Genomic DNA, 60948 nt, shown 5'->3' on the forward strand with positions numbered 1-60948 from the left:
ATGGGACACTGAGCTTCAAATTTCCTCAACCAATTTTAAGCAGCATTCTTCTCTTTACGGGGACTCCTGGCCGCGATTTCGCTAATCGCCAGTTCGGCCAACGCATTGTCATAAGCCCTGCTTTTGCAAGCTCCTATACTCACCGGGTGTTCCGGCCGGACGAGAGAGGCGTCCTAGGATCGCGGTCTCTGATGCGCGCGCCATCCAGAGGACAGGCGAGCACCGAACGGTGGCTCCTGGACGCGCTCGGACCAGCTGGGACTTCGGTACCGCTGCCCTTCCCCAGGCGACGGGTGAGCAGGGTGGAGGTTCGAGGGATTCCGGCTCGCACCAGCTTGTAGTCGCACTCCACCGGTCAGCGCAAAGGAACTTAGGACGCAGACGCTGAGATAACATCTGGCGGAGATCGCCAGCAGCGGAGACCGGAGGTCCGCGGTTCCTAGCGAAGTCTCCCCGCGATGCCGGTTCTCTGGCACCTTTGTTATGGCCTCTATCGGGGCGGTAGGAGGAGAAAACCGGGGAGTTCCGGAGAGCTGGAGGCGGAGGTCGGGAGATCATCATGTGATGGCATGATCTCACCTGGCTACTGTATGAAAGGCAAGAGCGTGGCAGCCTGGAGCCTAATCCTCACCTGGGGCAGCACCATTGTCCCCTGCCTCGGGTGACTGAGCCAGACAGTTCCCGCGACCCAAGGGACTCATGGGGGATGAGGGGAGTGAGGGGTAAAGCGGCAAGTACCGGCAAGGCCGTAGGTCCGTTGGCGTCCCAACGTTCTACCACGGCGCTGCTGGGTCGGCAGTGCATTACTACAAACAAACAGTACCGAAAGTCAAGAATAAAAAGCAGTGTAACCATAAAATGTGTTCTACAGAATGTCACCTCACCAGCCGAACAAAATGCTGCCTTATATCATCTTTGAAACATGTATAAAAAAAGAGGAGCCATGAAATCTGGAGAGGGGAGAGCATCCAGGCAGGTCTTATGTCAACACCTCAGATTTGTGACAATTTGTGACAGCTCTGACACCTTTTGTAAAGCTGAAATGTGGAGAAGTGCCTCATCTGAGGATTGTAATGGCCATGAGGCTGATAGAGCCACTAGAGCCTTGTGCTGGGCATCCACGTTTTCGGTAATAATTATATTATAGGAAGAGGCAGTCCCCAATATCCCTGGGGAACCTGCCCACATCAGCTCTGCACTCCATATGCATTGCAGAACAGCATGGGCCTCCTTTTGACAGATGTGTGTACAAAAGGGAAATAGTTGGTTCCCAGAAGATTTGTGGTAGTGGAGGAAGATCATTGTTTTGAAAATACCTTCACACTCTCTGTCACAGGCCTAGGAGTACTTGTTTACTGAGTTCTGTGACAAAGTTGCCCCATGAATGGTGGAGCCATTGCTTTGACATCACTGGATCTTCTTACCTATCTCTTCCCTTTTTGGTGTTCTGTGATAGAAGGCAGGGAGGCTATTCCACTAAGTGATCTGAAACGGTAACCCTGGGTGGCAGGGTTTTGGGTGGGTGGGTGGGTGGTGGACATCATCAACCAGCCCTTCATTCTGCCCATAACCTTCAAGACCTCTATTCAGAGTATGGAACAGGTAATACCCTTTATTGACCCTCCCCCACCCCCCACCCCCAGCAAACCACACATACACAATAGGGCTTCAGGTCCTCTTGTGAGATTTCATTCTCTCATTAGAGCTTGGTCACCATCTTGTTTGCCTAAGCAACCATGGTAATCAGAAAAGTTTCCAGGGTAACCAGAATGACGGCTGAACCCTTGCAAGAAGAAGGGATCTCGTGAGAGTTTGGAAAGCCCTGGAGGAGATGTGTGGCATGTCCTGCTGTTTTCTACAGAAGGACAGAAGAGAGAACATAAGTAGGTTACTGCTCTGGCTCCATGTAGAAGCAATGTAAAGTGAGAGTGCAGGTGGGGCCTGAACACTATGTAGAATGTAACACAGATTGGGGGTAGTTGGGTTGGGTGCCATCTTCCCTTAGGAGAAAAAATGTTTTGAGCCTGTCCGGATAGAGCACATGACAAGCAACCACTGACACTGAGTTGGTCCTCTCTCCTACCCTGGACGGGAGAAAATGACACTAAAATGTATAGGAAGCCTATCCTATGCAAAACACAGATTGATTTTGTAAGGAAGACATTCTCCAGAATTTAAAAATATAATGTTCGTCGAGGAAAAGAGGATCCACTTAATAAGGTGTCATTATGCCACATTTCAATAAATTATGGATACAGTTTGTATGTGGTTTAAGAGCTATGTTAATGAGGAGGATAATGATGTGCCATTTTATTTTGTTCCTTTCCTAAATAGGGAACCCAAAGTGCTTTACGGGATATAGTTAGGAATCTTTTCCCCACCTCTGCAATACAAGTCCCTGTGGGGCGAAACATAGCAACAATCTCGAGCGGAAGAACAAAGTATGCACTTGAACTGGCAAATGGCTGGCAGAAAACAAATTCCTTAGGTTGGACTGGAGCCAGGGCACTGCTGCCAGCACCCCTGCTCTTGCAGAAAGAATTGGGCCCTGGGTGGTTTAGTGACCCTGTGAAATTAGTATCCTTGTTTGACATTTTGCATTTGAAAGACATTGCCTTTAGTGCCACACAACCCAACCACCGGCCAATGTAGGATGATGGCACACTGCAAGGTCTTTCTGACACAGGGTCTTTTACAGTATCATCAGTTCTGTCCTTGACACGATGGTGGCTCCTTAGCAGTGATTCAGGGTAAAGTGAGTCAGCGTTGAGAGAATGGGCAGAAGGCCTCCTGCTTTTAAAAGCAGGAAACACCTAGTTTTCCACATCTTTATTTAAAGATTAGAAGCAGGCCTGGGTCTTTTTAAAGGTGATAGGTGTTCAGAAATTATGCTTACAGTACCCTTGTGCTCATTTTTCCCTATCCCAAATGGTCTCTTGTCAAACTGCTTTTACAGGGTTCTGTAGTGCTTCAAAATATATCCAGCAGAAGCAGAAACTGGTCTCCAGTCCCATGGCCAGCAATTCTTCAAGAGAAGGGATTCTGAGGGACTGATACCCATTAGATCCCATAGCTATCAGCATATTCTTTGACCTACGACCCATTTTGGAACTCTTTAAAAATACTGATTTCAGTATATCCACAAAAGTACACAAGGGTGACTCAGCCTTCCATCCTTTTCGGAGGTTAAAAAAACAATCTTGCTTGGGGTAAAGTGTAGTTGACTGGGGAAGGCAGTGGCACAAACATAGCCTGCCCAGTAAATTTTGTGATGTGACATCACCTCATGGATCAGTAATGACCAGGTCATTGCCTTCACCTTTACACTTATCTGCTTATATGCATAAGCATTTACATAATCTCTATTTAAGTAAGGAGCAGCAGTGGCGTAGTGGTTAAGAGCAGGTGCATTCTAATCTGGAGGAACAGGGTTTGATTCCCCGCTCTGCCGCTTGAGCTGTGAAGGCTTATCTGGGGAATTCAGATTAGCCTGTGCACTCCCACACACTTCAGCTGGGTGACCTTGGGCTAATCACAGCTCTATGGAGCTCTCTCAGCCCCACCCACCTCACAAGGTGTTTGTTGTGAGGGGGGAAGGGCAAGGAGATTGTAAGCCCCTTTGAGTTTCCTACAGGAGAGAAAGAAACCCTCCTCCTCCTCCTCCTCCTCCTCCTTCTTCTTCAAAAGTCCATATTTACCTGCTTTCTTCAACAATGATCTGCCATTTCAAGAACATTTTCAGATTTTTGGGGGGAAACGGTTTTTTTTTACAAGATGTGCCTTAAGATTCTGCTGGTTCCCCCATGAAGGACGAAACCAAATAGCTTTTGAAAGACAAATAACAATGAAGAACAAAGGAATGTCCCTTGCACCCCCTCATTCTGAGTTTCATTTGATAATGATCCAAAAAGGGAAGCAGGATCACGAATATAATTATGCTGTACAGAAGCAGCCCTATCATGAGGTAACATCAGGCAGCATATTTTGAGTACTGTTCAGAATGAGAAATTCTGAAGTGTAGGCCATAGTTCCATTGGGAATTTCTCCTGCACAAGCCTCACTGAAGCAAACGAGAAAATATCCCATCAAATAGGCAACCCGTGAAAATTGGGGGAAGGACGCCATTTGGATTTTCCGTTTGCAGGCCTCAAAACATCTTTAGTTTACCCTATGATATTTTACCCTGCTTATTTTATAGTATTTCTTCAATGTATTTATTTACACTATGCCCCACCTTTAACATTTTCCACCTCAAAGCGGCCTCTGGCAAATATAAAAAAGACACAATAAGACTGAAAGAAAACAGACTACTAAACAAGCAAACAATCAGTTGACAAAACAGCAGCAAATAGAACAACAGGCAACAGATCAGCAGACAGTGAATGAAGCAATTTAATGAAAAATTTGAGTAAACAACATCATTTTAACCCAGAGTCCCAAATTCTCAAGAGGGTTGTAAGTCCACTTCTCTGGGGAGGATGCTCCAAAACAGATGCACCCTCTCCCAGAAAAAGTTCTTCCTTCCATATCCACTTACCTTCAGAAGGTGGGAGGACCCACAGAAGGTCCTCTGAAGAGGACTATTTAAAAAAGGGTTATTTGGGAGCCCTGGGTGTTTTTTTTGGTTTCAAGCTATTTACAAGCCAAAACTAGAACTCTGATTGTGTAACAGAAGTAAGGTGGTAAACCTTCACCATTGCTCCATAGACATCATCATTTATACCTGCTCAGCTTCCAAAATGTGATGGGATTAGGTGTGTTTGGGCCATCCAGTTCAAAACACTTTCAACAGTTCAAAACTGCATTTCAGGTTCTGGGCTTAGAAAAAGCCTCTATGTTCTTTAACAACAAAAAACCCAAAATGTTTAAAAATCCCTCCAGCATAGCCATTTGTTGACAGGCTGGTCAAAACCCTAGGAACATATTTGCAGTCAACAATCCAAAGATTCCTGCCAGAGAGGTTCTGCCATGTCGCTTCCCTGGTAAGGCTCTATGATTCATCTCAAAGGATACAGCGCCACCTCATGGACCATAGTGGAACACATGCTAATGAGGAACAAAGTATTATCACCCTTTCTAATGGCAAACTGCATGGTCGTGTGTCCACCAGTGCAGTGGAAAAACAAGGCGACCTATAGACAAGACGGGAGATTCTGCATTCTTTGGGGACTACTCAATTATGCCAAGAACATTAATCTGTAAATTTAAAAAAGAGCCCTATTTCAACATGAGAACTCAGTATGTTCACAGATTCCTAGGATGTATGGCATCTGCCTAAATAGGAGATTTTTATTCTCCCCTTCCTCTAACAATCTCAGAGCGACATACATAATTCCCCCTTCCTCATTTTACTCTCACAACTGTCCTGTGAGGTCAATTAGGCTGAGTGTGGTTGGCCTCAGGTCACCCACTGAGAATTTTGAGGGTAGTTTGGACTCAGTTGAAGGGGGGGAAATAGGTTCACCCAACTGGTTAGGCTTTTTGCTAATTATGCTTACTGGACAGAAATTATAAGTAGCCCCATACGTAACCAAGTCAGATGATGCTGAATGTATGCTTTTAACGCTGAATGTATTCTTTTACAAATATATATTGGGAATGTGCTGATTTGCAACACGTCAAGATTGTGAGCCTGCGTGGACAGCCAGCCAGGATTGGCCAGAAGTGGTCAGGAGGGTCTGTTCAGAAATGTCTTAAAATGAGCTGTATTGTGATGCAGACTTCAGAGAGCTGATACCACGGTATTGCTCTCTCCATGCTTGCAAACATGTTAATAAACCTAACTTGCTATTAGCCAACTTGGTCTGGAGTTTTCAATGGGTAAAAACTTCCATAACAATATCATTGAGGGGGAGATTCAGATCAATATACATTGTCCAACTCTAACTTTGCCTTCCTAGGATATCATAAATTTTTAAGGATTCTGAGCGCTTTGAAATGAAAAAAATTCTGGGAACAGTTGGTTGTGGTGGGTTTTCCGGGCTGTGTGGCCGTGGTCTGGCGGATCTTGTTCCTAATGTTTCGCCTGCATCTGTGGCTGGCATCTTCAGAGGTGTATCACAGAGGGAAATCTGTTACACACTGTGTCTGGGGACAGTGATTAGTTAAGGTGCAGAAAAAATTCTTCCTCCGATTTGTTTGATCAAATATTTTCCTTCTGATTATAGAACACATTATGGACTCTTTAAGTGGAGAAGTAATGTTCTAGATAGAGCATTGGGATTTGGCTGAAAATGTTCATGTAGGCAGAACTGAGCGCTATTGCCCAGCTTCTACAGAACATGCTGGAATGAAATGTGATGTAGATGTTTATTTCTGTTGCAACACAGAACATGACCACCACTCTGGAATTATCATAGACATAATGAAATACTTCAAGGAGGGAAGGTGACATGGTGTCTAGCCTGATCTCATTAGTTCTGAGAAGCTAAGTAGCCTCAGTACCGGGAATGGGACACTCTTGGAGTCTCCACAGAGGAAGGCAATGCCAAGCCACCTCTGCTTCTTACTTGCCTTGAAAGCCCCTTGCTAGAGTTCCCATAAGTCGGTGGTGACTTGGTAGTACTTTACACACACACACACACACACACACACACACACACACACACACACACACACACACACACACAAAGTACTTGGGGCAGGTGTGACAGTTTGATCAGGTTGTTCTACCTATAGTAAATGCTTGCTTATCCTTCATAACTTTTCAAAAAGAAAGAAAAAAGAGCTGAGGAAAGGACATACAAAACCCTTCAACGCAGACAGGATGGTCTGATATGGTAACATAAACACGGAGACGGGAGCTCTGATTTGGGATAGCAAAGCCGTGTATGATTTAAAGTAAACCAGAGCGGGTTGGTTTGCAATCATGTGACTGCTCATGAATGAAGGCCTGAGTGTAAAAGCTTATGGCTTCAACTGACATATATTATGGCCTTTCTCAGCTCACAGATTTTTATGCTAAGTGGTACAGCATTTGATTTTCATGCAAACGAGTGCAACTTCAATCCCTCGCATTACCAGTTAAAAAGGATCAAGTCATAAGTTAGGTAAAAGGCCTCTCTATGTGAGACCACAGAGAACTCCTGCCAGTCTGAGTGGGCAGTTCTGACCTTTAACAGACCAATGAGCTGATGAGGCAGCTTCGCACATCTGTGATCTTTCATAAAGATCTGTGTTTGGGGTCTTCAAACTGAAATTCAACAGAAGACTTCATGGGCCAAGTCTCCATCTCCACTTGCCCCGTCAGCCCTTTCCATACATCCCCATAACTTTGAGTAGAGTTCTTCCCTTCTTTCATCTGACTGGTGGGCCCTAATTTAGTTTGCCTCAGAATTTTCTGGACCTACTGTTGACTTGTTTAGACATTTTCCTTCCACAGAGGCAACTCAAATATATGTGGTGTGAATGTTTATTAAGGCATTGTTTGTACCTTCTCATGCCTCATTCATTATAATGCCATAGATACACAGACAGGGGTGCTAGTGAGATAATAATAACAAAAGGAAATTTCTCAGTGCATGTCTCCCAAATGAGGCCATGAGGCACACTTTCACAATTCACAATGCTGCTGGCAGCAAGTAAATAGGTAAATATTTAAACAGGTGAATATAGAGAAGAATCAGTCTGAAGAGACACCTCATCCGATTTCACCCCAACGTAGAACAAGTTTGACTACCAGGATGGAGTAGAGGAGTAGATCATACTCAAATGATGGTGTGCCACCATGCACATCCCATAGATCAAATAGGGATCTGTACCAGTATGTATCTATCTTTGTCCACCAACACGATGTCTCCCAAAACAGATATATTAGCAGTCATGGCTATTGGTTGAAGCAGACAATTGGTCCCACTCCAGCTAGACTTAATGTGGCGGCAGAGATGCAGTCAAATTTTTTACTGCTTGCAAAATGTGAGCAAGTCACTCCCTCCGGTAATCGCTGGTATCATCAAATTAGCATAAATTCTATTAACGGTTTCCCAGACGAGACGTTTCTAGGCCTAGCCCCCTTGATGCAAACAAAAGGGACGGTAATTGCTTCACAATAAAAGAAATGGCAAAAAGGCCCATGATCTGCACTTGCCGTTTAATTCCTGCTCCTTTGAAAACACATTGCGCATGAAAGGACCTTCTGATTCCCTCTGTTCTTGTCGCGTGAAATCAATTGCACTGCCGCTGGCCGTTGGAGGCACTCTCAGCAAAACCTTCACAGAGCAAAGGGGAAACCGCGTGAACTTAACTGGAATAAACGGGGAAGGAGTTAGAAATGCAGAGAGAACGTTTTATCACTGTTTATTAAATGAGAGGATTGAAGGAGGTTCTGGATGATGCATTTTGCAGGATTTTGCTTTTTTCTGCTGTGATACCATCCAGTCTTCCAAGGGCAATTTGCATTCCTCCCGGTTCTTTTATGCCAGTCCCCCTTGAATGCTAAAATCCTCTGTTTTCATTAACAAATAATTGCACATTCTGTCTCTAGTAGCTGCAGAGTTATATAAGAGAACAGTGTTCTTTTCATCTCAACTGCTTATGGTTGCCAAATCCAAACTGAGAAAATCCTGGAGATTTGGGACTGAAGTATGGAGAAGGTGGGGCTTGGGAAGGGTAAGGACCTCAGTAGGGTATAATGCCGTGGCATCCACCTTCCAAAGCAGCCATTTTCTCCAAGGGGGCTGATCTGTGTAGTCCAGAGATGATTTGCAAGTCTGGGAGGTATCCAGATTCCAACCTGGAAGTTGGCAATCCTACAACTGCTGATCAAATTTTGTTATTTTATTTTAAGATATGCATAGCCCCTTCATTATCATCCCTCGACAAGGTGATCTTTGATCCCTTCAGAAAGCTGTTATTCTCCTTTGACACCCTTTTTGACGTGCCTTACCCCTTGGTGCCCTGTGGGGATTAGACAAACCTTCTGGAAAGCCAGGGTCACCACCCCTGCCATTCCTGCAAGTTCTGCTGGCAGGTCACTTGAAATTCCACAGATCTGTTCTGCATCTCCTAATTCTCCACATACATCCACCTGTCTAGCCTATTCTGTCTTCTTTAACTAGTTAACCTCAGTATTGCTGTTACCTATTCACCTCAGCAGCACGGATGTGGAATCCTTTTTTAGAATCATATTGTTGAAAAGCTCTGCTTTATGCAGCTTACTAACCGCCTGGAGATTTTTCTGAAATGTCATTATGATAATAACTCCAAATGCTTTTCAGGTAGAATGAGAAGAATACCTAAAGTGATTGGCATTCATTCTTGAAATGAAAATTTCTTCTGAAAGGAAAGGTCTCTCAGGAACCAAGTCTCATCATCTGGATTCACTGGCACAGGCAACCTTCTCTACGCATTATCAGGAACTCACCTGTCCTGTTGTGTGCAACATCCTAAATTTCTCTCCATTCCTGGTAAATTTGGAGTCAGAAGACTATGTACACATGGTGTCAACTTGAGGCACACCTGCTCTTATATACCTGTGTCACCATTTTGTGTCCATTTATTATGTTTCATTTGTAAGGCATCGACCTCCAGCACCAAAAGCTTCAGTGGCGTTGTGGTTAAGAGCAGGTGTACTCTATTCTGGAGGAACCAGGTTTGATTCCCCGCTCTGCCACCTGAGCTGTGGAGGTTTATATGGCAAATTCAGATTAGCCTGAACACTCCAACACACGCCAGCTGGGTGACCTTGGGCTAGTCATAGGTGTTCAGAGCTCTCTCAGCCCCACCCACCTCACAGGGTGTTTGTTGTGAGGGGGGAAGGGAAAGGAGTTTGTAAGCCCCTTTGATTCTCCTTAGAGGAGAGAAAGGGCGGATATAAATCCAACTCTCCTCCTCCTCTTTCTCCTCCTCTCAGCAGTCTCTTCAATGTTCCTGTTTAAATAAATGTTTGTTTGAGGCCTCTAAGCCCCCTTTCTCCAGCAATGCACTTCTATATGTAGTATTTTCAGGGTGAAAGTCTCGCACACTTATCTTATCTCACTATCTTACCCAACTCTCGCACACTTATCTTACCAGTACTTTGTACCAGCTTATTTTCACTCCTGTGTCTAGTCTGGTGCTAGCCCCTACTTATCCTGCCTACAGCCACCAACTTTTTCTGTACAATGGAGAGGAAGGGAAAATTGTCATTTTGATGGACTTTCAAGTGAGACGTTCAAGTAAGGATATTAACGAGCCAGTGAACAAGGCCAACGGCATGTTCTTGTAATCTGACTTCCTTTAAAAAAAAAAAAGGTATCTGAAGACCATTCCCTGCCCCCGCCATGTTGCTGTAATTAGAAATTAAATAGTTTTAGTTCCATCTGGATTACACAAAAGTTCTTGTTCACCTCTGTCTCCTTCTCCATCTTCTATATATCTGATGTCCCCAATGGGGGAAAAGGGAAAGTATAAATGAAGAAAATAAACGAACAAACAAAAGGTCATTCAAAAGCCCTTCAGCTGTGATCAACAATTGGCAAAAGACTGTTCTGGCCGGCAAGAGCTGAGAAGAGCAGAGATGAACCGGTGGGCTTCCCCACCCCTCAGAGACAAAATCCAGCTTTAAAGCATGCAAGAGAGATAGTTAGTGGTGGAAGATGACATTAAGCCCCAGCTGATTAATGGTGAACCTGTAGGGTTTTCAAGGCAAGAGATGTTAGGAGGTGGTTTGCCACTGCCTGCCTTCATGTGGGCTGAGAAAGTTCTGAGAGAACTGTGACTGGCCCAAGATCAGCCAGCATAGTAGGGAACTGAATCTGCTTCGCCAGATTAGAGTCTGCTGCTCTCAACCACTACACCACGCTGGCTGTCAGAGATACCTGACATGCCACCAATTCACTTGTGGGGGCCTTAAGCCAAGACACTTCTTTTCTCATGTTCTCTCTTGACATGCATAATATTCATTCTGCCCCCGCCCTCACCGAAACTGCTGAGGAATCTCCCAGTTGGAAATTATCGCAAGGGAAACCAGGAGAAACCAGGGCTTCTGTGGGCCTGTTAGAGATGCGAGCTTTACTGAAGCCAGTCGGATGCTGATGGAGAGAGGGCTATACTTTATGAACTTCTTTTCTCCACTGAGCCATTTCAAGCATTTAGTTCCACTTTACAATTGTCAGCATCTATACCGCAATTACCCACAGTTGTGTTTCAAATTTAAGAGACGGAAACGCAGCTTCGTGTTATGGTTATGTGAGCCTTCTTCGGGTATTTATGTGCTTATTTTAGTGTTGTGTTTGTGGTTACATTCTTTGACTGGAACCACCCAGCAGAGGAGAAGCAAGCTCAGACGTGGAATATTAGAAACGAAGGGGTGTGAGCAGGCTCAGTCATAAAACTGTTGCTGAAATCTCATGTGTGTGGGGCAGGGAGACCGGATGTCAGGACCCTGCCTGCCAGTACCTAGATGTCTTGCTGTGTATGAATTGCAAATGTTTTCCTGTAAATGCTTTCCTGTTTCCCTCTTCCCTTCCTGGCAACCTCCTGGCGCCAGCACATCTACAGAAAGGTGTGAAAGGTTCCCAGGTTCTTTGACGCTCTGCAGTGCAATTGTTGTAGAAACTGTAGTGGACATTTGGTGTGGGGCGAAACAGGGGGAGGGGGATTAAAGGATATAGGTCCTGGATCGGAGCTCTCTAGCTCAGATTCTGCTTTGCATTGTTACTCTACATTACGGAATAAAGCTGCTTTAGGATTTCCTATGGTCTCTGTTATTTCCACGTTCGAGAGTCTGACACCGGAAAGGTAATTCTCATAGAGGAATCAATCTGAATTCCAGAGAATCTGAGTACTGAATTGAGAATCTGTAATAAATGGTCTCTCTTTAGGGCTGTGTGGTTTCCGGACTGTATGGCGTGTTCTAGTAGCCTTTTCTCCTGATGTTTCGCCTGCATCTGTGGCTGGCATCTTCAGAGGACGTACCAGTGCACCGGGTGCTTTTCCCCTGGCTATGCCTCTGCTGTGGACTAAGAAACAGATTGACTGACTGACCTTTTGCAACCGGCTGTGTTCATATCTTTTGCTAGCACTCAATTGCCGCCTGCATCTTGGAGCTCATTTAGTCTCTTCTAATCTATATGCCTGCCTATCTGTCCCATCTACTCCTTTTTAGCCTAGGCTCATTAATCAGTTTTGTTGTGCTGTTTGTTACATGGGGCACTGCCACTGTTCCACGCAGGCAATTTATTGTAAGAATTTATTCCCCATCTTTCCACACAGTTCAAGGCAGCCTTACAGCCTATCAAAACGACAATCAATCATAAAACAAAAAAAATGGAAACACAACACAGGCACAATGGTTAAGATTAACAATCCAAACTGGAGATCCACCCATATATCTTTACTTTTTCATCTCAATCATCCTTCAGGGTTATATCACAGTTTACCCTTGGAACCTCACAAGAACCCTGTGGAGTAGGCTGGGCCAAGAGAGAACAAGTAACTCATGGTTTGAAGGAAATTCAGGATTGACTATTCAGGGTATTCTCAGGGTATTCTCAGACCAGGGTATTCTCAGGGTATTCTCAGACCAGCCCTTGAACTGGTACACTGCATTGGCTTTCAAGAAGAGTTTGAAACATCCATGTCTGAAACATCACACAGCCAGGCAGCCAGCATGGTGTAGTGGTTAAGAGCAGGTGCACTCTAATCTGGAGAACCGGGTTTGATTCCCCACTCTGCCACTTGAGCTGTGGAGGCTTCTGTGGTGAACCAGATTAGCTTGTGTACTCCAACACATGCCAGCTGGGTGACCTTGGGCTAGTCATAGTTCTTCTGAGCTCTCTCAGCCCCACCTACCTCACAGGGTGTTGGAGGGGGGGATGGAAAGGAGATTGTAAATCCCTTTGAGTCTTCATACAGGAGAGAAAGGGGGGATATGAATCCAAACTCTTCTTCTTATATATGGGAGTCAATCATACCGTTTCAAAATAGTAGTAATTAAGAATAACAGAGGGATGAACTGATAAGTAAGGAATAGGGTTGCCAACTCTGGGTTGGGGATCTGGAGATTTCGGGTTTGAGCCTGGGGAGGGTGGGGTTTGAGGAGAGGAGGGATCTCACAGGGGAACTGACCCGTGTAGTCTGGCAATCAGCTGTGTTTCTGGGAAATCTCCAGGACCCGCCTGGACTTTGGCTACCTTAACAAAGAATTATAATGGGTGTAACTACATGTCACTTTCCCCCTGAGAATGTCCCTATGTTATGGGGAGAGGAATCTTCTGTACTTTTGCACTTCTGAGGCATGAGTAGGCCCAATTTGGATTCAGTCTATGGTGTATGGGCAGAGGGATTTCTAAGTGTTTCCAACCTGAAACAGAAGTGCTTGCCCCATTTAGGGGGCTACACATGGATCAATGAGTTGCAAGCTACACTTCCACAACACAACAAATAGTGCCAGTGGCATATTTGCCTAGGGACAAGGGGCATCACTAATCTGGTCACGTGGGGGGCGCAAAATCGTCCCCCCCACGTGACCAGGAAGATAGCAAGGCGGCAGGACATCCTCCTGCCTCGTCATCTTCAGGCGCCCTTGGCTCCGCCCATGGGCAGGGTCGAGGATGCCCAGCTGCCGCCTCTTCCCCCTGCCCCCCTCCCCCCTTGATCCGGCAGCCAGCAGTCCCTCTGGGGAGGCCAGAAGCAACTGCCGTCACCAAGTCTCCGAGACCTGCTTTTATAAGCACTGAGACCGGGGGCGGGGCTTGGGGAGGCATGGCCACGCCCCCAATTTGTCTCTGGGCGCCATTTCCCACCCCCCATACGCCTCTGAATAGTGCCCTTCTAAGGCCATCTCCCCCTAAGAAGTTCTGTGGCACAGCCTGGAATGCTGCAGTACTACAGTCAAAATTCTTCTTGCAAGCTCTGTTCAATCCCAGTGGAAGTCGGTTTCAGGTAGCCAGCTCAAACCTGACACAGCCTTCTGTTGGTAAATAAGGCAGCTTCATATGTTCAACCATGAAACCACAACAACACCCTCCCCTCATGATTGCACTGTAAATTATTCATTTATAACCAAGTAAATTGGAAGCAAGCACCTTGTGTGAGACCCATTAACAACTGAATTTAGAAGCTTCACCGACTATCAAACATTAAGCCTTTTTGAAATACATTGAGATATTAAAAAGACACATTTTTATCATCTAGTGACGTCTTTGTGGGAAGCTGGCAGTGCCATTAGAAAGGTTGAGGCAGCCTGCCTCAGGCAGCAGATTTTCTGCTACAACTAAAGAGCAGAAAACTGTCAATTATGTAGTTCATTATTACTTTTTTTACTACTGGGCGGGGGACATAGTTTGGTTTTTCCGCCTCAGGGATCAACATTCATGGAGCCATCTCATAGTACTACATTCAGTTTTGGTCACGTCACTTTGAGTAAGGCTCGGGGAAGTTGAAAAGAATTCAAAATCAAATTATTACATTCTTAAAGAGCTGGGAAATATACTGCAGAAGGAAAGACTGAATAAATAATTTTGTTTGCCTTCCATCAAGCTATTGACCTTTCTGTGGCTAGAGTGACAGTTTTGCTTATGTATGCTGCCGGAATAGTTCACAAGTATCTGCATTGCAGAGGGTGCTAAATATGAACGGGTGTGTGGTAGAACTAAATCTGGGGGTCCTAGTGCAGAGCCAGTGTGGCACAGTGGTTAGAATATCAGACTAGGAATTAGCAGACTCAGAATCACCTCCCCCTTCTACCTTGGAGGATCACTGGGTGATCTTGCACCAGTCACATATGCTCAACTTAACATACTTCGCAGGGTTGTTGTGAGAACAAAACAGAAAGCACTGTAAGTGCCTCTTGGTCCCCATTAGGGAAAAAAAGATGGGGGTATAAATGGAGTAAGTAAACAAATATATGGGGTCAATTCAGACATCACACAAAACAACAGTATAAGTAAGTTATGATGTGTTCACCCAAATGTAAGTCTCCAACAATGGTTAATTAGGGCTTGTCAAATCAGGACATGAAACTGTGATTTAAGACTGGTTTATTAACCATGGTTAGTCATTGTTGTGATTATCAAGGCAGACATCCAGGCTTAATCCTGAGGTTGCCAACTTCCAGGTGAGGCCTGGAGATCTCCTGGCATTACAGTTGATGTCCAGACTACAGGGATCAGTTCCCCTGGAGAAAATTGCTGTTTTGGAGGGTGAACTCTATGACATTACACCGCTCTCAGTTTTCTCCCCAAATCCCACCCACTTTAGGCTCCATCCCCAAATCTCCAAGGATTTCCTTCTCCAGCACTGGCAGCTCTATTTTTACTCTTAGTTTGTTACCCGGGGTAGTGCTGGGGAAAGGGCTGTTCGGGCAGTAGCTTCATAAGAGGGTTGCCGGCGTAGGGGCCAGCAGCTGAAGGGCATTGGCTGTTCGGGTGCCCATTTGGGGTCTGACTGGGGTTAGGGGTGAATTGCACTGTGGGGTTTTAGTGGGGTTAGGGCAGTGGTGGCAAACCTTTGGCACTCCAGATGTTATGGACTACAATTCCCATCAGCCCCTGCCACCATGGCCAATTGGTGAATTGGACATCCAAAGCTGGAAGGGTTGATTCTATCCCAGAAGAGGGATGTGGGATCTTGGGGTCATCCTGGATGGGGCACTGTCTCCAGAAACCCAGATTTCAATGATAGTCCAGAAGCCACACTTAGAATACACAGACCTATGGGATGAATCCTACAGAAAACATCCACAGACTGAAGGTCTTCTTAGTGAACTTATTTTTAGTCTGGTTTCAAAGTGGGTTATGGTGGTGGGATTCAAATTCAAATAATTTAACAACAAGCACCATTTTAACAACTGGTTCTGCCAAAGTGGTGCAAACCTGATGAATCTCACCACTGGTTATGGGACAGAGGCTTTAGCTAATTACTTCCATCTGAATGTAGAAAAGGTCCATGCCTCCTACTGAATTTATCTGCTTTCTTTGACACAGTGGATCTTGCTATCTTGTTGAGGTGCATGGAGGTAGACATAGGTATTGGGCGTTGGTGTTGGGTTGGTTTAAATCATTCCTTACTGACCAGACTCAAAGGGCTGAACTCAGAAGTGTAACTTCTAGATACCATGGGGATAGGACCGAAACCTTAGGAACTATGACATGTCACACTAACATTTTCAAAGGAATCAAAAAGGCAGATCGACGGACTTCTGGGGAAATGGCAGCATGAGACTTATCTCACTGTGGGACATCTGAAAAGAGAAATACTGGCTGAGAAGGATTACCTGTTTTCTTCTCATCTGGAGGGAGAGGCCAAATTTGACAGGACTTTTCAGACTCCCAGAAGGAAAGACTTATGCATTGGCAATGACATACAGCCCAACAACGTAAGAGGAAAGTTGTAAGATTTTTTTTCCAATCTGTATTAAATTTTCAGGAAGGAGAAATAATTGTTTTCAGAGACATGAATGGAGAAATAGATCCAAAAAAGACCGATTTTAAAAAAATTAAAGGAGGTAAGATCCCCTAAAATGTATTTAATTACATGGAACTGTTACAATTAAAAGATGCTTGGTGATTCAAAAATCCAAAACTAGAGACTGTACTTTCTTTTCTGATAGACTCTGCACATATTCAAGGACTGATATGAGCTGAAAATCAAAAAGATTAGTTATCAGTCTACAGAGTGTAAAGATACAACCAAAGATCTTCTCAGGTCACAATCTGTTAGTAGTAACTTGGCAACAAAATAGAGGTTGAAGTTGAAGATGGAGATTAAATGACAATCTTCCATTACAAGAAGACATGCAGCCCAATCCAGATGGGGGTGGGGGAAAATTCACTCCTGGAGGCAGCACCGGCCCACATCAGCAGATTTGCCCTCCCCAGGGCATAGAGGCAAACATGCTGGCAGGTGGCCACCATAGCCCCCGGAAATGCCTGGAGATGGCGCCGAGTGTTGCATCAGCTCTCCCGTGCCGCGGCCAGCCCCATCAGCGTAGCATGGGCATTCCACAGGTATGGTCAGGGATGGTGCCAATGTTAGTCAACTTCCACCTTGGCTTTGTGGCCAATCACGTCATAGCCCAGGGTTCCAACTATTGGCATAAGTCCATGTAGCCCTATGAAGAGCTTTCCAGCAGTGGAAAGGCTTTTTTTTCTTTTCTGCTTCCTTGTGGTGCCCAAAATCCCTCTGGAGGCACGGGGGCAGCACAGCAATAGTGGATCCCTACCTGCCCGGGGCTCTGAATTGGGCTGTGTAAAAAAAAAATGTAGAAAAGATTCAGAAGAATTTTTTAACTAAAAAACACAGCTGATATCCCACCAGAATGACTGGGAAACTTGAAAGGCTTATATGAGAAGGAACTTAACTGAAGAAGAAATAAAAATTGGAGCAAACCAAGAAAATAGTGGATAGAAGTCAAATGTTGGAAGAACAACATAAACACTACTTTAACAAAGCAATTTTAAGAGAGATTAAGCAATTAAGAAATCAACCAGATATGCTTGCAACAGAGGAAAGGCAGAATAAATTAAGATTTCTAAGGCAGAAGCATTTTGAACATGCAAACAAACCTGAAAGATATCTGTCGTGTTCTTAAAGAAACTGAAAGAGGAATGATAACAGGAGTGAAGAACGGAGACTGAATTACGCATGCAGAAAAAGACACAGGAACAGTTTGTTCTTTTCTTTTCAGAACTATACAAAAGCGATTCAGCAACAGAAAAAAGAAAGCAGGAGTACGTAAAAGGAACACATATAGAGAAGTTCACATTTGAACACAGGAACATACTGAAACAAACTACTGCATTCAAGAAATATCACAGGTTATAAAGAAACTGAAAAAAGACAAAAGCACCGAGCCAGATGAACTTACACCAATGTATTATAAGTGTTTGAAAGAAAATTTAATATTGCCACTGGAGAAAGTTATGAATGAACTAAGCAAAGAGAAAATATTGCCCTCATCTTGTCAAGAAGTTTACATAACTCTGATACATAAAGAAGGCAATGATCCAACATTGCCACAATCTTATGGGCCTGTTTCATTGTTAAATGTGGATTATAAACTTTTTGCCTCAACAACATTAAAGAGACTAACAGCCCCATCCAAAGGGCGGGGGGGGGGGGGGTTGGCCGGTGGGAGCAGTGCATGACCATACCAGTAGATTTGCCCTCCCTGGGGCACTTGCCCCAGCGAAGGAGCAAATCCACTGGTGTGTGGTAGCAGCCTCCTTCCCTAGTTGTGGGACTCAATAACGTCCTTGTGCTCCTGCCACCGGCGTACCGGGGTGGTCCTGAGCGTGGCCAGGGAAGGAGTCAACACTAGTTGGCTTTCTTCCAGACATTGCCCACGTTGTACCAATGGCCAGAGCTTAGGGCTCCACCAAAAAGGTGGTGTAAGTCCATTAAGCCCAGCGGTGACTTCCTGGTGGTGGGGAGGCTTTTTTGCCTTTCAAGCCTCACCACACCACCGGGAAGCCTTCATGTGAGTGGCAAGCTGGTTCAGCTGCAGTGCATCAAATGGGGACGCTCCTGTGTAATCCAGCCCATTGGATGGGGCTGCCCCTGTGTAATCCAAAGGGAGACAGGGACACAAAGGGTTTTGGAACTGGGGTGACCCCCTGTGTAGACACTGATGCCATAGAGTGCCAGCATAAGTGGCATCTACGCCACTGCAGGACCGGTTATGTGGTGTTGGGCTGCTGAGCAGCAACACCTCCAGGCACCATCCAAGCCTCTACGCTGGTACTCCTCCAGTGCAGGAGCCTATGCCAGCATCAATAAGGGCATTCAGAAGATATTCCCAGGGATGTAGATGACATTAGTCAGCTTCCAGTGGGCTTTCAATCCATTGAGCTGTGCAGGGGGGGTTGCAGGGCAGCCAGGGATTTTTTTTACAGTTTTTGCACTAGCTGTACCACCAAATACTTCTTTCATGTTCCTAGACACTGGAAAAGTATTTGATAATATAGCTTGGCCCTTTTTATTGAAGATTCTTGGGAATTTAAATTGTGGTTCAAGATTTATGAACTGGATATAGAGCATTTGTTTTTGAAAGCAGCATACAAAAAGATTTTAATAAATCTTTAAGCCAATGGATTTCAAATAAAAAAGGGGCACATCATGGCTGTCCATTATCACTACTTCTATTTAGTTTAGTACCAGAAGTGATGGCCAATAAGATTATTCAGGACTTTAGGATTAAAGGATTGAAAGTGGAAGAAGAGTTTTAAATGAAAAATTATGTTGATGATGTTGTGTGCTGACAACTGAAAATCTCCACTTGAGAATGCAATATGTAATAGAACAAATTGAAAAATTTGGATTTTTTTGAGCTATAAAATCAACAGGAAAAAGATGAGAATAACATTTAAATGTTTAACAAAGCAGGAAGAGGAAGATATTAAAAGGACTGCAGGATGTGTAGCAATGTCAAATCCAGTTGAATATCTGAGAATAAATCTGCCTGGGCAAAATGGTCCACTATTCAAAGATAATTACAAAGCAATGCGGGTCAAAATGCAAGAGAAATAGCAGAGCTGGTCTAAGCTAAAAAATCTCATGGTTAGGAAAACCTTCTACAATTAAAATAAATGTATTGCCAAAATTAATTTTTTAAATTTCAATTTTTTAATGTTACCAGATTTTTAAAAATGTTACCAATATATATATTGTTATCAGTATATATATATGTTACCAGTATATATATATATACATGAAAAATCCTTGAAGGAATGGCAGAAACAGGTTAATAAATTCACCTGGGAAGGCAAAAAGCCAAGCGTTAGCTTTAAAGTTCTGCAAGATAAAAAAATTTGAGGAGAACAAACCATACTGAATATTAAACTATATTATCAAGCAGCTGGCCTGATCTGGATACTGAACTGTATTAAAAAACCCAGAACAAAGAGTAATCAAAGTAGAAATGGCAGATTTCAGAGGCCTAAATAATTACATATTGATTAAAAATTAATATAGAAATAGAAAACAAAATAGAAAACAGAAATGGACTATTTAGAATTTGGGAATCCACTCAGAGAAGAATAAACTCTCCAACATCCCCATTAATGTCCCCCATAGGGGCATATTCTAAAAAGCATATGAGGGGAAATGATGACTTCATAACATATGGAGATATGATAAACTCTCCAGGGGAAATTAAGTCATGGCCAAAGTTGAAGTGTGAAGACAAAAATGCACAATGGTTATTACATTTCCAATTAGTTTCAAGATTTAAACAGGGCATTCACACAGGAAGGGAGTTGACTGAATTTGAAGAGTGATAACGCAACATAAAGTACATCTATTCGGACAAATTTACAAGTTATTACTTCAGTTTGACAAAGAATCACATGTGGTAAAATGGATGCAAAATTTTGAGGAAGAAATATCTCTTCAACAGTGGGAAACTCTACAGATGAAAGATATAAAATTCACAGCCAGCCAAACCGGGCCTAGCACTAACCAAGGACGTAGGTAAGGGTTTTTTTTTCTCGGGTTCAAACCCCCCCCCCCCCATTCATGTCCGAAGCTCCGCCCCACGTTTGTGGGTTTTTAAAACATTTTAGTGGGTTTTTTTGTTTGTGGCCTGCAGGGGACGCATTGTTTAGGCTAGCAGCACCAGACTTTCAGGGATTGTTTGGGGGACTCTTCTGATAATATTACCCAGGTTTGGTGAAGTTTGGTCCAGGGGGTCCAAAGTTATGGACTCCCAAAGGGGGTGCCCCCATCCTCCATTGTTTCCAATGGGAGCTAATAGAGGATGGGGGCTACACCTTTGAGGGTCCATAACTTTGGACACCCTGAACCAAACTTCACCAAACCTGGGAGGTATCATCAGGAGAGTCTCTTACTGATACCACCCAGATTTTGTGAAGTTTGGTCCAGGGGGTCCAAAGCTATGGACTCCCAAAGGGGGTGCCCCCATCCCCCATTGTTTCCAATGGGAGGTAATAGGAGATGGGGCTACACTTTTGAGGGTCCATAACTTTGGACCCCCTGAACCAAACTTCACCAAACCTGGGTGGTATCATTAGGAGAGTCTCCTAAAGATATCCTGAAAGTTTGGTCCTTCTAGCTTAACAATTGCACCCTGACAGCAGGCACCCCCCAAATTTCCCCAGATTCTCCTTTTAAATCCACCCCCTTCAGCATGGATTTAAAGGGAGAATCTGAGGTCCTCAGTTTAGAAGAAGAAGAAGAGTTTGGATTTATATCCCCCTTTCTCTCCTGTAGGAGACTCAAAGGAGCTTACAATCTCCTTGCCCTTCTCCCCTCACAACAAACACCCTGTGAGGTGGGTGGGGCTGAGACAGTTCCGAAAAGCTGTGACTAGCCCAAGGTCACCCAGCTGGTGTGTGTTGGAGTGCACAGGCATATCTGAATTCCCCAGATAAGCCTCCACAGCTCAAGCGGCAGAGCAGGGAATCAAACCAAGTTCCTCCAAATTAGAATGCACCTGCTCTTAACCATTACGCCACATTGAAAGTGATGCTGTTTCACGGTGGGTGATAATCCACCCCAAAACAACATCATTTTCAATGTTGTTTAACTGGGGACCCCAGATTCTCCCTTTAAGGTGGATTTAAAAGGAGAATTTGGGCTCTCTAGTTTAAACACCTTTGAAAATGATGCTGTTTGGTGGTGGATTCCAGCATCACAGCGGCTGCCCAGGGGGACGCAAAACTCAGATTTTGCACCGGGCTCCATTTTCCCTCTATGCCTCTGCCCAGAGGGGAGGACAGAAGGAACTGCCAGCTGCCGGCTGGGAGCCCAGCTGGTGGGGGGCAGGGGAGGACAGGGCAGGGGAGTCTGATGTCCCTGGCCTTGGAGAGCTGCTTTTATAAGTGCTAGGCCGGGGGCGGGGCTTGGGGAGGTGTGGCCATGCCCTAGGGGCAGGTGGGGGTGTGGCCCCACCCCGAACCCCCTCCCATAAAAAATCTATACCTATGTCCCTGGCACTAACCACACTCTTGGAACTTCTGCATAAGTGGGTCTGACTCCCCTCTTATAAGCACATTCTCTTTTGACAGGTGGGCTCACAGGAAAGGAAGCATAGGCTTACCATATCACTCTGTTAGCTCACTTGGCAGAACAAACCCCCTTCATGGAAAGCTACGAGCCTCTCCCACACAAGGGTTCAGATTCGAGGTAGGAACGGAGTAGTTTGTTGTAATGCAAGGAGAACACCGATACTGGAACAGCTGCAACACAGTTTACAGATCGGGCTTAGAATTGTATTGTAGACCTCCTAGCAAACTGATTCCTATATTTTCATCTACCACTTTCAAAATGTGACTGATTGTTATACTTAATCTTTCCCCACCTTTTTGCCTTGCCTAGGCCACAGTGGTTTCTGGAACTGGGAGAGGCAGGCGGGCAGGCATTTGAAAATACACTTTTGGGTGCTTCAGTTATAGGAGGCAGAGGAAGTTGTCTGTTGCTCCCTCCAAGCGCCTGCATCTATTCCAGATTCTTCTCCAACAAACTCAATAGAGCCTGCCCAGACACATGTAAGTATGAAACATTTTCCTAGTAACTTTTTGCAAAACTGGTCTGACCATGTTCAATCCTAGCCTTGTTTTCTTCCTTTGAAAAAAAATGAGATGGTTTTAGTTCTTTTCACTGGAAGTGGGATTCCATCCCACCAAGGTTTGAGCACTGTGCCACACAATCTTATTATTATTATTTTATTTGTACCCCATCTTTCACCCCTGTGGGTTCCAAAGCAGCTTATACTGTCCTCCTTTTTATTCCCACCCTCTCATCGGCTCACCAAGAGGGAGGTCCACCAAACTCATAGGGGAGGGAGAATTCCCTCCCCTCCTCCTTGGTTGCTTACCTTACAGAAATGGGTGCAGGTGGGCTTACTCCTAGCTCATTAGCACACACACCCCACCACTAAAAAGGAGACGTTGCTGGTGGCTCTCAGGGTCCTCCAACATGACAGTCTGGCCCAAAGAGGATTTCTGCCACCAGCAGATCAAAAGGTCTGTGCATGTGAAGACAACACACTGTTTTGTAAATCAGTGGGATTTAAACCCCTCAATATATCTTTTTTTTAATTTTCAGATTTTTTTTTTGCAGACCTAGACTGTCTCCCATGTTTGCTGAAACATTTGTTGGGGGTCAGTGTGCCCCCCTATCTGCAGATTTAGGAATCTGCAGGCAGGGGAGCACACTTCAGAACTAGATAATAGGTTTGTAGACCTAATAACCTTCCTTACCTAGGTACGTTATTGCAGAGCTTTTCCTCCTTTCTGTTCTGTCTTAAACACCAGCCATCATCATTTTTCAGAACATCGGTGGTCCTATATTTTTATGTACCTGGGGAGTTGTAAGCACACAAATACAGGAGACTAGGATAATTTCAGACTATGCTGTGGGAATGTAGGAAACAAAGAGGGGGCCATGCACTGTAGCAATAACTACCAGGACAGTTTAAAAAATGATTTGGATTAAGAAATGAATGGAAGCAGATGGGACGAACAAACAGTTAAATTCAAGTAGGCAGTTTTACAGATGTTAACATTACTAAGCAGTAGGACTATGATTAGTTCATTAGTGGAAGCAGTAGGGAGTGGCAGCAAGACTCTTCTGTGAACAGAAACTTGTGTCTTTTTATCATGGGCACATGGCTAGATGGGAAGACTGAAGACAGAGCTGGATGACAAACAGAGTTGCAACATTTTAAGACATTTTGAAGCACTGGGGGAGAAGAAAGAGGAAATTTGGGAGCAAATGGAAACATCTTACAAGTCTACACTGACTTTACCATTTAAAAAACATAAAATGTGTCATTTATGAAATGTAAAACTATACGTCTTAACTTTATTTGAACACTGCTTAGAAACACACCCAACATCTGAGATAGTGTAACAAGCCACTACACCTTCAATCTTTGTTTTTGCCAGCTGGGAAAATGTGGGGAGGGAATTGAAAATAGGAACCACCTGCATTGCACTGCTGCATGTGTGTGCCATCACGTTGATTCTGACTTGTGGTGACTGTAAGAATTAATGACCTTCAAAAAGCCCTATCTTTACTAGCCTTGCCCAGATCTTGCAAAATGGCGATAGGGGATGGCTTACCAGTTCAGACTGGGAGTGTGGGGTGGGGTTGCTGCCTGGACTGGTTAACCTGGAATGGGCTTGGCAGGCCAGATCAGTAGCAGGGGGCGGATGAGTACCTGGACTGGGTGAGGGGAAACTGGGAGGGGGAAGTTGCCTCAGCTGGCTCGCAGGTCAGATAAACCGGATCCAGCCTCCAAGCCACATGTTTGAAACCCCTGTAATAAACAATGATTACAGATAAACAGATTTGCACAGGTTTCAAGGCGTTTCTGTGTTAGATTGTTTCTGAATTTGCAGTGAAATCCAAAAGCTACACCCTTCTTGGTTCATAGATTTAAGTGGAATTCGAGGATTGCATTGTTGGTGAGTATATTTCCAAAAACAGATGAAAATTACCAAGATGGTTGTCCTAGGCGTGACTGATAGAATGGCCATGTTGTCCCAAGATTTCATGTCTCTCAATAAATTTGCAGTAGATATGTAGCCTAGCATGGTTTCTTCTTTCTTTGGATATCCCGAGAAGTGTAACGTCTTTAGCTAACCAAAAGAAAAATTGCCTCACCCAAAAACACCAGTGAGACCTGAGCATGTCCAAAGAGGATGAAATCTTGAATGCAGTTTTGAATCAGTTAATTTTGGAAGGGGCGGGGGATGAGAGAGAGAGTGAGGAGGAAATATTCCTTCCTCGGTTTCTCTCACGATTCTTGCACTTATCTACCTATATATCAATAATGACGCATGGGCCAGATCTGCAGACATGTAAATATCTGCACAAGAGGACAGAGTACATGGACTTCTTGTGTGTGGTTGGTGGCTGTAGCAGAACTCAGGAGCCAACTGGGACAGGTGAAAAGGGGGAGCAGAAGGTAACCCTCCAGTCCAGATTTGTAAAATCCAACAGTAAATTTCACAGCTGTGCCTACTCATCACAAAAAGCAGTAAAACTTGCCCACCGACAAAGATGTGATTTCTGCAAGTTTGAGGGACTCACAAGCCATGCCAATTTTTTTTAATGCCAGGAACTGGACATGCTTCTTGCTGTCAGAATGTTAAGAACAGTGGGATGTCAGTAATCCATTCCTTCTCCCCCAGCAAAAAAGGCAGAAGATGGGAAATTACCCTGCTGAAGCTCCCAAAAGTGCATCTTGGAAGGTGAAGTTGGAGTCTTCCAGTCGAGAACCCTCAGAATACACAATGACGCATGTCTTGTGTGTGACGTTTTATGAAAGAACAATTTTTAATATAATTTTTTTAAGCCCAGCTTAAAAAAAATGCGTACTAGAGGCAAATAAACGCAGCGCCATGCACGTAATCCAGATCCCTCCAATGCGAAAGGGATCCTTTTTTTCCTTTCGGTTTTAGCACCCTACACCAACCTGTCACCTTCACTTTCTCCCTAGCTACTTAAGGCCCAGAACTAGCTCCCTAGCTACTTAAGGCCCAAAACGCCTTTCAAGCTCAGCCTACCTATGCTAACGGCGAAAGGCGCGGGGACGATGAAGTAAGGGCAGCTTTGCCCTCGAGAAAGAAGGCGCTGCAAGCGCCCTTCTTTGAAGCTGACTAGAGTTTGAATAGGCTGCTTGAAGGCGGTGTCGTCACGCTTAGCCGCCCTGCGTCAGTACCCCTTAGCCAATCAGAATCAGAACGGGTGTTAGACGTGGGCGATTCAAACTGGAAGGCGGGTGCACGAAGCCGTTTGTCCCGCAGAGGGTTCCGTTGTCAGTGCAGTGCCGCGCGCCGCTCCCAGGAGGGGAAAAAAGCAGGTGTTCCCCTCGCGCGGGTCCCGGTAGGTAATTTCGCCGGGGTGGCGGGAGGTCATCCTGATTTGGGCGCTGACAGGCTTCATCTCTAGGTATTTGGTGGGGCGCATTTAGAAAATCCTGCAGGGCCAGCGGTGATGCTGTGTTGCATTAAAGGAGACAGGATTCTGCCCCTCCCTCCCCGACTGGCTTGTTTGTTGTTAAACGATTGTTGCATTAAAGTTCGTCCACTTCGCCTTCGTTTAAAAAAAAAAGATTCCAAGACTTCAATGGCGACCTGGAGGATGGAGGGAGAAGGGTGGGTGTGTAGGCAGTAAGCTATTCCCCTGTTGTGGAGTTACCAATTGAGACTTAAGGAGGAGCTCCTTCAAAAAGAGTCTATGTGGTTCTTAAAAATAAGATTTTGTATTGCTGGCTTTCAGGTGTGTGCATCGTAAAAATTTTCCTCAGTACCGTTGAGGGGGAAGTATTTGTGGAAGGGAGGGATTTGAAAAACGATCCTCTCTGTTGTCTTCCCTTCACCCATTGCGTCTGGATGATTAACTCTCTAGGCATGTAACAGGGTGTTAACATTTCCATATCAATCCTGTTTTCATTAGAGGTTCGTGTGTAGGTTCACGTGCCACTGAGAAAGCAACAAGAACTTATTAGGCTAACATTGTGCATGTCCTGACCTGGGTAGCCCAGACTAGCCTGATCTTTATCAAATCTTGGAAGCTCAATTGCCTCCCCCGCACTAGTATTTGAATGAGATGAGAAACTTCCATGGAATGCCAGGGGCGTAACATGGAGGCAGGCAATGGCAAACCCCCTCTGTACCTCTCTTGCCTTGAAAACTCTATGGGGTTGTCAAACACCAGCTGTGACTTGATGGCAAAAAATTAATAATTTTAAATGAAATACACTTGGAGAATGTGAGACATCAGTATTCACAGTGGGGATAGGAATATTAGTGGCATTAAATAATTATTTCAGTGGTGGAGCCCTAGCAGAGGTTATAGAAGGAAACTGGGAGTACAAGACATATTCCAAGAGCTGCAATGCAAAGGGTAGAAAAGAAACTGGGATGTAGTTGGGTAGACAAAATATATTGAGGAATGGTACTTTACAATGTGGAAAACTGTAGTGTGTTTGAATGCCATATGGCAGTTATGGCGAACCTTTTCGAGACCAAGTGGCCAAATTGCAACCCAAACCCCACTTATTTATCGCAAAGTGCCAACCCGGCAATTTAACCTGAATGCTGAGGTTTTAGTTTAGAAAAAAACGGTTGGCTCCCTCTTCCTCTGCCCCACCCACAGGGGCCAGCCTGCTCTAGCTTCCAGCAAGTCCCGCATGCACTGCTCTGTGCCCCTCTAGCATCTCTACCCCCCCCCCCCTCGGGCAGCAGCCACCCGGAGCACAGGCACCAGGCCTGCCAGCCAAGTCCTCCCTGCTCACCGCAGTGATCGCATGTTGTGCTCAGTGGCCCAGGCCAGCCTAGATGTGTGTGTGTGTGTGCGGGGGGGGGGGGGTGATTTTCCACCCTCCACAAGACGAACTCTGGGTGCACGTGCCCACAGAGAGGGCTCCGAGTGCCACCTCTGGCACCCGTGCCATAGGTTCGCCATCACTGCCGTATGGGAAGAGCCAGAACAGACTGATAGGCTGTGTACCAAAGTGGAAGGATAATCATGGGAGAGGTGATAATGAGAGATAGGACTAAGTGACATGTGCATGTGGAGGTAGTGGCCTGAGACAGTACGGTAGTCAGTTCTTACAGGTTGGGCTGGTCCCCTCCCCTGCTCTACGCAAACATTTGCCATTACTTCTCACTTATGTTGGCAATGGTTATCTGATAACTGCTGCCTGTGGGATATTCATTCTTTAAGTCCTTATCATGTTGGTTTCTGAGCCTTGAGGGCTGCAGGACTCTAGGAGCAGGGGGTCATGTTGCCTTTTAATAGATGCTTTTCATGAGATTGCTAAAGAACTGGACTTGGTAATGTTAGATCTGAAGAGTGTTAGCATATTGAGAAAGAATTGTCAAGCTGACAAATTTTTATACTATCTGGCATGAAAACTTTTAAATTGCCTGTCAGTGGCAACATGTTTTGTAAGTGGCCTCTGGAGTCATTAGAGAGATAGTCATTATTCTGGTGTAGCTTAGGATATCCTCACAATCAGAAAATGTAAACCTAAACTATATACAAACAGTAATGTAGTCGTTGCCTCTGAAACAGGTTTCCTGTAACAATTGTTTGGACTGCACTGAATCTTGTTCTGACTCAGCTGATAACCCCAGGGCTGCATCCTATTGTGTATTTGGATGCCACTGTGGCTTACTGGAGGTTTTCTGCATTTGAGAACTCCTTGAATAAGGCTGCTAGTCCAGGGTTTTAAAATTTGGCGCTGGTGCCAACAAGCTTGGAATCTTTTTTCATTTCTGTACAAAGTGGATGAATACATAGAAAGTGAAGTTGGAATTTGATGCTAGTGCCTTGGAAAGAGAAATGTTTTCTTGGGCCTGATACTGAATGAACTGGTAACTAGAGGGACCTTTTTTCAAGAGAGAACCTGTGCACAGGGCAGTGTTGGGATTTCTTCCTATATGTAAGTCTGTTGTTGGAACGGAGGACCTTGTAGCAATACACAAAGCTTTCCCATTTCTCTCACAAGATTACAAGATCTTTTTCTGAGACCTAGCTTACATGTGATGCTGGCGTCTTAAGAAAAATCATCCATGTAGTATTTCATATGCTTGTTTAAACTGGGCTATCCGTTGCTTCAAATGCATCCGCAACTTGACAGCCTGACTGATAATGAGCACAACTTAATTGTTTTTTTAAAAAAGCCCCCACCCAGAGTCATGTTCAAACTGACTCTTGAGTTTATGACCTCATAGAACTGTAGAATTTTTGAATTCAGACATTCTTAAAGATGGTAATAATTCAGAAACAGTTGAGATAAATGGCAATCAACCAGTGTGAAGGTTAAACTCTTCGATACCTTGTGCAATTGTGAGAATTATGTATAAATAAGCCTATCTAAGATTGAGAGAGGTAGCTCTGACCCTAAGAAGGATTACCTTTGATCTGTTGTATTTACTCAAGTGTCTTATCTGGTGACCTTTTGTTCTTTTAAGTTTTCCTTCTGTAAATCCATGAAAACCTTTAAATGCTGGGTTTTTAGAAGAAAGATGTTCTGTTAAGTAATCTTGTCTGTTGGAGCACACAAACTGACTTCTAAAAATGCCTTTCTATTCCAATTTACCTGTAATATTTTTCTTCAGTTGTTTTTACTTAGAGTGTGTAAAACAATCAGAATTTTCCCTTCATTGTAATGCAAACTTTAATGTTCTGTGAATCATCAGTATTCACTGTTGGGGTATGAAATGAGACTCAGCGTGACCTAGTGGTGAAGGTATAAACTAGGACTTGGGAGACACAGGTTCAGATCCCCACTCTCACCTGGAAGCTTGCTATATGACCTTGGGCCAGTGTGTACTCTTAGCCCTGACCCTGGCTAGTATTTGGATGGGAGATCTCCAAGGAATACCATGGTCATTGATGCAGAGGTAGGCAACAGCAAGTAAGTCTCAACGTCTCTTGCCTTGAAAACCCTACAGGGGTGTCATACTTTAGCTCTGACTTAATGACAAAGAAAAAAAAACACTAATTGAAAAAATTCTAAATGAAATATATTTAGAGAATGCCAGCCATCAATATTCACTGCGGAGATATGGAATAATGGTATGGATCTAAAATGCTCCCAGTGTGTTCTAATACTAGCTTTAAATGTTCTAATCCATAAGGGAAACTGCTAACAGCATTTGGGGACAAGAAACAGTAGCAGTGTCTTGCACTTCCCACTTCCATGAGAGGTGTAAAATTCCATTGGTAGAACTTTCTCCCGGTTGACTGCCTTGTGAGTAGAGAATATGAGAGAATTTTGGTCTGAAGGCACTTGATGCAGCAACCTTGTGGAAGCAGCAGGTTTTGGTCTGGGTAGTATCTGGGTGTGAGAACTCTTATGGATGTTCATTACTTTGAGTTCTGTGTTTGGAAAAGGGACAGGCTAATTCTATATTCAGACTCTTTTTATTTCGGTAGTATCTACTTATCTACAAACATATAAACTGAACACAGGCGAGAGTGTAAACACTTGGACAGTAATGGATATTAAAACAGCAACCATTTCCCTCAAAAACAGCAGTATGCTTTGCAGTGCTCCCCAAGGTGACTCCTTGACAGCCAATTGCAATAATTAAGTCAGACTTGTGTCTATATTCCATCTGCTACTTTTCCCCCCCTCTGGCCCCATACAAGAAGGTGGCATGTGTTATTGAAGCATTGAAAGCTTGCAGTGCTTGCTGAAAGACCATACTTGGCTATAAGCTATAAAAAGCATTGAATACTGAACACAAACAGCAAAAACCTATTGTACTGAAAACAGCTTGGTCTTCCTATGCTGCAGGAAACTGCAATCAGTTATGCGGATCTTCTCATTGGTCTGGTTCTACAAAGACTCCCTCCCACCTCGACTCCAAATGGTGTAACAAGCATTTGGCTAGCCCAGCCCATGGATTTTGAGAGCCATTTAAGACTGGCAAGTTGTCTGTGGGAGGGAACGGGGGAGAAGATAAGTGGATATAGTGGGAATGACTTGACCTTTTCAACTTGGGCGGTGAAAAGAAAAAGACCGCTCTCCATCACTGCAGGGAGGGGGACGTGCTAGTGCAGCTGCCCACTAGATAGTAAAAACAGTTCATAAGTCTGAAGCCTATCTCACCACTTGTTGACTAGGGTGAAAATGTATTGAAACTTGTTATCCGGGTATAGTTTATGAACTGCTTTTCTTCGTGCATAGTATTTGTAACGTGGGGTGTGGATGGACACTTGGCATCACTCATCTAGCACGTTAAAGTACAACTGTGCTACTTTGTTTGAATAGGATGGAGTGAAAATTGCTTTTCAAAAAAGCGGCTTTTCCTGAAATGAAGCAGGACTGTTTTTCACTGATATTTCACTTAGTACAACATGTTAAGATACTGATATTCAGACTTCTGATCGAGTAGGTTGGGATGGCTGCCTGCCGCTTAAGTGGCTGATCTTTCCTGGTAACTGAAGAGGTTCCAGTGGGATCGGTTATGTATGACTGGTTGTGGTTTTAAATATGGAATAGGCTTCTGAAGTTTTCCTGGCTTTATATCCCCAAGTAAGAGTCCTGAGCACATTTCTTACATGTTCACATCTTACGTACAGGAGAACTACAGCCACAATGAGAAAGTGCTGTATGAACCAACATAATAACAGCATAGTTTCTTAATGGAAGGCATTGCCCTGTGGTATTATCAAGAAGTTATATGGCCTTATTTGACTCATGTTATTCTCTTCCTGCATCTACGGTCATGGGCCATTCCATGAGGACTAATTAATACATGTAGATTGGATCTTAGGTCAGCCTTGATTCATTAATACAGAAGTGTTTGCTATCTGAAGGGCTCCCCTGAACCCAAATATACCTGCTCAGGAACTGAGGTTACAGGGGGAGGCACACCTGGTGGTACCTCACCCCACCAGGCATTTACCCTTCATAGGTTTAGGATCACGGCAAAGACCTTTCTCTTCACCTCACTGGAAATCCCTTCTGCAGCTGCTGGTCTTGGGAGGAGGGTCTGGTGGAATGGGGGTTGGGGTTAATTATATGTGGTTTGTATTGTTTTAATTTTCATAGTTTATGATGTTTTGTTGATCTTTTATTGTTTTAACCTGTGTAAGCCACCTGCAGACTTTAGTATAAGGCAGGGTATAAATATTTTTTAAATAAATAAAATGTGGTACTGAGCCATATAGTATATATCCTAATATCCTGATGTAATGGAGTCCTTATATTCCGGGCGAGGGAGAGATATTATCCCACCGCTAGCCACCAATCGTAACGGGACGGGTGTGGCCTACAATCAAGGTTCCCACTAAACTGACCAGTGGGGTTTTCTTTGCCACCCAAAATATCCCAGACTAGTGTTCAGGGATCTTCTTTTTACTCTGCTGCCACCATTAAAGAGAAGGAACTAGGAATCCCAAAACTGCTGCTGGCTGCCAAATATAATAAAGGATCCCACCTCACATTCACTCTTGGTCTGAGGGGAATGTCCTTCAGAGTCCCATTTACAAAAATGGAGGGAACTCAAAATTGGCTGGGATTCTAGTCTCACAGACAGGCACTCTTCAACCTCTCACACACAAACGCAGACTGGCATGAGGGTAACTTGAACATAATGAATGAAATTTATTTTGAAAACAAAAGAAGGGCTTCTTAAACTGGCTCAGAGAGGTACTAACACTTGATGGTTTCAGAGAGGTTTTTTTCACTTAAAAATTACGGAGCTTCCGATGTTACTTAGGTTTTACACACACACAGACACACGCAGGTGTCTCTTCAAGAACGATTTTGCTTTAGATCTACTAAATTTCTTCACAGACAGACACTAGTCCTTTCTGATCCACAACCCACTGAGTACACACACACACAGCCTATGCCCAGTGAGATTCTGGCACACATAGCCTCCCTCTCTCACACTAATCCCAATTTGGCTTCACTGCCTCTGGATCGGGCTTTTCCCAGACTGGTGTTACACAGGGGTAGGGCAGACTCTAGGTGTGGACAGTATTAACTGTCAAGCCACTGACTGGCGCGTCACTTTGCACCCAACTCAGGACCTCCTTTCTCTAATCAAGCCTCCACAGCTTGTAGAGTAACTGGACTTCTGTCAGCTAACACTGCTGAGACAGAATCCTTCAGTTCAGATCTGACAGACCGCTCTCTGTCAAACTCTGGCTCTTCCTGAATCTCTCTCCCAAGCTTGACTAAACTCTGACAGGCACTGCACTGTATTTATACTGCCAGCACTTTGGCTCCCCCTAACCCTGGCCATAGGCAACTGTGCCTTTCTCGACCAATCAAATGGGGTCTCTTGTATAGTGGAGCCTTCTGTATAACTCTGGCTGTCACTAAGGCCTTTTCATTAGGCTTTTCACACACACCAGCCCTTCAGTGTGGGCGCATCCATTACACCTGGCTATTAGGGTAGGTAGTATTATTGTTTCAGATGTTACAGTGATGAATAGGCTGTAGTTTTTGCTCGAAATAACTATTAATACGTCAGGTACATTTTAACATGTAGAACTTGAGCCTCTTGGTTTTATTCTATTAATTTTTTCTTAGGTTGAAACCAAAGTTCTTCAGACTGGCACAGCCTTTGACTCAGAACTTGATGCAGAATTGAAATTAAGGTACGGTATTAGATTGACAAAACACATCTGTACAATCTTTTATCTTGGTTTTGTGCTTTCGCTTGCTCTGTTGCAACTGAACCAGAAATGCTTCATTTCCTCTGTTATCACTCCTTGCCTTTCTTAAAGTATTTATATATTTCTTTCCAGATGGCTTTTCTCACACAGGCTCACGTTGCAAAAATTTAGCAAGTTACAAAAATTAAAAGCCAACAATAAATACAAAACAACCCACTAATACACTCTGGCCAAACATTAAAAACTACAAGAGTACCTCCCTTCAGAAAAATATCTTCCTGAAAACTTCCATTTTACACCTTGCTCAAAGCCCCTGAACCTTTCCTAAATTTATTATGATATAGGTACCTCTTTGTACAGACATAAAGACTTAAAAAACCTTGGAAGAAGAAAAAAGTTTATTTTTCTGTTTGCTTTTCTAAGGGCATGTTTCTAGTAGAAACTTTTGAAATTTGAAGAAGCATCTTTTAAGGTTCTCTGGTTTTGTAATTTTTTTCTTCTTGGGTGCCATAAACTGAGATACATATGCAAACTGGTACAGAAGTTTGTAGCTTTCTCTCTCAGGTATTGATTATGTTGTAATTTCATTTGCAGAAAACTAATGCATTTTTTAAAAAAAAATTGTGTGCCAAATGAAACAACCTTGTATTTTGATTAAATTATGATGCATTTTATGTTGCTAAGCAGTAAAATAAATTTAGGCTTGATCAGAAAGTCAATATTGCACATTTTAATTTTTCCCAAAATTTGTTTTGTTCCAAAACTAGCGCTGCACATGACACCACCACCAATGGCTTAAGATTTCTATAAACTTTACATCTGTACTCTTTTGTGACTCTATTGATAACCGAGAAGTTTGTGTGGCAATTCTTAAAATATACTAATATGGGTACACTTAATGTGGGCAGCACAATCCGGAGGCGGGGAGGTGCATCGGGGGTGGCATGGCAACAGTGAAGGCAACACCTCCTTTGCAGGTACTTGTGCCACAGCCAGCCTGGAAAGGCATAAAAAAGGCAGCAGGGGTGAAAAGGGATTATGGTGCAAGAGCGCCAGCGTGGAGCAAGCGAGACATGGGTCTTGACCAACAGGTCAGCCGACAGCCATGAAGGGGAGCAGAGGAAAGGAGGAGGAGCAAGAAGCAGAAGGCAGTCCAGGGGTGGAGAGGGGGTGGGACCAGGCATAGGAGAGGGAACATCCCTAAACTGACACTGAAGGGGGCCACCAGAGAACAGGGTAGGTATTGGCATGGGGGTCATAGCACTTTCCAGGGCCCCCTTCTGGATTGCACTGTTGAAGTGACATTCTCATAACTTTATTGATTTGGTCCCACTGTTTCTCTGAAATACAGTTTTGACAATCTGGTAAAAAGACATCTCTGTGGAAAGCAGTGGGAAGAAAGCTGTCTTCAATATCTAAATAAGATTCTTGAAAAAGTAGCTCCGGGAGATTCAGTGCCAGCTACATCTTGTTCTACTTCTGTTTGTGAGGAGACTTCGGCATGAAGGGCAAGCCAAATGGATGCTTTTTCTTGTTTACGAGTATTGCTCTAAATTAATGTGTGGGACTGAAGATGGGGGAAGAAAAATATCCGGTGGAATTTCAGTGGAAACCGTGTTCTGTGGGGCCTTTAGACGCGTTCTGTGCTTAATAGTTACGAAAGCATGCTTGCTCAGAGTACTTTTTATATCATTTGCTTAATTTTTTTTCTATGCCCATCTAGCTGTGAAGGTGGCATATTGTCTGGCATGGATGGCCAAAATATGCTACAATGTATGCATCCCCCTCTACTCGGTATTAATTTATTAGCCATCATTCCCACACACACACATTCCGAGCAGCTACATGGTTTGAAGAAGCCATTTCCATGCGGCTGAGTCGGCAGTTTCTCTCTTAATCACTCCTGTGATGTCACTGGCTCTGCTGCTTGGGGAATATGCTGACCATGACAGAGATTTTAAAAGCCATTTGTGATAGGAACAGTAACTTACAAAAATAAAATTTGAACTTCTCTTGAGCTTTCCCCCAAAATACACATCTTGGCTTCCTCGTGCTTATTTTGCGTCAAAGAGCTATGCTAATTTTAAGCTGGATAGGGAACTTTTTTAGTCCTTCGGATAATTTGGAAAGGAATCCTGATTTGTATTTCAGACCCTGGTGAATGCAGCAATTTAAATCTGTACGGCTGATCTAAATCAGGCTCCCCCCCGCCCCCCACCCTGGCGTAAACTTCCTGAAGAAGAATGCTTCCTACCTGATTGCTGGAACAGTGAATCATATTGGTGTCAACTGGATAAAGCCTTTCTAAATACTACTTGAGAGCATAATCTAGAACAGTGTTTCCCAACATTTTCGACATCACAGTGCCCTTGATCTCACTCTTCATATCTCACAGTACCCTTGCCATCCCCCCACCTTCCCCTCCCAGTGCCCCTGCTTCCCACCCCCACCCCCACTCCCTTCTCCTTTCAGGGTGAAGGGAAGCACTGTTGGGCAGGAAGTGGCTGCTGACCTTGCGGCAGGTCCTGCCCCCTGGGCCAGCTCCATGTCCTTGCTGGCACCTGCGGAAGACGCCGCAAAAGTGAGGGGGGCTGGTAGCATTGCCAGGGTGCCCTTGGGACATGCTCACAGCACCCCAGGGTACCATGGAACCCTGGTTGGGAATCACTGATCTAGAATATTAGCCATGTATCCCATGTACCTCTTGCTCAACAGAGTTTCTGCTTAGAGGGGGGGGGGGGACATTTGTGGAATGAATGGATTTTTGCTTGGCTCCCTCTGTATGCAAGGATACTCTGCAAACTCCTCACTGGAGGGCTGAGGCTGGGATCCAGAGAACCATGAAACAGGCTCATGGAACAAAAGAAAGCTTTAGGTTCATTTTATCTCCGATAACCAGTTCCCTGTGTTGCTTTGCAAATTGCTGTTAACACAGAGAAGAGTTTCAAAGCAGCCTGTTATGTGCTGGGAGTTTGCGATTCAAAATGAGAAAAAATTAAAAAAAATCTGTGAAAGTTAGCATATTGTGGAAGCCGTTCTGTAATGCAGTCTTAGTGCTTCAAAAGCAGGGCTGGCTAAAAACCCACAGTTTTCTAAAATAAATGTAATATTTTGTTTTTTGGATATCTTTCCCATAATTTATTCTTTTTTGTAGAAAGTAGGCTCATTTATTTGACAGGCGATCAGGGAATCAGTTTTGAGAAATTAGGAACTAGAATTTTAACATATTCATTTTCAGGGTGAATGATATATTGGGGCACTTGATGTACAATTGACACTTTTTAAAATGCTGCTTTAAATGTGAAGAATCCAATTTTTGTATCAACCTGTCACTTATGATCAAACTTTCTCATTTTTGAAATTGTTTCACTTTTGTTCTTTAAATGCCTTCTCTAAACTCTTTGGTTGAGGGTTGTGGTTTTACCCCTGATGTGTGACTGCATTTGCTGACATTAAGAGATGCTTGTTAGCTTCTCTCTTTTTCCATTGTAAGTTCCTTGGTACCAAAAATCCTGTCTACTTTTTGCTTAAGAATTCAGCATTATGTAAACATTATGTATATTAATATACATACAGTGGTACCTCGGTGATCGTTGACTTTGGTTTTCATCAGTTTTGGTTTTCATCAACTTTTTCTGGCCAAAATTTGTCTTGGTTTTCGTCGATTGCCTCAGTTTTTTGTCCTCAAACCCAGAAAAAATTTGCCCAGAAAAAGTCCATGAAAACTGAAACCGACAAAAAGTCCACGAAAACGAAAGTGTCTGGAGTTTGAGGAAGCCCAGCTGGGAGGCAGAGGGAGCTCCTTATTTGGGCAGTGACACCCCCTGATGTCACTGCCCAAATAAGGAGCTCCCTCTGTCTCCCAACTGAGGTTTGAGGAAGCCCATTAATCCATTCAAGGCACTTTTTGGAGTGCCTCCAACGGATTAATTGGATTTAAATTGATTCCTATGGGAAATGGTGCCTCTGTTTTCGTCGATTTCGGTTTTTGTCAATTCCTTTCCAATGAATTATCCATGAAAACTGAGGTACCACTGTATTGGAATGTTTCAAATGGTCTAACGCATTGATCGGCAGATGGAATGGGATACTGATTTTGTACTAGGCTTTTTTAGTCACTTTAAATATACTCGCATATAAGTTGACTTTTTCAGCACATTTTTTGTGCTGAAAAAGCCCCCCTCGACTTATACGTGAGTGAGGTGTATTTAAAAAAATATGTTAGAGTTTTTAATTCGTCGGCTTCCAGGAGGCGCAGTTTTTAGGCTAGCGGCACCAAAATTTCAGGCTATCATCAGGTGACAACCCTGATGATTCCAGCCAGATTTGGTAAAGTTTGGTTCAGGGGGTCCAAAGTTATGGATCTGCAAAGTGGGTGCCCCCACCCCCGATTGTTTCCAATGGAAGCTAATAGTAGATGGGGCTACCCTTTTGAGGGTCCATAACTTTGGACCCCCTGAACCAACCTTCACCAAACCTGGGTAGTATCATCAGGGAGGTCTCCTAAAGATACTCTGAAATGTTGGTACTGCTAACATAAACATTCCTTCCCTGACAGGCACCCTCAAATGTTCCCCAGATTTTCCCTTTAAATCCCCCCACCCTTCTGATTTAAAGGGAGAATCAGGGTTTACCTGTAGCTGCTGCATTTCCCACCCTCGACTTAGACCTACTTGAGGAAGTCAATAAGTTTTCCCAGTTTTTGTGGTAAAATTAGGTGCCTTGACTTATATCTTGAATTCGAGCTCTACATGAGTATATACGATATTTGGAAAGCTTTGGAAGTCTGGTCTGTCTGAAGTACGAACACTGTAGCCATTACATCATTTTATACATTTCTTGTTCGCCTGCCAATGGCGACCTCTACAATGTGATGTGTATTTGAGTTTCAAACTCAATCTTGCTGGCAAGAATTGCTGGATCTGGCAGAGGAATTGGGGAAAGAACAGACTAATCATTTGAATTATTTCAGGTTCTTGGCATGAAGATGGACACAGCAATGCTGAATATTCGAAATCTGCTTGACCAGCTCATGCACCATGCAGAAATTCTAAATGAAGGCAACGAGTACCGTAAGTCACCTTCTTGTGTGCATCCTGAGCGGACCACTAATGTTAGGGATGCAAAAATCATTCCTGAATTTGGGAGCTTCTTTCTACTCCATGTTGTCAAGTATACCTTGAATGGCTTAAAAGTTTTCCAAATCCTGCAGATCAAGCAGGTAACGTGTTTTTAACTCTGGCAGTCTGATGGGAGGGGAGGGGGGGATGCCTTCCTTCTGTAGAAAATTGATCTGCATATTTGACTTTGTTCAATGTGGTTTCTAAGCAACAGTGCGGAGTGTGTGGTTAAAACATTATGGTTCCAGTAGTTACCTTATTTTATCGATTGCCTCAGGGATGTGATGTTACGTTGCCGTATACCATTGCAGGTCTCAAAGAGCCTGAGGGAAGTCTGTGCTTTGTCACCATAATGACATCTGTAAATAATCTGGTGGGGAGAGATACTGGCCAAAGGCAGGTCTGCGCAATCTTCTGTAGATGTCGGTTTGCTGGGTGGAACGTTTATATTCCCTTTAGGGCAGCTTTAAGAAGCTGAAGGAAATTGGCTTTTTCCTTTCAAATCAATATTTGTATAATTATCTAACTGAATACAGTTGTTGGCCCAGACATCTATAATACTAACCAAATCTGCTGAAGCATATTACAGCAGTTACATTTAAATTTCGCTGTTGAACGTCTTTCTGGTGGGCTAATCTGTGACCATAAAATCTGTTCTCAAGTTAATTATAACCGCAGCTCCATCTTCCAGTATGACAATTGGCAGATAGTTGGTATTTTTATACAAGTTGCCTTAGTCACAGGCCTTGCTTCAAAGATGTTTTGCTCTTGGTTGTCTTTAACACTGAATCAGACTGAACTGCTCAGTAGAAATAATGTTGATAGAGCAATAAACTTTGCACTGATTTCAGCCTGCTGTTACCAAGTTCCCATAAAGATCACCACCACCTAGGCATGGTTTCCACACTATGTGAAACTTTCAGTGAGAGGGAGATTAGGAGGGAAAGTGTAGGTATAGGGATGTTAAAGAAACAGTCTGTGGTAAATAGATTTAAACTGTGCGTTCTTTCCAGACTTTATCCAGCTGGCTAAGAATTTTGAGGAGTTTAGGAAACGGTGGCAGAAAATGGACCATGAGGTTGCCATGTACAAAGATCTGCTGATGAAAACAGAAACTGAACGTAGTGCCTTGGATGTGAAATTGAAACATGCTCGAAATCAGGTGGACGTGGAGATCAAGAGAAGACAGCGAGCTGAAGCCAACTGCGAAAAGTTGGTGTGTACTGCATTGTTTAGTAAATGTGTTTTTCCTCTGTGAGTCAGACAAGTGTTCTGGGTATTGAACATGTTAACATGGAAATGTTATATGTCTTCTCAGTTCTCATTTCATTATATCTAATGCAGCAGGCTTGGCACAAGAAGAGCCTTGTGGGTCTGTCAGAATTTTGTTTCGAACAGTGGTCAATATTTAGTGAAGTTAAAAGCAGAGCATAATGGGGGGGGGGAGTCTTTCTGGACCTTGTGTACAGAACAACAAATGTCCCTTATTATCTTCTGTGGTACCTCAGCTTCGTCATTTAAAGAAGTTCAGAAGTTCTTCTATTTTTGAGATAGTTCATTTTTACTGCATTTTGTTTTTGAAATAATGATTCTTTCACTTTCTGGCATTGCAGTAGAGTGCTGTGACTGGTTGAATGCCACAGGTAGTATTCTTGGTATCATTGATGACAAGTGACGCAAGTCCCCAAAGGTCATGACTTTTTAGTTAATTAATACCTTATGGTGACTCAAAGCAGCTTACGTTGATCTCACCTCCATCTTGCCTTCACAACAGCCCTGTGAGGTAGGTTAGGCTGAAGGGCATGTGACTGGTCCATGACCACCCAGCTGTGTCAGATTAGGGAATCAAACTTAGGTTTCCCAGGTTCTGGTCCAACACCAGCTACATTACACCGGCTGTACTATGGCCAATCTGTCATTGTGCAAAGATAGAACCATATGAGAACTGAACATTTGACTAGTTTTTAGGCAAAATCAGTAGAAAAGCCGCTTTTAACTTCATCATGATCTAGTGAGCCTTAATAAGTAGTTTGCACTGCCGGTTTTGCCTGATTCGCTGTGGAGGCTACCCAGCTGGCTACTGCTCACAGGCCTCTTTGTTCCCCTGCTGCAGGCCCAGTTCTAGGGTTGATAGCGAAGCAGAGGTCATGCACTATAGCCCAAGAAGCAAAATGTCAGGCAATACTGGCCCAAGGCAGTACTGAAGGTGCCAGAGCTCTCACTTACTGGCAGATGCTGGTAATAGTCAGTGGATATTTTTAGTGTTTGCCCATGCTGTAAAAATTCAATTTATTTGGCTCTGCTGGAGCAGTTTCCTGGTCAAAGGGTGCAGAGGGTTCTTCCACATCAAAAAGCTCCAAAATGCAAGCATGTGTAGGATGGTGTGTTCAGGCATTGCTTTTGTGATCTTTTTCTGAGTTTAGACTAAGGAAAAGTTACCTGGTGGTGTGCTCTTCAGTGACAAAAGTCAGTTTGGCAAACCTCTTACTGAGGGCCAAATCAGGTGTAATGCTGGGAGATGTATGAAGATATTAGTTCCTGGACCAAGGATCAATAAGCGGACTCTAGATAGGGAATCAGAAGTCTTTATTGGGTTGGCAACAGGCACTCAGCTTCAGAAAGCCAGTTCTGGTGAACCTGGCTTTTGCAGTAACATTTATCCCTTTCTGATTGCTCTAATCTCCTCCCTCTCTCCTTCTGATATAATATGGGAACAACAAGATGTGAAAGACTTTGTTTTCAACAGTAAGTATCCCACAGCCTCCATTCCTCCCTCTTCCCTTCCAGAGTCGACAAAAAAGGATGCAATAGTTATCTACATTTCTAAGTGCAGGGGAACATTGAAACAACAAAAGGCCCATTAACATATGACAGGTATATACATGGTCAGCATTCATACTCTACAGGTATAGATACAGGTCAGCATTCGTACTCTTGCCCTCAGCCCAGATGTGTCCCCTGGCACCTCCTGGTCTGATGGAGGGAGGGGGCAGGTGCCACTCCTGACAGAAGAGACCTTCCCAATGTTTTTAACACAGAAATGGGAAGGAGGCTGATCTGATCAGGTACCTGGAAGAAGGGAAAACATTCCTGTTCTTCCAATGTTGTTTTGATAGTCTTGCATGGGAAAAAATAGACAAAGAGCAGGGCATTCTTTCTTCACCAACCTTCAGGAACCTATTTTATTTATTTGCAGTATTTACATCTCACCTTATTTCTATGGATTCAAGGTAGCTAACAAAGCAACAAGTTGTAAATGAATAAAAACAGTACAATGGCAAGCCAGGATGAGGAAGATAGCACAGCAAGTCTGTCAAAACCATTGTCCTTCCATTAAACGCCATTTGAAAGACAACTTGTATGTGCTTCCTGAATGTAGAAAGTAGAGGTGCATACAGCACCTACTCTGGTAAGCCATCCCACAGAATTGCTCCTATTGCAGAAAAAGCCTGCAACCTGCTGTAGCCATATGGACACTCCTAAGAGGGTGTGCCACCAAGAAAGGACTCTCTGAAGAATGGGTGGGAATAGACAATAGATTAGGTTCAATCAGCATGAGGGACATTTTGAATTTGGCCCAGAAAGAAATGCGTAGCCGATATAGTTAACACAGTGCTAGAATTATCTTCCAAGTGGCTGACTCCAGGGTGTGGGTGGAGATGCGGGTCTTGTTTCTTTATTTTGCACCTGTTCATGTTTCTGAGGCATCTTCTAACCGTAGAACACATTACCTTAGTCCACTGTGGAGGTTGAAGTCGCTATTGGTCAGTGTGCGTCCAGACCTGCCAAATCTAAATAAGGACCAGTCTCCAGGCCAGATGAAATAGAAAGATGCTGTTTTGGGTGCTGGGGGCATTACTGGATGCAGGCCTTCTGTTGGATAAACATGTTGCAGTAGGTTTTGCCACCATGGTACATGCAGCTGGAAACATCGATTAGACTACTGCAGTGTGCATTACATGGGAATGCCCTTGAATATTGGCCAAGCGACAGTTGGTACAGAATGCTGGAACCTGAACACTCCTGTGGTGGATTGTAGGAACCATCTCACTCCAGTCTTGTTCCATCTGCACTGCCTCCCATTTTGCTTCCAGGCCCAATTCAAGGTGCTGGCTTGTATCTTTGTATTCCTATATGGCTTGGTTGCAGTATAGCTGAAGGACAGTCTACTATATTAACCTACCAACCGTTCCAGTCATCTTCTGAGACCCTGCTTCCTGTACCTATGACAGCAGAGGTGGGGGGGGGGGGTGGCAACCCAAGAGACCATCTTCTCAGCTGTTGAGCTAAACACCCTCCATCGGGAGATTAATCTGTCCTCTTTCCTAATTGTTCCGACAGGGCATTTTATTAGGTGCTATGCAATTTGTTTGGCTTTGATTTGTGTTTGGGGGATTGATTGTTTCTCATGGAGCTAAACTTAGCCGCTGATTCCTGTAACCTAAAAGAGACTTTGCTGTTGCTAATTGACCTTTTCCCTAGTGCAGACCCCCTCCTCCAAAAAAATTAAACTGCATGTGTCCATTCAGCCCATCATGGTATGTTTGTGTGTGTGCTTCATTGCCTCTCTGAGCAGGTGGGAATACATTTTTGGACATTTGTTGAATTCAAAAGTGCTGTTTTCTTGCCTTGCTAACATGGTGGAAACTATTGCGATTTGCAAATGGAATCTGTAAGATACTGGCAAATTACTTTATGGCTCAACAGAATGTATTTGGAGCACCTTATCTTTTTCCACGAGGTGGCAATTTGATCCTGCAGAATTTCTCTGCTGCCGCTTTAAACTAAGTTGATGCTATCACTTGAGAGACAGGTGCATATCTCTTTATAGACATTTATATGCAGTTGGTGTAGCAACTTTCCTTAGAAAGCTATGTTATTATGGGTCATGTGTCTCATAAATGTAAAGCAAAACTACTTTTGATGTTTCCCAACTTGTAGGAGCGGCAGATCCAGCTGATCAGAGAGCTGCTCATGTGTGATTCATCAGGCAGTATTCAGCTGACTGAAGAACAGAAGTCAGCACTGGCCTTCTTAAACAGGCTTCAAACTTCCTCCAGTGGGAACAAAAGGTAGGCTAGTCAGGTTTCACCTTGATGTAGGATGTTTCTACAATAGGCTGCAAAGATAATAGACTTTGCGTGTTACAGCCAGGGCAACAATAGAACTTTTTAAATGCATTTGGCTAGCTTAAGTGGGCCTGAACTTAGCCGTTCTTGTTCAGAACTTTGAAAGACATCTGCTTAAATGTCAAGTTTCTTGATTCACAACGTACCAGTACAAGTTCGATGCCGGAAACCACTTTTATCTGACACTGGGGCAAGGAGAATTGCACAATTACATTGCAAGTTCTGTGCCGCATTGTTTTGCTGAAATACTCTTTTGTGGTGCAGAACCCAGTTCAATTATGCTTATAGCCCAATCTCTTTAAGAAAAAAAAAAGATTTTCCTTTAATGTAGACGTGTAGACCTCCCCCTCCCTTGCATGCCACCCCTTACTCCCTCCCTCCCTCCCTCCCTCCCCTCCCTCCCTCCCCTTCCCTTGCATGCCACCCTTCCCTCCCCTCCCTCTCCATCTGCTAGGGTGGGTGGGCCATGTCCAGATGCTGGCTCCCTCCCTCTCCTCCCTTGCATGCCACGGCCACACAGCCCAGAAGACCCACAGTAACTCTGCCTCTACAACGGTAGTAAGTCTAAACACCAGCTCAGAAATTCTTTTTCCAGCAATTGATCTAGTTACAGACAGCTGTCATTTTTCTTGTTAGGTAAGAGGATCCTCTTACCCCTCACTCCCTCCCTTCCTTTCCCTCCTTGTTTAATTTGTGATCTCTGTCCTTTGATTGTTTCCCACCTTTGACTGGTTTTACAGCCCACTGGTTTAGGGTGCCAAGACAAGTAGAGGATGAGTCAGTGTTTTTATGAATTTTGTGAGCCGTTGTGAATCTGCATCAGTGGGGTATAGCAGGATAAAAAATCTAATAAATATAAAAAGGGCTCCTTTTATACAGTTAAGTACGGGGTTCTGCTCTGTGCACAAGCTGTCAAAGAAGGTAACACTTGGGAATTCCAATGAGTGACTGAAGAAGACACTGAAGATGCTGTAAATGCTGTTATAAATAGCTCTACATGCATATGGTACATTAAATAGAATATAAAGTTATATGGTTGCTCTGGGAATGCTGCTTTGAGCTGGAGCTGGGATTGGTCTCAGATTTAAATAGGTTAGTAAAGGGACTGTGCGGGGGGATGCTGCATCTAATAAACATTTGTTTTACTCTGGAATGGTGAAATAATACAAAATTTGGCATTTCTGGCCCATTATTCAGAATAAAATTGCACTCAAAGGGATGAGAAAAGGTCACCCAAAACTCTGGAGCATGTGCTAAGCTTGTGCTGTCCTGTTTCATGCTGAGGTTGAGGCAACGGCACATAACTCTATCCTAGGTTGTGTGCCTCCTTTGAATAAAACCCTACTCCCCTCTCCTCTGTCTGCATCCTACAAACCTTAAGTGTGTGGCAAGAGTAGATTATGCAGTTGGCATTCATTATGCCTCCAGTATCCACAGTTTTAAGCGAAAGGCCACTGGTGGAGAGAAGAAGAGTTTTGGATTTATATCCCCCCTTTCCCTCCTGTAGGAGACTCAAAGGGTCTTACAATGTCCTTGCCCTTCCCCCCTCACAACAAACACCCTGTGAGGTAGGTGGGGCTGAGAGAGCTCCAAGAAGCTGTGACTAGCCCAAGGTCACCCAGCTGGCGTGTGTGGGAGTGTACAGGCTAATCTGAATTCCCCAGATAAGCCTCCACAGCTCAGGCGGCAGAGCTGGGAATCAAACTCGGTTCCTCCAGATTAGATACACAAGCTCTTAACCTCCTACGCCACTACGCAAAAAAAGATCCGGGCCTTGGTCAACCTGGCTACTGGCATCTGTGCACCGTATTGCAAGTTCATCCTAAAAGCCCAGTTTAATTTCTGAATCCTTGGTGGACAAATCCATCATGTTTTGAAAGGTCTTTCTGTGGCGCTTTTTTCGTTTTTTGAAGCCCCCTCATCATGGCCAAGTGACAGCTCTGTTGAAGAAGCAGAGGAGCTTATTCTCCTGGCTTCCCCAGATCTCTTAAAAAGCAGCATGGCACGTAACCTCACTGGAGCATGTGTGTGTTCTGGAGCGTGTGTGTGTTCTGCACACAAAGTGCATAAATCCTGAAAAGAAAATACACTATATGAACTATCACATTACTTTGCATTCTTTATTTTCAGGAACCTCTTTGGGGTTTCTTTTTTAATAAAAAAGGAAAGTTGCTAATCTTGGCATTCCAACTTCTGTTGCGGGCGTCCAGATCTGTGCTTGTGCAGCAAAATTGCCGGTGCTCATAATGTGTATAGTTCTGCTTACTGTGTGTCATTCATTAACAGCGTGTATTGAAAGGCTGAGCAGTTGGGTTAGTAAACATATAAGAGTGTTCTCTGTGTGTAATGTATGTATGTTTTCATTTCGTAGACTGTCAACGATAGACGAATCTGGTTCAATTCTGTCTGACATAAGCTTTGACAAGACTGATGAATCCCTGGTAATGTAACTGTTACCTCTCTTGTGTTGCTTTTTCGGAATGGTTCCAATCCAGAGTCCATCTTATGTGAACAGAAGGTCACTTCTGGGAGTATGGTTGTGGAGTAGGGGAGGGAATATTGCCAATTCCTGCCTCTGCACTGCAGACTCACCTGCTGCATTGCCCACTGAGACCAAGGTCTCTCCCCACCACCACCACCACACGCACAAGAGGAGATTTTTTAAATTGCATTTTTGGTGGAATGTGAAGGGTTGTTGTGCGGTTTTGTCTTAAAAGTGATGTTATGAAAGTATAACTCTGAGTAATTAGTTTTGTTCTGTCCGTGTGAGTTTCCTTTATCTTCATTACTTCACTTTTTGCTTCTAAGTTCTTCTGGGTGTTGCACATGTAACATCAGTTCCGCACTCCCTGGTCTGACAGATCACAGGACTTGTAGTTTTTAAATTGGTGGACAGTCAAATTGAACAAAGAGCATGCATATAGCTGCAAACTAGAGGATGCTAACCAGATTCTTTTCTCATCTCCAGGACTGGGATTCCACATTGGTAAAGACTGTGAAATTGAAAAAAAGAGAGAAAAGGGTATGTACTCTTTTTCTCCTTTATTGACTTCTATGATCTGATATGAACTAGATGTTTCTCACACTATTGAATTTCTACGCTGGTTCACCACTTAGGTCAAACTGATAAACGTCTTCTTCTCGAGCTTCACATTCAAAGTATACAGTGATGTGCTTCATGGAATAGTTCTGTTCTTTCCCCAACCCCGTCCCGTGGTGGGATGTGCTTCCAGTGGCATACATGTGTGTTCCCATTCTGTCACTCTAACATGTACCTTGCCAAATTTGCATATGTACTGTGCCACTGAAAATTGGTTTGTGATATATGGACACAGTACTTATTTCAGGCTGAAATTTGGTTCAGATTTCTAATGCTTTATGAAGAAGACAACTCTTAACAGTTCGGTTTATTGGGTCTAAGACGGAATCTGAAACTTCCATGGTTTGGTCCTGCAGGTTAATACAGCTGGAAAGTTGAATTTTGTCTCTCATGTATGTAAAAGAACACCCCGCCAAGCTGGAGACCTTCCTTTCTTCCTCCCTTACCACTTCCTATTTCTCAGTTTTACTCATTCAGTAGACAATTTATGCATACCCCAGTTTAGAGAGGTCAATTCAAGCGAAATTTGCAACGAACATTTTCTCTAGAATACTTCAAGAGTATCATATCCATTGGAAGTTCAAAGACGTGAACGAATTTAGTATTTGAGTGCCCTAATAGAACTTAATTTCATTTTACCGAGGCATTCTTTGATCTTCTCTGTGGCAAATGTCTTTTTCACAGCGCTCGTCCAGGCAGTTTATAGAAGGCCCACCTGGTCCTTTAAAGAAAACTCGCTCCATTGGTTCTACAGTGGACCAGGTATGTGGTTTTGCAAAGGCTATTTTGGTTTCTTTGTGTCATGGCAGCTACTTGCAGTTTTAAAAAAATCAACACACCTTTTATGCTGCCCTTCCTCCAAGGAGCTTAGGGTGGTGCACATGGACTCCTTCCCATTTCTAGATACCCTGGCAGTTATGCTAAGTGGGGAGATATGCATGACCTATGGCCCATGTACTTGAAGGTCTGTCTCTTTAGATATGTGGTGCAGTGGTTAAGAGCAAGTGGACTCTAATCTGGAGAACCAGATTTGATTCCCCACTCTTTCTCATGAGCCAGCAGACTCTTATCTGCTGGATCAGATTTGCCCCCCCCCCTCCTACATTCCTGCTGGGTGACCTTGGGCTAGTTACAGTTCTCAAAGAACTCTCTCAGTTTCACCTACATTGCCAGGTGTCTGTTGCGGGGAGAGAGAAAAAAAGGAGTCGGTAAGCCACCTTCAGTCTTCTTGCAGGAGAGAAAAGCAAGGTATATAAATCCATACTCCCCCACTTCTTCTCTGCCAATTGGCCATGCTGGCAGGGGCTGATGGGGATTGTAGTCCATGAACATCTGGAGAGGCGCAGGTTGCTCTATGCAGCCACTTTTTCAAGCAAAGCAGTATTTATTAATTAGCTCATACACCACTTCCCTCGAGGGCTTTTTCACGGCTGGCCCAGCCTTTTGAAATGATATTGCAGAAGATATTAGGAGTGCCTTGACACTGCTGGAATCCTACAAGGGACATACAATGGGACTTCTATTGGGCCATTGGAACGCCTTGATACTAGTGAAGATTCAAGGACTTAATAGTCTCTTCGGACATTTTAACTGGAGCCTATTAAATGAGGTGCTTGTTGCAAAGCTCAACCCAGGAAGGACAATTTAAGAAGAAGAAATTAACAGTGAATCAGACTGATGAAGTGCCATTAAAAACTCTCTTTATTCTCCAGCCAGCTGTGTGGATCCGCAGGATGCTAATATCCTCCAGCACACATTTAACTATTTTGCCTACCAAAATACCACCAGAAACTTTGTCAGACGGTTTGCCGAAATCAAGATGTATTGCATCCGCAGCAGTCCCATGATCTGAGCTCATTGCACAATAAAAATAAGTTCAGTTTGATAGAATTTGTTCTTGAAAGATCCATGTGGTATTTTCTGTGCTTTCATCTTATTTGAATATACAATTTGACTGTAAGCAGCAGTACACATTTTTACACAGAACGCCACTCCTCCTTCCTTTCTTTTGTATCTGTTCTTTTTGAACCGTTTCAACTGCTGCATTCTAATCATGGAAATATCACCCACCCACCCCCAAGTCTCTGTTAAGACACATTTGCATTAGGAGTTCAAGGTCCTCAATTAATTTCCTCTACCCTCTCATTTATTGAGAACTATAGTAATTCTGCTCTAATAACAATAGACACACCTTATTTTGACTTTTTTAGGTACCTCAGTTTCTCCTGTAGCACCTGATACCCTGTCTTTACTACTGGCCTTTGAGCTTATATCTCTGTTCTCCACAGGCCTCTTGATCAGATCCAGTAGGCCTCAGCCCAGTACATTTTCCACTGTTCATGAGGTGCAGCCCATCTCTTGGCTATCTTTCTTCATGAAAATTAGGCCATCAACATATATGCTTTGATCCTGCAAGATCTGTGAGCAAAGCTCACAAATGAGATGTCCACATTTTTGCCTCATGCTACATCCCCCTAAATGTTCCCTCCATTATATTCCTGGAAGTCCGGGGATCTTACGGGACAGAGTCGGACTTTGCAGTTGGAAGGGAGAAATGGTGGAAATGTGTGTCGTCGTCACCCCTCTCCCACCCCATATGCTGACAAGTACTGTTCTGTTGTTGAAAATGGATTATGGAATCCAAGTCACAGTACTCCCATATCTCTCGCTGTCTCTCGGTTTCACCACGGAGGGTCTCATTTTTGAAACCAGAGTTTCTGTGCTGTGCAATATATCAAGGAAGTGCCTGAGGCTGCACTAACTTAGAATGGATTACGGGTTTCGTATGCTCGGGAAGAGAAAGCCTCTTATATATCTCCCCTGACTGCATCTTGTTACAGTTAATCTCTCAGATGTCTCATTTCAGGGAAACGAATCAATAGTTGCAAAAACAACCCTCACGGTACCTAATGATGGAGGCCCAATTGAAGCAATCTCCACTATTGAGACAATACCTTCTTATGCTGGAAGTCGTAGGAAGGCAGGTCAGTATCTATTTTCAGGTTGTCACATCTCTCGTACTGTGTTGGCCACCTTCCTCGTCGTGTGTCTGCTTGCTGCTGTTTTTCCTTATTTGTGTCTGTTTTCTCCATTCTCCCCTTCTCTCTCCTTGTCCTTCTTTTCCTTCCCCTGCTTTCTTTATTCCTTCCCACCTGAGAGAGCCAGCGTGGTGTAGTGGTTAAGAGCAGGTGCCCTCTAATCTGGAGAACCGGGTTTGATTCCCCGCTCTGCCACTTGAGCTGTGAGGCTTATCTGGTGCACTGCAACACATGCTACCTCACAGGGTGTTTGTTGTGAGGGGGGAAGGAAAAGGAGTTTGTAAGCCCCTTTGAGTCTTCTTACAGGAGAGAAAGGGAGGATATAAATCCAACTCTTCTTCTTTTCAATTTTTTTGCTCCCTTTCTCCTGCTCTCCCCCAGCTGCTGCATTTTCTCCTGTCCCTCAACTTCTGGACTCTTCACAGCAACCGAAAGTATCAGTTGTTTCTTTCTCAGTATGTTTTCATATGTGCAGATGTTCCTTTTTGCTACTTCAGCGTCCCCTCCCCCCACCCATTTTTGTTTTCAGATTTTTGAGCAAACCTGGGGGATTCCTCTAAGTTTGTAGAAACATCTACCTTATTTCTTGGTGTCCCTTACATAGATGTTTTGATCCATAGAGCGGGTCCGAGTTGAGAATTAATGAGCTACTTAACTTCTTGTAGCTTCAGCCTTTAACCCGTGTCTTGTCTCTTGCTATAAAGATGTGGAGACAAATAAGAATGACTTTCTGTGATCAGAAAGTTGCTGGGGGTGGAAAGTGCCATCAAGGCACAGCTGACTTACGGAAATGCCAGAGGGTTTTCAAGGCAAACCATGTTCCTCAGCACTGCAACCCTGGACTCTTCCAAGTCCTAACCATGGACGATCCTGCTTATCTTCCAAAATCTAACCAGATCAGGCTAGCCTGGCCCATCCAGATCAATGTTGCTACTGAGATTAAATACAGTAGACCATATTTCAGTGTATGTTTCAGATTTGTTATGAATATAGCAAAAGCAGATTTTCTCTGGCACACTTATATTGTGTAGCTTAGGCTCCTTTTAAAAATCGCTTTCTTTTATACTATGTAGCAGGGACTAGCATGCTGTAATATATTTTCATGCTCTCCTTCAACCCATCCCATATGTTCCTTTTATATCTGCCCTAACAAAGATTAAAGAGACACACTAAAAGCAGACCACTAAATATCCTTTCCTTCCAAGTCAGAGCCCATGCTGGAAAAAAGGCTGGAAAATATTTTTCTTTTGGGGGGAAAAAATGAAGCTCTAATTATTTTAATACCAAGAAGAGGAAATGAACACAAAATTGGATGTTCTTGGAACATTAGCCAGCCATTGCAAAGAGCAGCTGTATTTTACTTGCTGAGAAATGGCGTGCTCCATAGTTCAAACTGAAGATCACTTCTGCCAGTTTTAGTCCTGTGTCAGAGACTGAGTTTTGGAAATGGTTCTTCCCCCCCCCCCCCCCCCTTTGTCTTCATCTAAGCTATTCTGCAGCCCTGGAGCAGCGACTCAAGCCTGGGAAGCAGGAAACTGGAAACCAGATCTGAAACGGATGGATCTAGCACTCCTGGGAGCACTGGGATAAGACTACACGAATTTGTATCAAAAACGGTGAGCAGGCAGGCAGTAGACTGACTTTCTGAAGATGTTTTTGATGCTTTTGGCGGTTTTACGAGTGCCAAGAAAGTTACTGTTTCCAGGATGATTTCCAAGCCCTGATTTTTCTCTTCTAAAACTCTCCTAAATGTTTTGAGTCCATGATATCTGAAGGAACCCCACCTTCTGGGAATTTGCTGCCCCCAGATTCGGACTTTTAGGTGAAGCTCAACTCTCGGTGCTACCATTTTTTTTTGGAGGTAAGACCATGAGGAACAAGACATCCTCTGTTAGGCTGCCCTCTGACCAAATGTGGAGGGATGCTTAAAAAGGTTAAGACCCCAATAAGCAATTCATGTTCCTAAGCATGCATGAAACCATTGTTTTGATTGACAGTTAAATCCAACAAACACCTATGTTTAAGAAGATGGCAGCAGTGCCTTGCAAGGACATTAAAGTAAACTGGTTTGCTTGGTGCAGATATTTAGCCATAGTTTTCAAACCTACTGCAGGCATTTAAATGTAATGCTTAACCCTTAAATAGGTGAAAGAAAACTTAGTTAAACTTTTTATGCAAATGTTAATTTTCTTCCCAGATCCTATATCCCAGACTTGCTGAGTTGGCTTGGGAAGCTGGTTTACTTACTGCGCAGGAAGCTATTTGGCTGTTTAATGTTGCTTATAATTTGGGAGGGAGAAAATGAAAACACAGCAAAAAATCATTTTGTATGTATTTACACTTGAGGCTCTTGAAACATCAGACCATCATTGCCAGCAGGATAAAAATTATGGAATAAATAGGTCTCATCAGGAAATCTTTTAGACTGAGCTTTCCAGTACTTTGTTCCATAATCAGGCCTGTTCCTTACATGTGTGTTTGATCTCTTTTTTCTCCCCCTCACCCCAGGTTATCAAACCAGAGTCATGTGTTCCATGTGGCAAGCGTATAAAGTTTGGGAAATTGTCCCTGAAGTGCAGAGACTGCCGAGTAGTGACTCATCCAGAATGTCGAGATCGTTGCCCCCTGCCCTGCATCCCAACCTTGGCAGGAACACCTGTAAGAATTGGAGAGGTATGTTCCTGTCCAAGTAATTTCTTATGTGGTCTACAGCTGCATAATCTTACGTTGGGTCTGGCAAGGAAAGGACTAAAATGTAAGTGAATGATGTCTGAAAATACCTTTGAGGTTCACTATGCCAACAGCAAAAATTTGAGGATATCTCTGTGTGGTGTAGTGGTTAGAGTACTGGGCTTGAGTTCAGATTTTAATTCTTGGGTTCAGATTTTAATTCTTAAGCTTAATCCTGACAAGATGGAATTGCTACTAATGAGTGGAAATTCTGACCTGGGACTTAAGGTGTCACCTACTCTGGATGGGGTTGCATTCCCTCTTGAAGGAACAACTCTGTAGTTAGGGAATGCTGATGGATCCAGGCCAAAAAAACCCCCAAAGCATTTCACTCTGGAAATGATAAATATAGAAAAAATGGAGTTGTTTTAATGGTAACATAATCAGGGGCCATAATGCAAAGTGTGACCAAATAGTATCAATCAGACCTCATTGAAAGCCTGTCAGCATCACTGAAGTTTATGCCCCAACTGTAGCTGCTAAAGAGGACGAAATTAAAAGCTTTCATGCAAGCATCCAGGAAGAAATTGACCATACACCTAAATAAGATGTGGTGGTAATCATCGGTGACTAGAATTAAATATTAGGAAACAAAACAGAATCAAATATTGTTGGAAGATCTGGGCAAGGAGCATGATGAGAAGGTGGAGAGCAAGTTATAGAATGTTGTAGAGATAACAATTTGTTCACAGCAAATGTTTCACGCAATTGAAGAGACAGTGGTATACTTGGACATAATAATAATTATTATCATTTTATTAAATTTATATCTCTCCCATTCCCAACCAGGGTTGAGCTCAGGGTGGCTTACAAAGATTTAAAACATAGCAATACAATACAAATACAATAAATTAATAGTACTAAAACCTAAATAGAAAATCTATTAATGATGACAAATAATACTTTGCAAATTGCTACTTCCAATCGCAGTGGTAATTGGCAGCCGGGGTGCCATTCCGAAAATGCTAGGGCAGCACTTGAAACATCTTCAAATAGACAAAATTAACATCTGCCAGATTCAGAAGGCAGCCCTGCTGGGATCCGCACAAATACTACGCCGATACATTACAACTTTCTAGGCCTTTGGGTGAGGCTCAAATGGTAATGAAAGGCCAACAACCAGCTAAAGAACTGGCAGCTGTGATATCAAATAAAATAATAATCCTATATAGCCTATAGTATTCATCTCCCTGCCTTGACAGTTTGTCTGTGTTGTCCAAGGATGATGGGAGAGCAAAGAAAGGGAGGAGGGTACACTAATTCATCCAGAACAGATGGTTAGTAATTAATAGTTGGGGATTGAGAGGCTAGCAAGATGGAATATCAGACAATGGGTGGCCTCAACCAAAAGCCCAGTGGAACATCTCCATCTTTCAGGCTCTGTTTAAGGTCCCTGGTGTCAGTTGACAGAGAGTTCCAACCAGGCTGGAGCCAGGGCCAAGAAATATATAGAAGCTCTATTCACTCTGTTAGAACAAGACCGGGAACTGATGGTGGTACAGACCATGAATTAATATCAAAAATTAGAATGAGGCCTGAAGAGAAACACCCAAACATTCATAATGCTAAAATTCAATCTAAATAACACTCCTGAAGTGTTTAAAGACCATGTAAGGAACAGAGTTGCATTACTAACATTCAAATGAACGGGAACCGGAAGAACACGTTCTGAGGCAGTGTTGCTCATGGCCGGGTGTAAACTGGAAGGGTTACACCAAACAAGGAGCAGCCAGTCATGATGTCTGGCATTTGCTAGACAAAACAGGAACAACACTGGTCTTGCCACTCACCTGGCATGCTTAAAGGCTTTTCAGAGAGGCACTGAAATATTCTAATGCTGTTTGGTTTGCAGCAGGAAGGGGATGATGTCTGTGATAGAATGATTGCAGCTTGCCTTGGTATGCTTAAATAATTGGTATGCACACATTTTATGCCAGCCAGAGAATGTGTGAAATTTGTTCAGGGAGCTCTAGGGCCCCCTTATCAACTCAGTGTGGTTTCTACTACATATTCTGGCTTATCTGTAGAATCTGACCCTGAAGCTTTAAGATTTGGCTACAAAGTTCACTTAAAAGCCATTTTGTTTTTGATCCTAGACTGAAGGTTATCTGTGGGTTTGTATCGAAAGTCTGGTTAGATAGTGTTATTGTCGAAGCTGTCGCTGCAACCTGTACTTTTATTTCTCAAAGCTATCTTCTGTGGAAATTGTATAAGATTACTGCTGATGGAAAAAATCATCCTGTTCTTTCTAGGGAACCCTTGCAGATTTTGTATCTCTGACTTCTCCCATGATCCCCTCCATTGTAGTTCATTGTGTAAATGAGATTGAACAACGTGGGCTGCACGAGGTAAGAATGAGCTTGAAAGATTTGTATCTCATTTATGGAATTATTGGCAAGAAGAAAAAATAAATTCTATTAAAGGAACTTGTGTGGTGAGCGCAGAATCATCTTGTACTTCAGGAAATGAGTTCCACAAAAGTTTATAGAACTTGCTTGGGGTAATGGTGTAATCATTGTTGTTTCTACAGACAGGCCTCTACCGAATTTCTGGCTGTGACCGGACCGTGAGAGAGCTAAAGGAGAAGTTCCTTCGAGGCAAAACTGTGCCCCTGCTTAGCAAAGTGGAAGATATCCACGCCATATGTGGCCTCCTTAAAGATTTCCTTCGCAAACTTAAGGAGCCCCTTCTCACCTTCCGCCTTAACAAGGCTTTCATGGAGGCAGCAGGTAAAAATAATTTCAAGTGCCTTTCCCCTGTCTGGAGCATGTCATGTGTAAACCTGGGCCTTTTCTGCTTTGGGCAAACCTACAGAACAATGCCATGTGACAGAGTCTAAACTCTCTTAACATGGACCACAGCATAATGATTAAGAACTATATAAGCACTCCATGTCTTACCATCTGGCTTTATCCCTTTCTGTGTCTTATTTTGTACATGTTCTCATTTACACTTCAGTTCAGACTTCACGCCATACTTGGAATCACGTCGTCCTCCTGATTTCTAGTGTATTTTCTTTTGCAGCTAGCCATAATTGCTGTTACCTCTGACCCAACAATATACGGCTTCTACATGTCCTTCAAACCAGGAACTGAAACCGTGTTAGAACTGTGGCTTCTAGGACTGGTGTGGAGGACAGTGGGCCAGTTTGAGTGTAAGGGCAACCATGCCTCACTGCAACAGGAAAGAAATTGCAGCATATGAAGGGAAGAGGAAGTGTGTGAGCCTACAGTTTGCTCATTTAATACCATAGTGGGTAAATTGTGTTAGTCTACATGGGTGATATCCCTAGTTCTGTCACTGAGACTAAAATATTCATAGCGGCTTAAAAGTTTTATGCTGGAATATTAATGGTAATTTCTGTTTGCTGGGCTTTAATGTGGACTTCTGAGCCCAACAGACACAGTAATGCATTGGATATGGGACAAGCCACTACTTCATCTCTAATGAAGTTTTGCTGACATGTCAAAAATAGTCCCAAAGTGCTTTTGTTTTGTTTTGTTCAAAGAAATCATGGATGAGGACAACAGTGTGGCGGCCATGTACCAAACAGTCGGGGAGCTCCCTCAGGCGAACAGAGACACTTTGGCTTTCCTTATCATACATCTCCAGAGGTGAGTTCAGTCTAGACACCTGCTGACATTTTTTCCCCTCCAGATGATGAAATGCATTTGGAGGGTGGCAGACTTGCCATTTGAGCCTTTTTCAGAGAGTTTCTCATTACAGATGTGCTCTGTTTAAAAATGCCTTTCTCTTCCCTAGAGTGGCTCAGAGTCTAGACACCAAAATGGATGTTGGCAACTTGGCCAAAGTGTTCGGGCCAACAATAGTTGGGCACGCTGTGCCAGATCCTGACCCCATGACACTACTGCAAGACACAAAAAGACAACCCAAGGTAAGCCAGTTATAAGGTTAAATTGGGGCAACCTGTGAAATTTGGGCACATCCAAGTGTGATGTGTTGCAGTATTCATTTTTCTTTACTGTGCCTTTTCTGCTTTCTTGTATAAGAGGGGATAACCAATCACCTGTCTTTCTGTAGGTTGTGGAGCGGCTGATGAGTCTGCCTGTTGAATACTGGAACCAATTTCTGATGGTGGAACAAGAAAATATTGATCTAGAGCATATCATTGAAAATTCCAATGCCTATTCCACACCTTGCACCCCAGATCTTAAAGGTAATCCATGTCGAATTGCTTGCTAGTATCCAACTGCTATGCCAACTGAAATTTACTCCTTCCAACAAACATCTTAATGTTCACACACTAGGTTCCTGCTACAGCTGCTGGTCCTACTGATAATTCAGATAATTGCACTTATACCATCATGTTTATCCATCTGACCTAGTAACCACTTTCTTCTTGCAGTATCTTATGCACAGGGGTCGGCAACCCACGGCTCTTTCATCCTTGTACTGTGGCTCCGCAGCAGCGACACCAACGACGGCAAGTTGCACTTGGGGCGCGGCGAGCGTGCCTCCTTCCCCACCCCCTTCTTGGGAAGGAGGGGAAAGGATGCCGGAGGGAGGGAGGGAGGAAGGAAGGAAGGAAGGAAGGAAGGAAGGAAGGAAGGAAGGAGGTGTGCTCGCCGCGCCCCAAGTGCAACTTGCCATTGTTGGCATCACCGCCGCTGTCTATCCCGCCTGCTTGGCTGAGGCCAGAGCTGGAGGAGGGGGGGCGGGGCTTGGGGAGGCGGGGCCACATGGTTCTTTGGGTGCTAAAGGTTGCCGACCCCTGTCATGCATATTCTAAGAGTAAAAAAGCCCCCAGGTGGTATTGGAACATGTCAAAGAACATGGGCTGATATCAGCAGTAGGAATACATATCATCATGCTGGGAGTTTCCTTGCCAGGTCAAAGCCGATGATCGTTGCTGCTGAAATGCAGATGTGATGATGAGACATGACATGCTTACCTTACTACAGAGTACAGAGAAAGAAGAATTTGACATGAAACTGCCATTCCTGGCACCAGCCTTTTGTAAATTAGAACAATGTTATTTCTACAAGTTCACATAAATCAGCCTTCCTTGTTGCTGGATTGGAAATTTTTTTGGCAGAAAATTGCATATTTGGTTTGGTTGGGGAAAGCTGGCTACTAAAAACACATTTCTAAGTGTCAAATATGTGTACTGAGCCTTCTACACAATTTAACCCAGAGGAAGCTGTTCTACCTACAGATTACTTACTTGATTAGATCTAGAACCCACTTATTGATTTTTTTGGCGGTTCATGATATCCATAAAACTCTCCTCCAAAACCATGTTTCAAATGAACCCACTTTCTTCCTTTCATCATTTTCCTGTCCAACTTTCACACCCATACATAGCAGACAGAAATACTATGACATGAATTATCTTGCTCACCATCAACACATGCTTACACTTTAAGGACTGCATTTAGACTTCTGATTTTATTTCTGTCATCTTTTAGTTTTGCTTCTCAACTATTTTTTAGCCATTTTAAGAGTTTTTCAGGCATCCATCAATGCTTTTCATTTCTTTTGGTTACAGGATTAGTCATTGTGCATTCTTCCTTGATAACATCCCTAGTTTCCCTAGTTTCAACTCATAGTTCTTCTAGTTGATGCTTGCTTGAACTTAATAATACAGAATTGTCCTTTACATGGTATTTAAACTCTTCAAGAATTTGGTTTAGATTGTATCTTGGCACTATGGATGTTTTGGTATTTTTCTGCAGCTTTTAATTTTTGACATTCTAATTTTTTTGACATTATAATTTTTCACGTTAACAATTCATGCTGTGTACCACAATCAGTTCCTGGTCTCGTTTTAGCAGAGAGAATCACTCTTCTCCATCTTCTGCTTCTGATTATAGATTTCTATGTTAGCCATTTGGTGGGTGTCCATGTGCACAATCGTCTGGTTGCCTGAGACATGTGTTTGCAATGAATAGGTTGGTTACTGTAACTAATATAGTGGGCTAAAATGCTAATGACAACACCCTGCCTCTTTTGTCTTGTTGCAAAGTGAGCATGTTGGGACCAGTCACCACTCCAGAACAGCAAATGACAAAGACTCCTTCAAGTAGCTCTCTGTCTCAGAAGGTCCGCTCTACATTTAGCAAGACCACACCTAAGTAAGTTGGGCTTCCTTGGCCAGTGATTTTTTTTCCTGCTCTTCATCCACTGAAGCTTCTTGGCCACAGACTTGAAAATTTTAGCATTCACTGCAGCAAGACCACACCTAAGTAAGTTGGGCTTCCTTGGCCAGTGATTTTTTTTCCTGCTCTTCATCCACTGAAGCTTCTTGGCCACAGACTTGAAAATTTTAGCATTCACTGCAGCAAATCACATTAGCTTAGGTGGTGATAGTTACTTCCTTGCTACGGAAGTGTATAATGAGTTACTTCTAGGTTGGCGTAGTGCAGAACAAATAGCCGCCCAGACGGTAAACATTCCAAATCAGGAGTGTGGCAACAGTGAAAAATTATCACTTTTCTTCAGCACAGATGACTGCAGTGCTTCCTGTTACGAGTCCTATGGTTTCCTGCTCATAAAGAGGCTGTGCTGTTAGTTCAGATATAAGTCTTGAGAGGATATAGATGATATCCTACGTCTATGGATTGGCTTTAGGCCAATTTTGTTGTGGTCAGAAAAAGGTGAGGTAGCACAAATATTGCAGAAATTGCTGTGCACCATCCTATATATTGCAGCCTTACCAAAAGATCAGTCAGGGAATAAATGTAGCTACTGCAACTTGTTGCACACTTGGCATTAAAGTAGCCCTGGTTGGGTGGGGAGGGGGGAGATGGGAAGGCCCAAGCCATGTGTCTGGGTGTAAAGGTCACGAACTTATTCACACTCTTCTCAATGTCTTATACTGTGTATACTTTGGACAGTGTGAGCAGTTAAATTGCAAAGCAAGTGGAATGGTCAGTGAAGATAAAAATGCTGTCAGGTGTCCGCCCACGCTGTTGGCCGATCTGCACGAAGGAGGTTGTTCTTTTACAAAGTAAATGTGCTACAAGTCCCCTACTGAATCTTTCCTTTTTTTTTTTTTTTTTTTTTTGCTCTTCAGGTTTTCAAGCAAAAGCAAGTCTGCAACCACCCTAGGGCAACAGGGCAAATATTTTGCCTCTCCAATGCTGAAATGAAATATGCTTTTGTTCTGAATGTCTGCTTACAGTCCGGTTAAGCAGATTGCTACAATAAAATGTTAAGTTGCTCCTTTACTATCCCAGCTGCACTGTGTACTGCGATCAACTGTATACTTCTGTTTTTAGTTGAACTGTTTTTATTTGAATTTTACTGTGCACTATAAAGTTATCTAGCGCCGTATCACATTTATTGTAGGGAAATAATTGGCAGAAGCCATTCAGCATGTTAGTAGGAAAACTGCAAGAAGTTGTTTTTGGAAATGGTTTTCTATGGCTGGAAAGCTGCCACCATCTGTCCAAAGTACCCCATTATTGTTTCATTTGTGGGTTGTGGTTGGAAAAGATAGGATAGGATGCATTTTGCACCAGCAGTAATCTCATTTCAAACAACAGCCTTAATCCTGGGGGAAACGAGTGCCGATCCGCGGTACAAAGAAATGGTGCGTGATGAAACTACACTTGTACTCCCTTGGTTAGTCTATTTTTAGTGAAACCAACGACTTATTTTTTTTTTTTTAGAGTAAGTACGCTCAGAACTCCGTCATGTGAAAAATTGAAATCCAGTGTTCCATAGTGTGGGCACACATTGCTGTACATCTGAGGTTCTTCCTTGGGCAGCATAGGAGGGCACTGAGTAAATATGATACCAAATGGAGGTTTTAATTGTATGGCCGTCACCTGCAGCTTTTGGAAGCCTAGCTTAGGTTGTTTTTAACTTAACTAGATTCTAGTACAAATGTGTTAAGTAGTAGAGGTGCTCTTGATGTTGTAACCACAGTAATCTGATCATACCCTTTTTTGTTATATTTATAATTTATGTGTTTCACGGGTATGCTTTTAAAGGGACTCTCAATAGGTAAAATGGAATGTACTACATTGTAAAATACAGTGGACTGACTCATTCAGCCTGGTTCTCCCCATAAACTTTCTGCTCGCCAATATTTTGCAAATCAGGTTTGTAAAGATTCCTCCATTGATCTTGTCAGAATATCTACTTAGGGTATAGGTTGCTGGAAGAATAAATCTTAACATGACCACGTTGGTTTATGATGGGTTAAAATGTTTCCTATATATTACGGTAATCCTAAATTAATAATTGTAAGACTTGATCTTGCCTTGATCCTTTGGATGTTGCAGCGTTAGCCATCTGTAATGCTAAGAAATTTGCATTTTTGTGCTGCTGTCTTCAGTGAAGTTAACAGAATACTTAAATCTTGGGTCCAAATTGGATGTAATGGTTGTTTTTTGAGAATCAAGATTCGGTTTCTGTGACCTACCTGGTGTGCTGTCAGCCATTCATTGTACTGGTTAGAATCAGTTGAGGCCAGCAGCAAACAGGTTGTGCTGCTCTGAACTCCATTTGGAAATCAGGGCGGGGCAGGTGGCCTTGTACTCAAACTCCATGTGGCATTTGGGGGCGGAGCTAGCCAGGCTAGTGTAGCAGGGGGGCACAGTGTCCAGGGTGAGCCCCAGGCGCTGCTTTAGTGTGCCCCTTCCTCCCTCCAGGAAGTTTAATTTGGTAATTTCTCTATATCTTAATTAAGGAGACTAGATCAGGATTCTAACTGGTCCTCAGCCACCAATTGATCTTCATTATAGTGTGTGGATTTGAATTCAGATCTTAACTAAAACACTGACTGTGTCGAACCCAAGGACTAATCTAACCTATAGGTGGAT

The 60948-nt window shown here is 43.5% G+C and overlaps 1 protein-coding gene across 1 annotated transcript; it reads left to right on the plus strand.

Annotated features, from left to right (window-relative positions):
- Positions 1-25648: 25648 nt before the first annotated feature.
- On the plus strand, positions 25649-60308 carry RACGAP1 (Rac GTPase activating protein 1). Its single transcript, XM_048491706.1, has 18 exons — positions 25649-25773; positions 32954-33021; positions 38012-38111; positions 39173-39375; positions 43101-43231; positions 45660-45729; positions 46257-46310; positions 47073-47150; positions 49255-49372; positions 50915-51042; positions 51935-52099; positions 54409-54504; positions 54687-54885; positions 55665-55770; positions 55919-56051; positions 56198-56333; positions 58143-58251; positions 59193-60308. The coding sequence occupies exons 3-18, from the start codon at positions 38021-38023 to the stop codon at positions 59266-59268; spliced, it is 1893 nt and encodes a 630-aa protein (XP_048347663.1). The 5' UTR covers positions 25649-25773; positions 32954-33021; positions 38012-38020; the 3' UTR covers positions 59269-60308.
- Positions 60309-60948: the final 640 nt, after the last annotated feature.

The sequence above is a fragment of the Sphaerodactylus townsendi genome, linkage group LG03, assembly GCF_021028975.2.
Source record: "Sphaerodactylus townsendi isolate TG3544 linkage group LG03, MPM_Stown_v2.3, whole genome shotgun sequence".
Lineage (NCBI taxonomy): Eukaryota > Metazoa > Chordata > Lepidosauria > Squamata > Sphaerodactylidae > Sphaerodactylus > Sphaerodactylus townsendi.

Excerpts from the sequence above, each read along its gene's own strand:
- RACGAP1 (XM_048491706.1), top strand. The coding sequence starts at position 38,021 with ATGAAGATGGACACAGCAATGCTGAATATTCGAAATCTGCTTGACCAG. Across the intron at positions 47,151-49,254 it reads TTGGTTCTACAGTGGACCAG|GGAAACGAATCAATAGTTGC; the intron begins GTATGTGGTTTT and ends GTCTCATTTCAG. Across the intron at positions 55,771-55,918 it reads CTTATCATACATCTCCAGAG|AGTGGCTCAGAGTCTAGACA; the intron begins GTGAGTTCAGTC and ends TCTCTTCCCTAG.